Source organism: Gorilla gorilla, chromosome 3, assembly GCF_029281585.2.
Source record: "Gorilla gorilla gorilla isolate KB3781 chromosome 3, NHGRI_mGorGor1-v2.1_pri, whole genome shotgun sequence".
In the NCBI taxonomy this organism is placed as follows: Eukaryota; Metazoa; Chordata; class Mammalia; order Primates; family Hominidae; genus Gorilla; species Gorilla gorilla.
In genome coordinates this window covers 127,685,815-127,757,903 of record NC_073227.2, presented here as the reverse complement: position 1 = coordinate 127,757,903, position 72,089 = coordinate 127,685,815, and positions in this window count along the sequence as shown.

Genomic DNA, 72,089 nt, shown 5'->3' with positions numbered 1-72,089 from the left:
CAATTAGTCCTAAAAATTTCCTGAGTTCTTGTTTAGTTTGAGGCAGGGGTAGGGAAACAATTCCCTCCACTCTTTCAGGTCCTATTCTTCATTTACCTGCACTGATTAGGTGACCTAAGTATTTAACTTCAGGTTCTATATATTGAAGTTTCCCTTTTAAGATCCACAACCCCTCACATTGCAAGTGATTGAGAATATGTATAGAGAAGTCACCTACTTCCTTTATATCTTTACCAGATGTAAGAAGATCATCCATGTACTGAAGCAGGCATATCTGCTTAGGGACTGTGACTTTCTCTAGCACTTCTTCTAGGATCTGACCAAAAAGGTTGGGGGAGTCTGTGAACCTTTCAGGCAAGACTGTCCATTGATATTGTTGTCTCCACCCTGAATGGGGGTCTTCCCACTCAAAAGCGAATATATCTCGGCTATCCTCAGCCAAGCAGCATGCCCAGAAGGCATCCTTTAAATCTGTCACTGTAAAACCACTGATGATAGTATGGAATTTTGCTAAGAATGGTGTAAGGGTTAGAAACAGTGGGGTGAGTGGTCTGGACTATTTGATTAATAGCTGTAAGGTCTTGCACTAATTGATACGACCCATCTGATTTCTTGACAGGCAGGATTGGAGTATTGTTAAGAAGACACACAGGGTTCAAGAAGCCCACCTTCAATGAGACCCTCAATTACAGGCTTTAGCCCTACTCTGCCCTCTTAGTTTGATATTTATTGCAGGGATTTGGAGTTTCCCTTGATTTCCTTCCTTTGACCACACATCAGGATGAATATATTTCTCATCCACAGCAGTAAGTAAATGTAGTGAAGTGAGGACTCCTTTAGGACCCACTTGAAGGCTTGTACCTAGCCTTAGCATGTAGTCCCTTCCTAATAGATTAGTTCCCGCTTCAGTAATTAATAAAAATTGAAAATGAGTAAATCGATCTTGATATCCGACTTCTGCGCTTTCTAAAATTTTTGGCTTAAATCCTTCTCCTTTTACCCCAGAGACTAAAAGTTCTTCTGAAGAGCAGGTAAGACCAGGTGGAGGGAAACAAACAGAGGAGCATGAAGCCCCTGAATCAAGTAAAAAGGTGGTAAATTCATGTTTAGGTCCCACCTCCAAATTTATCAAGGGCTCCTGGTGGGGCTCAAAATAAAGGAGGCAGAGCCCCTGACTCCCCTGTTGTTCTTCCAAAGTCATGAGTGTGAAAGTTTCTCTCTCTTTCTTTAGTTCAGGACATTCCCTCTTGAAGTGGCCTGTTCTTCCACATCTGTAATATCTATCTTGTCCTTCCTCCTTCTCAGTCTTAGCATTCTCTGCCCTTGTTCCCCTATACCCCTTAGGGGGCTAATTAAATGAGGGCCTCGACCCTCCGGATGGAGGCTTGGGTCCTCTCAAGGTGGGTTTAGGCCCTTTATAATCTCTGGCCCCTTGAAAGCCTTGCTTAGGGATATGCGGATTTGGAGCTATCTGTTGGAAGGTGGATAACATAAGTTGTGTCTTTTGTTTTTGTTTTTCCTTGTCTCTTCTTGCATATACTTTTTGAGCCTCCCTGAGCAATTCACTCAGGGGATGGTCCTCCCAATTTTCTATCTTTTGTAATTTTCTTGAAATGTCTCGCCAACTTTTAGTAACAAAGTGAAGTTTTAACATTCCTTGTCCAAGGGGTTTTCCAAATCAAGGCCTGCATTTTGTCTCGTTTGCTCCCTCAATCTATTTAAGAATCCAGTGGGTTCCTCATCTTTTTCCTGTTGAATATCAAATGCTTTAGAAAGATTTTGAGTTTGGGGTACTGATTCTTGAATTCCTTTTATTATCATCTCCCTTAGGTCCTGCATATTTTCCCAGTGATTTGCATTGTTACTGTCCCACTGGGGGTCTTGAGTGGGAAATTTATAGTCCACAGAAAGAACATTTTGACCAGGAGGGTGCTCACGTTCCCAAAGTGCCATAGCAGCCCTCCGAATCATACTTCATTCTTCCTCAGAAAAGAGGATGCCCAAGATGGACATCAACTCAGCCCAAGTGTATATGTGAGGCCCTAGAAATTGATGAGTTTGATCTGCTACTTCATAAGGGTCATCCAGTAGTGGCTTAGGCTCTTTTTAAAATACCTGACTTCCGAACTAGTCAAGGGGGCGTTTACAAAGCCAATAGCCCCCCGCCCCATCCTTGTGGTACCTCTCTTAGTGGAAAGAGTCGGATCTGGCTCTCTAGGTGTGGAGGGAAATGGAAAGTTTGTAATATCCTTTTTACATTGCTCTGTCTCACGTTGAAGCCCCTTTAATGAGGGATACTTAATAGGTTGGTGGGGGCAGGCTCACAAGATGGTTATTCCGCAAAGTCGGGATTATAGGGAGGAGGAGCAATATGAGTAGAGGCACCACAAGTGGGTGAGGGATCCATAGCAGCAGCTGGGGGAATAGAACACTGGCAAGTAACACAAGCAAGGCGGTGGCCTGAAACGGCTAGCGAGTAACCCAAAACCACAGCCGGAGGGAAGGCACAGGCTGGGGAGTGGCCTGGAACAGAAACCGGAGGAGCGGGATCGGAAAAGCTGGAAGAGGGATGCAAGCACGGGAAGTACCTGAAATGGGAACCGGAGGGGCGGGATCAGGGACAGCAGGAAGAGGAAGCAGGGGAGGGACCTGAAACGGAAACCAGAGGAGTGGGATCGGGGGCACTGAATGGAGGAAGATGATCTAGACCCACGTGTTAGTGGGTGTGGGTTGTCTAGACACTGGTCTTTCCCTTCTAGAGAGGTTGGTTTTTGGCTTTCTCCCTCTAGATTCTAAAGGGTAAAGGAGGACAGGCCCCTGCTGCCAACAGAGGGCGTAAACGATTTCTTCCTGGGAGACAGGACTCTTATCCTTAACATGCTCGATTAAGAGCTGACAAATCTGCTCCTCATTAGACCCAAATTTTGGCCAGAAATGTGAGGGTTTAAGGATGGGTTCTCGAACCCAAATAAAACAACAACATTTTATCATCTACTGTTTTCGTTTATACTTGGTTCTCTCTTTATCTTTCCAGTACTTCAGCATAAGCCCCAAGGGGCTATCAGAAGTAATTTCATCACTTTCTAGACTCTTTAGTTTTCCTGTCTTACTTGAAACATTCCCCATCTTAGAGGTTATTGGAGGGGAGGGGCTACAACCTCTCCTGTTAGAGGTGTCTACCCCCCGCTTTCTAGAGGCTCACTGCAGCTTTTAAGAAGGGGTCCAACCTCTCGTGTTAGAGGTGTCTCACCTCCCCCTTTCTGGAGGCTTACTGAGGCTTTTAAGAGGGAGTCCAACCTCTGGTATTAGAGGTGTCTCACCTCTCTCTTTCTGGAGGCTTAACCTCTCCCATTAGGGGTTTCCTGCATATCCTATAGCTCACCCCTCTGGAAGTTCCTTGCACCTTTCTTTCTCTTTGTCTACTCTGATTGTTCCTGCCCATAGTTGATAGATGGCAGCACAAAACCGCAGAGAAGACTCACTCCACACAACCATAATGCTTAGCCCCATTTACACACTCTCAACCTCCAAATTATCCCAATCACCAAGGAAATACTTTGTCGCCTTTGCAAAGTCTCCTGCCTTATTCTGTGCACAAGAATTACCTGGTCCTCTTATTGCCTCGGTCTTAGAAGCGTCTCCTCCCCGCTTTGCTGAGAATCCAGATTTATTCATCACAACGGGTGGGGCCTGATCTCCCTCACCCTTGGGCCACCATAACTATAGACAGTGGGATGCATCCCCCCTGGGTGGGGTGACCGAAGACCCCCTTCCCGAAGTAGAATATTCAAGCCCCAAAGTTGGGCACCAGAATTGTTGGGAATAACACTCAAAATCCTAAGGAAATTGAACACTCAAACAAAGGATTCTAAGCAAAGCAATTTTACTTCTGTGCAGAGGGGTGCTTCTCCTTGGCCAGTCACCATGAGAGCACACCTGAACAAAGGGGCACAAGAGCCTTTATTCCTGATGCAAGTCCTGCCCTTGCACCCTTTCCCCACTGGCCAGGGTCAGGTCGCACAATCTGAACTAATCCCGGTTGGCTAGACATTTGAACTTTCTTTAGATAAGGTGGGCACGTAAGGGAGAGAGGGGAAAAGGGGAAGGGGTGTCTGCAATGAGCTACAGAGCTAGTCTTCTTTCCAAATAAGGAAAGGAATGTGAGCGGTATGGATAAGCCTGGTACTGTGGCATGTCCAGGCATGTAACAAAGGCAGAAAGGAGAAAAAGAAAAATGAGATGGGGTGGAGGGGTACTATGAATTAAAGAATAAATGATTGATCAGGCTATTTGGAGAGAAACCTCATCACATCCCACAACTGGTCACAAGCAAGAATTGCTGATATCTAAGTCCTTTACTCTGCCATTTCAAAAAGGTCTTGAGATTTTTGTAGAATTTAACCAGCAGATGGAGCATGAAAACCTATTTAATAACTACTTCCATTGGGTTGCATGGAATACTTTCTGCCTTATAGTCTTATAGATTTGGAAGCTGTCTTGGGTTTAACCCTTGTCAGAGTTAGCACTAGAGTCCAGTTCTTAAGACTTCCTGCATTTCCCCCTACATCACCTGCCTCTGTTGGAATCACTAGATGTTGCTCGTCCCAAGGGCATTAAACTCAATTCATTTCAATTATTCATTCAGTTTCCATTGTGTTGCACTCATGCAAAGATCATTAAAACAATCCCTGTCCTACAAGAGCTTATGTTCTAATTGAGGAGACAGGTAAGTAACCAGCAATTTCAAGATAGTACGCTAAGGGCCAAGACACCCCAGAACTCAGGGCTGTGATACTGATATGGGAAGGGGACAGGAAAGTGCTGGGCAGAGAAGCACAGGGTCTCTGGCAAGGGCTCCATCCTCGGGCCTGTGCCCATGGACCTAAGTGAGGACAGGCACTCCTGTTTTCATGCCCAAATGTTGCATTTTCCAAGACCACTCTGGCTCACCGTGCCCTTCATCCTGTGTCTATAGAAACCCCGAGACCGTAACAGGCACAGACACAAGTGGATGGACATAAAGAGAAACACACTGGCAAAAGAACACACAGACAGACACTGGCAGTACACTGATGGCAGAACAACATGGATGCCGATGGGAATTCAGCAGAGGGTGGTTGGAGGAGATCCTGGCTGCTGAGCGACACCACTCCAGGGGGAACCACCTTCCCACTCCATCCCCCTACTGTCTCCCCATCTATCTGCTGAGGGCTACTTCTACCACTCAATAAAACCTTGCACTCATTCTCCAAGCCCCCATGTGATCTGATTTTTTTGGAACACTAGGGTAAGGACCCCATGATACAGAAAGCCTCTGTCCTTGCTGTAAGGCAGAGGGTCTAATTGAGCTAATTAAGACAAGCTGCCTGTGGACAGCTAAGCTGAAAGAGCACACTGTATGTAACACATGGCTACTGGGGCTTCCAGAGCTGTAAACACTCAACCCTAGACGCTGCCATGGGGTCAGAGCCCACGCTCCCAGTGGGGGAGGTGGCAGAAGGTGGTGTCAGGGAGCAATTCAGGTAGTAGATATATTGTACATTGAGACTGAATGAATTAGCAGGAATTATCCAGGCAGAGAAGAGTTTGGGTGATAGAAGGACATTCCTAAAAGAGGGAAAACTTGAGGAAAGGTGTAAAGGAGAGAAACCACCTGATGTATATGGGAGCAAAATAGTTCCTGGTTTATTTCTAGAGCTCAAAAGAAAAATTAAAGTCTCAAATTTACTGAATATAGCTTATACTGTCACTATTAGAGGACAGCTAGACCTAATATGGAGGTAATCACTTCTTTGTCCCCTTCTTTGTCCCCAGGCTTGTTTGTGTTACTACATTAGCTAGGCTTTTTAGTCCGTTGTTGAAAAACAGTAGTGAGAGGATATATCCTTGTCTTGGTTCTAATCTTAGCAGGAAAACTTCTAGTTTCTTACCTCTCAGTTAGCAGTAGATTTTTGTAGACATTCTTTATTACATTGGAGAAGTTCCTCTCTTCTTAGTTTGCCGAGAGGCTGTTATTAATAGGTGTCAGATTTTGTCAAATGCTTTTTTTGCATTTATTGATATGATCATGTGATTTCTTTAGCCTGTTGATGTGATTGATCATATTAATTGAGTTTCTAATACTGACCTAGACTTTCATATCTGGGATAAGTCGCACTTGGTCATGGTGTATAATTCATTTTATAAATTGTTGAACTCAATTTGGGAATATTTGTTGAGGATTTTTGCATCTATGTTTATGAGAGATATGGGTCTGTAGTTTTGTTTTTTTTTTTTTTGTAATGTTTTTGTGTAGTTTTGGTGTTAGGGTAATACTGGCCTCATAAGATGTATTAAGATGTAGTCCTTCTGGTTCTATCCCCTGAAAGAGATTGTAGAAAATTGTTGTAATTTCTTCTTTATATGTTTGGTAGAATTCACTTGTGTGTACCCACCTGAGGCTGGTGCCTATTCAGATTGCCTATTTCTTCCTTTTTTTTTTTTTGAGATGGAGTTTTGCTGCTGTTGCCCAGGTTGGAGTGCAATGGCACAATCTCGGCTCACCGCAACCTCTGTCTCCCGGGTCCAAGTGATTCTCCTGCCTCAGCCTCCTGAGCAGCTGGGATTACAGGCATGTGCCACCATGTCTGGCTAATTTTGTATTTTTAGTAGAGACGGGGTTTCTCCATGTTGGTCAGGCTGGGCTCAAACTCCCAACCTCAGGTGATCTGCCTGCCTCGGCCTCCTAAAGTTCTGGGATTACAGGCATGAGCCACCATGCCCAGCCACCTATTTCTTCTTATATGAGTTTTAACAGATTGTATCTTTCAAGGAATTGGTTCATCTCATTGAGGTTATCATAGAGTTCCTTACAGTATTCCTTTAGTATCCTCTAAATGTCCATAAGATCTGTAGACATGTCCCCTCCTTCATTTCTGATGCTAGCAATTTTTGTTTCCTTTCTGTTTTTCTTAGCTTAGCCAGAAGTTTACTGATCTTATTGATCTTTTCAAAGAAACAGCTTTTGGTTTTGTTGATTTTCTATATTAATATCTTGATTTCAATTTTATTGATTTCTGCTGTAAATCTTTCTTTCTTTCTTTTATTTATTTTTTGAGACAGAGTCTCACTCTGCTGCCCAGGCTAAAATGCAGTGTCACGATCTCGGCTAATTTCAACCCCACTTCCTGGGTTCAAGTGATTCTTGTACTTCAGCTTCCCGAGTAGCTGGGATTAAAGCCATGTCCCACCATGCCCAGCTAATTTTTTGTGTTTTTAGTAGAGATGGGGTTTCACTATGTTGGCCAGGCTGTCCTCAAACTCCTCTCCTCAAGTGATCTGCCCACCTTGGCCTCCCAAAGTGCTGGGATTACAGGCATGAGCCACCACCCCTGGCCACTGCTCTAATTCTTATTATTTCTATTCTTCTTCTTGCTTTGGAATTATTTTGCTCTTGTTTTTCTAGTTTCCTAGGGTGGAAATGTAGATTATTGATTTTAGTTCTTTTTTCTTTTCTAATGTATGAACTCAGTGCTATAAATTTCCCTCTAAGCACTGCTTTCACTGAATCTCAAAAATACAAGTTATTTTTTCATTTTCATTTGGTTCAAAATATTTTTAATTTTCGGCTGGGCGCAGTGGTTCATGCCTGTAATCCCAGCACTTTGGGAGGCCGAGACGGGCGGATCACGAGGTCTGAAGATCAAGACCATCCTGGCTAACACGGTGAAACCCTGTCTCTACTAAAAATACAAAAAAATTAGCCTGGCGTCGTGGCGGGCGCCTGTAGTCCCAGCTACTCGGGAGGCTGAGGCAGCAGAATGGCGTGAACCTGGGAGGCGGAGCTTGCAGTGAGCCAAGATCGCGCCACTGCACTCCAGCCTGGGCGACAGAGCGAGACTCCATCTCAAAAAAAAAATATAATAAAATAAATAAAAAATATGTATTTTTAATTTTCTCTTGAGATATTTTTTCTTTTCTCACATGTCATTTAGTAGTGTGTTGTTTAATCTTCAGGTATTTGGGATTATCCAATTATCTTACTGTTACTCATTTCTAGTTTAATTCCACTGGGGTCAGCATGAGAGCAGACACTATATAATTTCTATTCTTTTAAATTTGTTAAGGTGTGTGTTATGGTCCTGAATGTGGTCTACCATGGTAAATGTTCTGCGTAAGCTTCAGAGGAATGTTTATCCTGCTGTTTTCAGATAAAGTAGTCTATAAGTGTTAATTATATCCAGTTGACTGGTGGTGGTGGTGAGTTCGATTACGTCTTCACTGATTTTCTGCCTGCCTCTGAAGTTTAAATAAATGAGCATATCCGTATCTTCTAAAATGAGTTCCAAATTTTTGCTTTGGAATGAAAGTTATTTTTACTCTTTAGATGACTTAAATTAATTTTCTTTGAGTGTTTCCTTTAACATTAATCAGGCAATATTTACTTAATAATACAACTTTATATAAAAATAGCATAATATAATATAATTTTAGTTGGTAATAATTTTAGAGAACTTCTATTCCAATGGCACATTTTATGAAAGAGGATTGTATTAGTTTGCAACAATAAAATACCACATATGGGGTGGCTTACACACTGACATTTATTTCTCACAATTCTGTAGGCTGGGAAGTTCAAGATCAAGGTGCTGGCTGATTTGGTTCCTGGTGAAGGCTCTCTTCCTGGCTTGCAGATGACTGGCTTCCTTCTGTGTCTTTACATGTCACAGAGAGTGACATCTCTCTCTTCTTTTCTTAAAAAGCCACTGATCCAATTAGGAAGCCACACTCTCATGACCTCATCGCATCCTACTTCCTTCCCAAAGTCTCCATCTCCAAATACAATCACATTGAATGTTAGAGCCTTCATATATGAATTTTGGATGGCACACAATTCAGTCCATAGCAAGGATTCTGAAGATTAGAGAGGTAAAATGATGTGTTCAAACTCACACAGCAGATTAATTTTTGTGTGTTTTATTATACTATGGATTTCCCTGTTCAAATTCAAAATAGGTATATACAAAATCAAAGAAATATCCAATATTTCTCATCTTCTGATGATAGAATGTTCATGTCAGTGTTCTTCTAATGCTTCAATTAAATGGAGAAGTACTGATTGCAGAACTACTCCTGGAAGCCATTGTGATCTTTGCTATCAGGTCTGTAGAAGATATTCTCTATGTTTGGGAGACATTAACTGGGCAATGGGAAAAGACTGGACAACTCTTCCATTTCTTTTGCAAGCCCCCTCCCTTAATTATAACAAACTATAAGAGTGCAGATAGGAATGTTCTGCAGGCAAATGTGCCAAAGAGACTACTAGATGAAAATGAAAATTGCAAAAGTTAGCCTGACAGGACGTACAGCCAATTATATAGCTCAATTGACTGATGTAGTCTTAAGACTGGGCTTCACTACTGAATAAGAAAAGGCCATGTAGAGAGAGATCCTGAAGGATGAGAGGCCATTTGGCTGTTTATCCTCAACTGAGATCCCTACTGAATATTGTCTAATGAGGGATCTCTGCTATGTCATGTTGTGCAGTGTCACTACCCAACTCAGCCTGGTCAACTCACAAAATAGTGAGAAAAAAAAATGGTTATAAGAAATTCAATTTTTGGATGATATGTTATATAGTGACAGATAACTGAAACAGTTTATAAAAATTGTACATTGGCTGTGTACATTTTATATTCTGTGCCTTGGAGTAATCTTTATTGCTATGATTTTCCTAACTGGGCTAAGAGAAAACAGAGTTCTATCTGTTACTTTTTTATTTATTATCTGGTTTGTTCCTTTGTTCCTTTCTTTCTAACCTCTAATAGTTTAGCTTATGGAAGGACCTACTTATTTTCCCAGTTCCTGCACTAAGATAGAAGTATATGAAGCTGGGCGCAGTGGCTCATGCCTGTAATCCAAGCACTTTGGGAGCCCGAGGTGGGTGAATCACCTGAGGTCAGGAGTTCAAGACCAGCCTGGCCAACATCGCAAAACCCCGTCTCTACTAAAAATACAAAAATTAGCTGGGCATGGTGGCACGTGCCTGTAATCCCAGCTACTTAGGAGGTTGAAGCAGGAGAATCACTTGAACCCAGGAGGCAGAGGTTGCCATGAGCCAAGATCGTGCCACTGCACTCCAGCCTGGGCTATAGAGTGAGACTCTGTCTAAAAAAAAAAAAAAAAAAAAAAAAGTATATGAATAGTCTTCACATGAACACATCTCACAGTCATAAATACTCAGCAACTATGTGGCTGTCATTGTCTCTTCCCGTTACAGCTGTGCTGGAGACAATCAGACTGAAACCTGGGTACCTGAAACCTGGATACTGAAACCTGAAACCTGAAACCTGTAATTGGGCCCAAGGCACCCGTGCCATTTCCAAGTTGCATCTCTTCCACGGAATCAGGCTTCTGCCTTGATTTCACAGTCTGTAGTGTTTCTCCTTTCACTTTCCTGAACTGGGCAATCCTCCCACTAAATCCTAGCTGATCATTGGAGCATCAGTTTCCTACTAAGCTCCTGATCTTCTTTGTCTTTATTTTATTTTATTTTTTATTATACTTTAAGTTTTGATGGATCCTGTTGCTAGCTCTCCAAAGTTGGCAGGTGAACAGAATATAAAAGAAGAGTTTGTAAAATATACATAGGGCCAAATTCTTTAGGATGAGTATCAGTATTGTAGAATAGAATGCATAGATTTTGGAGTCATACAGACCTTGTTTATATTCCAGACTGCCATTTACCAGCTCGTGATGTTTTCATAAATAACTTGGTCTTTTTAAGATTCAGTTTTCTAATTTGTGACATAGGTACTCCAAATAAATTTTAGATGTTGTTAATTTCTATCACATAACACTGCTTCTGCAGCACAGTTAGTTCCCCATCCTTCACTGTGGTGGAAGATTTCCTACTTCTCCCTGCCAACACACATTGCAGGTTCCAGCTTGCCTCACACCTAAACCAGCAACATCTAGACACTCACAGTTACATGATAGGTTACCAAAGAGTACTTAATTGATTCCTTTTATGTCTTCTGCTGGATTTCCTTTAGACTTGGACTGATTTTCATTAGGTATTGTGCACATGAACATATTCTAATTTATGTGTCTGCTCTGCTAGTTCTCATTCTTTCTCCTATGCATCCTTTGGAATCCTAGTTAATAGCTTTAATTGAGCCCTGAGATAAAATAATGCTTTGTAATTTTGAACAATTTCTATACAGTGTACTAGTTGCTCTACAACTTTCCCTCTACACTATTAAGGACTTTCTGAGTGTGTGTGTGTTTGTACTTAAAGCCTAATGTATTATACAAGCTGTCAACATTTGGGGAATAAAAGCAAATAAAATCTATAATTTTGTAAACAAAGCCAACCCATTTTTATGCATACAAGTTTGCAAATTGTTTTAATTGTGTAGGAGAAGACAAAATACTTTTGGGAGTGTTTACTTGATTCTTACTCCAGAACTGCATGTGCTGGATGTCCAGCTGACTGGGAGTGGTGTAGAAGAAAGGAGGCATTATGTAAATACACTAATCAGATCAATGCAAATCACAGTAATGTATTCCTTTACAGAGTCTGGGGGCCAGCTGTGGAAAACAGTGATTTTCATTTTCATAGATTTTGGTGAAACTCTTTAGAAATTCCGTTCCCTTACTCTGTGATTCTAGCACAGTTGGGTTTTACTTTGATTATTTTTCCCTTTTGGTTTTTGTGGGACTACATATGGTAGAAGTTGGCACTTCAGGCATAAGTGGCTAGTTTTATTTTCTTCTCTTTGTGGTCGATTGGTTTTAAAACTTTTGTTTCCAATAACTTAGCTACAAAACCACACGCACAGAGCTTTTGTGAGGTTTAATGCGTGACCAAAGTGGGGGTTGGTAATCTGACAACTATTTTGAAGGTTTTTTTAGCAAAGCACAGGTCTTCATCTATGAAGAAGGATTTTTGTTTTGTTTTGTTTTCTTCTGTTTTCCTAAAAGATTCAACAAAATTTTTTAAGTTTAGCAGACTTGATGCCATATTTTCAATGTTTTAATTAGGTCAAAACTTCTGGCCATTTGTAAGCGAAATAATACAAAAAGAAAAGGATTTGAGGCAGCATAAAAGCATTTTCATGGCAAGATAAAAGTTTTAATGGTGAAATTATGTGATACCTAATACAGAATTTTTAGAAATTAAGTTTTTCTGGATCTTTCATTCCTAGGTGGAGGAACCTGGAGTAATCTCTAGGCATAAAAGAAACCAGACCCCTGAGAGATTATTCTGCAGTGCAATATTGATGATATGAGATGTTTAGGCATATGTCTCTAAGGTTCCTATTCTTGTTTCCTGGGGGGAGAGTAGATAATGGGAGTAGAGGTCTCTTTTGCTGAAACTTTGGAAGAATAGAAGTCCATCTTTTCTGGATATAATTCTTCCTAGAGGTAGAAGGACAGATAGGATTGCCTGATACAGTTTTCAGCGATTAGATGCCTATAGTTAATTCAATCTGCTTAAAGAAATGAGCATTGACACTACTACACTTACCTCCTTATGTACACTTCTATTTTCTTCTCTGCCTGTCACATGATTAACAAGACAGAAGGCTCTACTCCTAGCAGATGCAGTTAATACATCTAAAAAAACAAAAATTTCATAGAAACCAAAAGGGAGTTGAAAAGCAGTGTGAGGACACAAGGGACATTATTGATTGCTAAAGAAGAAATGAAATATAAGACTAAAGATGTGTACTTTTGGAATTCCGAGTCCCATTGCATGTATCACCTCAACCTCTTCTGAACCAACTTCTTTCTACACCTGCTGCCATTTCTGTAGTCCAGGTCAATGTTATTTCCTCCCTGAATTACTTAGACAGCTTTTAATTGAACTTACTCCTGTCCTGCCTCTCATTCCAACCCCTTATCTGCACTGTAGCCATAGCAATTTTTTCAATTGTCCATTGGCTCAAAACTTTTCCGTGGTTCTACACTGTCTGTTAGATCAAGTAAAACCTCTTCACATGGCACACAAGTCCATCGTGCCATTTCCTGGCTTATGCGATCCACATCACTGCTTGTCTGGTTGCTTGCTAAAGCATAGCAAGAATCACCTTTATTCCAGTTCCTAACAAGTTCTGCATCTCCCTCTGAGGCCACCTCAGCCTGGACTCCATTGTCCATATCACTATTAGCATTTTGGTCAAAGCCATTCAACAAGTCTCTAGGAAGTTCAAAACTTTCTCACATCTTCCTGTCTTCTGAGCCTTCCAAGTCTCTAGGAAGTTCCAAATTTTCCCATATTTTCCTGTCTTCTTCTGAGCTCTCCAAACTGTTCCAACTTCTGCCTGTGACCCAGTTCCAAAGTTTCTTCCACATTTTCAGGTATCTTTATAGTAGTATCCCACTCTCCATGGTACCATTTTACTGTATTAGTCCATTCTCACACTGCTAAAAAAGTCATACTCGGCCCGGTGCAGTGGCTCACACCTGTAATTCCAGCACTTTGGGAGGCTGAGGTGGGCAGATCACCTGAGGTCAGGAGTTCAAGACTAGCGTAGGCAACATGGCAAAACCCCGCCTCTACTAAAAAAAAAAAAAAAAAAAAAAAAAAAATTAACCGGGCGTGGTGGTGTGCACCTGTAATCTCAGCTATCCAGGAGGCAGAGGCAGGACAATCGCTGGAACCCAGGAGGCAGAGGCTGCAGTGAGCCGAGATCACACCACTGCACTCCAGCCTGGATGACAGAGCAAGACTCCATCAAAAAAAAAAAAAAAAAAAAAAAAAAGACATACTCAAGACTGGGTACTTTATAAAGGAAAGAGGTGAAAGAGGTTTAACTGACTCAGTTCAGCATGGCTGGGGAGGCCTCAGGAAACTTACGATCATGGTAGAAGGGGAAGCAAACATATTCTTCTTCACATGATGGCAACAAGGAGAAGGGCAGAGAGAAGGGAGGGAGCCCCTTATAAAACCATCAGATCTTGTAAGAACTCACTCACTATCATGAGAACAGCATGGGGGAAACTGCCCCCATGATTCAATTATCTCTACCTGGCCCTGCCCTTGACATGTGGGGATGATTGCAATTCAAGTTGAGATTTGGGTGAGGACACAGCCAAACATAGCCATGTTGCCCAGCTGGTCTTGAACTCATGGGCTCAAGAGATACTACCACCTTGGCCTCCCAAAGTGCCACCATGCCCAGCCCGTGAAGTGACTTTTTAATCTCCTTATTTTCCCCTATCCCATCTCTTCCCCAAAATTAGTTCTTATGTATTTAAACAAACAAACAAATAAAAACAGAACCCCCCAAAACAAAACAGGACCCTATGGTTATAGAGGGCTGGTGAGAGACTTCTTTTGAGGACAATGCCATGGTTATAGTGTCATCATGTGCTGTATTACTTTAGGCAGAAGACCCCCTCTCTCAAACATTCAATACTTTTTACTTGCTCTTGGCAGAAGGGGAAGTTAGTTACTTTTCACTTCAACAGGTCTCTAGGTGGGTTTGGCTGCACTTCAGTGAATCCCTGCTCCAACATACATGTAATTCAACTTTAGCAATGGGCATAAACACTTTATAGAGTTTTTGAAGTTACTAGGAAGGCTATGCAATATGTAGAATAAGTGGCATAGGAATTTCCCTTTATCACATCCAAAACCAATTCATTCAGAAACCTAAGGCTGCCTGTCATAACTGAACTAGCAATCAGGTCTTGTTTATCTTTCAGACCATCCCTGCCTGAAACTTGTTCTTCCGCCATTCAGCTTTTTCTTATTTCTCACTCCCCTGCAGTCTCCTAGCACCTTGGGTATACCCCCGTCAGAGAGCACTCATCACAAACTATTTGCTGATATGTCTGCCTTTTCCAAGAAACAATGAATCTTGAAGACAGATCACGATCATTCATCTTTGTGACTCTCAGACATAACATAGCAGGTGCTTGGTAAATGTTTATTGAGCGGACAATACTCCTTTATGTTCAGAATATGGAAACTAAATGAGGTGACAGTTTCAAATAAAAACACAGCAACAACAACGACGACAATGTTTTTCTCTCCCACTTTCATCACTATTTTCCTTGAGAGAAGGAGTTTCCTTCCTAATATTGCACACTTATTTGTTCAACAGTATTTTCAACATGGCAAATATGCACTACCGTGCAAAAAAAAATCAAAAGCTATAGTTATGTTTACATACAATTTTTCTTATAAAGAAGCAGAAGCTGTAAACTATCCAATTAGGACAGAATTTAAAGATAATAATGCGTAATTGAAAACAGGTGGTAATGAAATTTTTTTACAGTAAATTTTAGCAAATCTCCTTTACCAATTTTTAATTGTCTTCTGAGAAAGGACTTATGTTCTCAAGAGTTATTCTTCTATATTTAATAATTTATCAAACTCATTTATTTATTTATACATTTCATGTATGTTTTCAATAACCTCCTAAGCATAGTGGATTGAGGAATATGAGGAGAGAAAAGTGTGAAAAAATGCGTTTTTTCTCAATAAGTATGTAATCTGGTTTGAGAGGTAAAATCCAGAGCATTAATCAATTCAAATATTTATTGACTGCCTATTAGGTATATAGGAATGAGAAGACTCTATAAGATAAAATATTTGTATTTTAGGAGTTTACCATATGGTTGTAAAAGTATGAAAATGAAATACAAACAACTAAAGATGAGTCAAGAACCAGCTCAATAAACAATGCGAAATGTTGCAAGGCGTTTTGTAATTGTCAATGATAGACAGGGCACTGTGTAACTATTTGCAAATTTTTAGCGATTTAGCGACTCTTTGAAGGAACAATTCTGTCTCCCTTTTATAGACACGGGCATACCTTGTTTTACTGCACTGCACTTTCTTGTGCTCCACAGACACTGCATTTTTACAAATTGAAGGTTTGTGGCAATCCTGTGTGGAATAAGTCTATTGGCGCCATTTTCCAACAGCATGGGCTCACTTTGGGACACTATGTCACATTTTGGCATTTCTTGCAATTTCCAAACTTTTCATTATTATATCTGTTATGGTGATCTGTAATTAGTGATCTTTTATGTTACTATTTTAATTATTTTGGGGCACCATGAACTGTGCCTTTATAAGACAGCGAACTTAATTGATAAATGTTTATGTTCTGAATGCTCCACTGACTGGTTGTTCCCCTGAACAACCTGGTCCTGAGCTTTTCTTCTTTGGGAGGAGGATTTTAATAACTATTTTAATCTCTTTATTTGTTAAGAGTCTGTTCAGGCTTTCTATTTCTTCCTGATTCAATATTGGTAGGTTAAAAAATAAACAAGTATTTTTCTTAAAAAGGAGGTACTTGTACTAAATCAGGGATAGACTAAATCAGCATTAATAACCCATTGAGAACAGTTGATGGAGTTGTGAGGAGGGTAAGGTGTGAAGGATCAAAAAACAAATTATATCTTTTCTCAATAAATTTGCAATCTGGAAATTTACATGCTTTACTTTCCCCCCTTGCACTTCCTTAGGCTTTTTGATAATTTCCAACCATCTTCACCACAGACCCATTTTCCAGTCTCAGAACTCTGCTCAACTTAGCATGCCGGGAGGATGCTGTCAATTGAAATAGCTCATGAAATGAAGGTGTTTATCACCACTGGACTAGATTATTGCTTTCCAGGTATAAACATTTTCTATGATTATATGATTCATTGCTTAACAAATGTTTGCTCTGGTCACCCCATCATAATATTACTTTAAGCCATTACCCCTTGTTCTGTAGGATATGTAATGTTTTCCATCAGTTATCCTAGATTCCTGGGAGCTTGCATTTCCATGATCACCTCTACAAGAAGTTCCTGCTTTAGGGGAACTCCTGCTCTTAATACGTTTATCAGATCCGGAGACAATTGGCTTCTCTAAGCTCTGGGCTCTCCAGGGGGTGTAATTCAATCTGTTTTCTTGATTTCCCAACCCTGACCCCCTATTGTTTAATAACATATTTAGATGTTAGAGTTTTCATTGAAAGTTTGAGATGATAGGGAAAGGCTTTACATTATGACAATGCAGTCATTGTACTTTTTAAAGTAGCTGCCCATTTATAACTAATCCTAGTTTTCTTTCAAATAACACTATACCACTTCAGAGGTAATGAATCTAGCCATGTTCTTATATTTAAAATGGGTTTCTTGTGGAGAACATAAAATGCAATCACTTAAAACTTAATATCAAACATCCCTAATTATTATTTTAGTGATATTCCTGGAACATCTGCTTTGTGACAGGCATTGTCCTGGGTGTGGGGTTTCAAAAGTAAAGGAATACAATTTTAAAACCCTTCCCATGCTCTGACATTTCTCATTCTTCTATGTTGCTTTCAGCCTCCTGCCATTTTTGGGTCCGTGCCCTCTTTTAACACTCATTCTTCTCATCTGTCAATTTCTCTCTCTTATATTTCCCTACAGTAACTACTCTTCCAAACTCAGTTCCAGTCTTCATTAAAACAGTTCTGCTCTCCAGGCCCTATCAGGCTTGGTATAATCAGAGGGTCAACAATATGTCCTGTTAAGCAGAGTGCCACGTCATCTAGTCCCTCTGGCAGAAACATTGAGAGTTCACTGTTTTCTTCTTTCTTCTGCCAATCTCCTTAATTGGTAGGAAGTAAATGTAGAGACATATCTTCCTACCAACATGAATTATGCTAGTCAGCTCTGAAGACAGAAGAACCTATAATAAATTTTGGGTTTAAATAATATTTTTAAAATCTAACTTCTTTAATGAAAACCTAGTACAAAAAGATTATTTTAGATTTATATGGGATGGAGAGAAATGAGAGACTAAAGAAAGATAACACATTTTTATACTAATTTACAGTAAGGTTATATAAAAATCCAAGTGTTACAGGTATGCAAGAATTACTCAAGGATGTTTATTATGTTATGATTCATAGTGGCAGCAAACTGGAAGCATCCTGAGTATTCATCAAGGGGGAAAAGATTAATAAATTATGGATATTTATACTATGGATAATATAAAAGTATTTAAAAAATATATTAGGCTTATATATGTTGACTAGAGAGATGCTCTAGTGTGTAGTTAGTGAAATACTCATTTTGGTCAAAATAGTCAAGGACAGGAACCGCTAATTATAAATTCATATGTTTGTATATATTTAAAAGTGCATGGAAAACTACTAAAGCAATATAAAACAATGTTGATATCACTGACCATCTGGCAAGGAGGTGGTTTGGAAATGAGGAATAGAAAGGAGGTAGAGAAGAGAGATGATTACTTTTTTCTTTAAACGTATTATTTTATCAGTTATAATAAATAAGCATTACTTTACAATTTTAGAGGAGAATGTTAAAATCATTTCTGGAAATGATATCAGGTTCTATGCAAAAGTAAAATGATATTGGAAAGAAGTGATTGATACAAGAGGTATCATTAAAAAAACAATATTTTTGTATTTAGATTAGATATGAGGCATTCCAATAAGAAAAACAAATCACTTACAGGTGAAGTTGTAGAACTTCAAGCACCAGATTACAATTAGACAGAAATTTTTGAGCAATTATATTAAAGAGCGGGCTTAACAATGAAATTAATTTTAAACATGACATATCTTATTCTTTCTCAAAATATTAAAGCATGCAATACAACATCAGTATATTTCTAATCACATGATAAATTTAGCTGATGTAGACAATTTTTCTCTCCACAAACATGGTGAAATGCTGGATAAAATGTGATGTAATTTTTAATAAATTATACAAAGCAGCTTGAAAAACAGAAAGAGAAATCTCCAGGTGACAGAACAGAAGAGAGGATTCAAATCCAGAAAAGCAAGTGAAAGTAGGCCCTTTGACTACTTGGGGATTATGGAAGGAATATATATAAAGGGCTTTTCATGCCCACTAGGGAAAAAAGATGTGGCCATAGGTCTATTCAAGCTGGAAAGCTGGAATTGAGTCCTCTGAATAAAGTCCAGAGTCTTGAAGGGTTACCAAGTTATTTATTTAAAGGAATCTAGATGTATCTGCTTAATGGCCTGGAGAAATGAAAAGGTCACTTGCTATCTATTGGAGGTCATGAATGAATAAATAAGTCAATCGCAATTAATCAAAGTTCTATACCCATGAGACCTAAAGGGCTTACAATTTAATGACCTGCAAAGGTTAGGAAACAGAACAAAGAAATTAACATTAAAGCTAGTTTAGGACTGTGTAAACTCTGCAGCAACACTGTACAATAGAACTTTTGTGATATGGAAATGTTTTATACCTGCACTATCTAATATGGTAACTACTCGTCATATGTGGCTATTGAACAGTTAATGTGTCTAGTGAGATTGCAAAACTAAATTTTAAATTTTATTTAATTTTAATTAATTTCTATTTTAAAATTTACATATGGCTACTGGCTATTATATTGTAACCCTAGAGCCTAGCAGAAAAAAATGAGGAATGATTCTGTGGGTACATGTATATAAACTAAAGCAAATGCAGCTACCACAGGACAGAGTATTAGTGTCTTAAAGAACTCGAGAAAAGACCCACTGTAGTGGAATACCAGGAAATATTATATCCAGGAGATTAGCCTTCCCAAAACTGAAGATTTAAAAAAATAAAAATCTAAAAAAGACGATAATATAAGTAGATTTAAAAGGATTATGGAGATAAAAGAATACAAAATAAAAAATTGAATTAAAATTAATAACAAAATATTAGGAGTGCTTGAAAAACTGTAAGCAGTTTTGAAAATAGAACCAAATTGAACTTCTAGATATAAAAATATAATCACAAAAATAAGTTAATTGGATGGGATGAATAGCATATTAATGTCAATTAAAATGAGAATCAGAGAACTGAAAGATGGAGTTGAGTAAACCTCTCAGAATCTAGCAGAGAGAGATAAAATGATTAAAAAATTATAAAAAATGTTAAAAGATAAAGAAGATAAAGAGATAGAATGAAATATTCCAGAAGAGAAAATAAAGGATAAAAGGGAGAAAAAGTATTCTAAGAGATAATAGTTGGGGAGTTTTCAGAATTAAAGAAATACATGAACCCTGATATTGAAAGAGCATAATTGATCCTCAGCAGCAAAAACAAAACAATACCAAACCCGAAATGTAAATAACCAAACAAAAAATACAACCCATACCATCATGCATTATAGTGAGATGAAAATCTTTTTTCCGAAAAAAAGCCCAAAAATTCAGATAGAAAAAGATATTTCTTCTAGAGAGGAATATAATTAGGCTGACAGCAGACTTCTCATCAACAACACCAACACTAGGAATTGGATGAAAATAAAATAATATATTTAAAGTACTGAGGAAAAGTAACCATCAATCTAGAATTCTAAACCCACCCAAAACAATAATTCCAGACTGACGGCAAAATAAACAACATTTAAGTTTGTTTTTGAGGGGATTTGTCAGAGACCTGCAAACCTACTAAAGGATGTTCTTCATTCAGAATGTGTGTGCAGCAAGCCACTCAGGTGCCAAGGCAAGAGACCGACGGCATGAGCTGTTCCAGTATAATAAAGAAAATATATAAAATAAGAATAGTTATACTAGATATAGATCATAGATATGATTATATATGAATATCATTAATCATTAGTTTGTAGAAATTACTCTTTATTCCAATATTATAATAATCCTTGCTCTACAATCATAACCTAGGAAAAACCAGGCCATACAGAGATAGGGACATGGTGAGAAGTGACCAGAAGACAAGAGTGTGAGCCTTCTGTCATGCCCGGACAGGGCCACTAGAGGGCTCCTTTGTCTAGCGGTAACACCAGCATCTGGGAAGACGCCCGTTGCCAAGCGGACTGTGGTCTAGCGGTAGCGTCAGTGCCAAGAAAAAACAGCCGCTACTTAGCAGACCGGGAAAGGGAGTCTCCCTTTCCCTGGGGGAGTTTAGAGAAGACTCTAATCCACCACCTCTTGTGGAGGGCCTGACATCAGTCAGGCCCACCCGCAGTTATCCAGAGGCCTAACCATCTCCCTGTGATGCTGTGCTTCAGTGGTCATGCTCCTGGTCCGTTTTCATGTTCCATTCTGTACACTTGGCTCTGCCTTCTAGATAGCAGTAGCAAAATTAGTGAAAGTACTAAAAGTCTCTGATATGCAGAAATAAATGGCATAAGCTGTCTTCTCTCTCTCCGCCTCAGCTGCCAAATAGGGAAGGGCCCACTGTCCAGTGGACACGTGACTCACGTGACCTTATCAGTCATTGGAGATGGCTCACACTCTTTACCCTGCCCCTTTTGCTTTGTATCGAATAAATAACAGTGCAGCTAGGCATTTGGGGCCACTACCGGTCTCCACGTCTTGGTGGTAGTGGTACCCCAGGCCCAGCTGTCTTTTCTTTTATCTCTTTGTCTTGTGTCTATTTCTATGATCTCTCTTCTCCACACACAGGGAGAAAAACCCACTGAACTTGTGGGGCTGGTCCCTACAAGAATGAAATCAATAAAGCAGTAGAGTGCAAGAACTATGTCATGTAAAAAAAGTGTAATCCAAATAAATGTTGACAAAAATATGATGAAATAATGTCTAACTAGCATGACATTAACAAATTGAACTGGAATGCTAAATGACAATAATATGGAATTTGAGAGGTAGTGTTTAAAATCAAACACTCCAAGGACCTTGCATTGTATGAAAGAAGGTGTGAAAAAGAAATAGCTTACATAACTCAAAACCAATAGGAGTAAAGTCAGATTAAAGAAAATTGGTTGAATCCAGTAGAAGTTCTGATTTATGAGTATCGGGAACTGCAGTCCTGTGCATAATGCCTTTTTACCTCCACATAGCTGCATAAGAATGGCCTTGGGTCTGGAACACTTCCATACCAAGAGTGCAAAGAGTGATCCCATGGTGAGGGAGGAAGCCACTGGGAGGCCCTAGGTGCTTTTTACCTACCAGTTCTCAAGGGGAACTAATAGAGGGAGAACTCATTCACCCTGAGAAAGAACATTAATCTATTCATGGGGGATCCACCCCCAGAACCCAAACACCTCCCAGCAGGCCTTCCCTCTCAACATTGCCACACTGGGGACCAAATTTCCACATGAGGTTTGGAGGTGCAAAGGCCCAAACTGTAGCACATACACACAAACTGAAAGTATAATAATAAGAAAAAGATACCATTTACAACAGCAAAAAAAAAAAAAAAAAAAAAGCGAGATATCTAGGAGTAAATCTTACAACATATATTGAATACCTGCATGGAGTTACAACTTTAATAAAGATATTGAAGAAACCTAAGTAAATGGAGAGATACATCATGTTCATGAGTAGATATCAGAAAGACGTTAATTCTTTCCCTTGTGATCTATTCAGTAGAAGAACCATATGAAATTGTCATCTTTGTAGGTGAAAAACAGTTTAATGTTAATGTCAAAAGATTTAAATGAGTATCTAGTAATTACAATTCTAATTCACATATAAATAGAGGTTTTATAGGAAATTAACACATTGATTCTATAATGTCTATGAAAGAGCAAAGACCTGGGGATAGTCAAGACATTGCTGAACAAGTGCCACAAGACAAGTGGATTTGCTGTATCAGGTATTATAACTTATTATCTAATATTTTTAATTAAGATAGTGTGGCACTGACCTAGGGAAAGACAACTAATTAACAAGACATCACTGAGAGCTACCAAAGAATCCTATGCTTATACATCTGTGTGTAACAGATTTCATCACAGATGCCTGAGCAATGGTGCACTGTTCAAGACTGGTAAGGGACAATCTAAAAACTGTGTTAACAATTAGATCTCAAATCTGTAGACAATACTAAGCTTTTTAAAGCAAGAAGAAATGATGATCTATGGAAATTATAGAAAGGGCTTTCATGGCCGTTGATGTAATCACCCAACAGGTTCAACTTGCCTCCTGCTAGACAGAGCCAATTTATCAAGACAGGGGAATTGCAATGGAGAAAGAGTAATTCACACATTACTGGCTGTGTGGGAGACTGGAATTTTATTATTACTCAAATTAGTCTCCCTGAAAACTTGGGGATCAGAGTTTTTAAGGATAATTTGGCAGACAGGAGCTTGGGAAGTGAGGTTGCTGATTGATTGGGTTGGAGATGAAATCATAGGTGGTCGAAGTGAGTTCTTTCTTGCTGACTTCTGTTCCTGGGTGGGATTGCAGAAGTGGTTGAGCCAGATTACTGGTCTGGGTGGTGTCATCTGCTGCATTGGAATGCAGAGTCTGCAAAATATCTCAAGCACTGATCTTAGGTTTTGCAACAGTGATATTATCCCCAGCAGCAATTTGGGGAGGTTCAGACTCTTGCAGCTGAAGGCTGCATGGCCCCTACACCATAATTTCTAATCTTGTAGCTAATTTGTTAGTCCTACACAGCCAGACTGGTCTCCAGGCAAGAAGGATTTTTTCCCACCTTGGGAAAGGGCTATTATCAATTTTGTTTCAGAGTTTGAACTATAAACTAAATTCCTTCCCAAGGCTAGTTCAGCCTATGCCCAGGAATGAACAAGGACAGCTTAAAGGTGAGAAGCAAGATGGGGTTGGTTTGGTCTCATCTCTTTCACTGTCATAATTTCCTCAGGTATGATTTTTGCAAAGGTAGTTTCATTGATGCAAGAGTGGTAGATGAGTTTCATATTTGTTTAATATCTGCCTATCCCATGGCACAGAAGCTATCCTTTAGTGTCCAGGTCTGGATCAGGCACACATAAATTTCTTGTTTTTTTAAATTTTTAAACATTTTTTAATTTTCTGAGCCCTCTTTCCTAGACTTCATGTTTGTGGGCTTCAGGCCCATGGATGTGTCAGAGGCATTCGAACCAGAGTGACTCCGTCTTGAGTGAGAGCTAGGAAAATGAGGCTGGGGCTTGCTGGGCTGCATTCCCAGAAAGTTAGGTATTCCTAGCCTTTAGATGTTTATGGTTAAGAGAACAGATTGATAATGTTTACTAAACAGACTCAGACTTGGGAGTGTTCTGATACCCTGATACCTTGAGAACAGAAGCATTCCTAATTTTGCTTTAAAGATAACAATATCAATTCTTGCAAAATACAGAAATTAAGAAAATTAATCCTTTATCACAAACTTTTGTAGCAGAATACATATCCCCATGATCTTTTTTAAAAAATCTTATATAGAAATAAGTATTGTATCTAGGGTGGACGCATTCCTCCTCTTACTTTTGGGAATGCCCTACTCTGTCTATGGAGTAGCTGTTCTTTCACTACTTTACTTTCTTAATAAACTTGCTTTTGCTTTGTACTGTGGACTCAACTTGAATTCTTTCTTATGCAAGATCTAAGTACTCTCTCTTGGGGTCTGGATCAGGACCCCTTTCCTGTAACAGATACATTGGGAAATAGGGATAGATCCAGGTTGCAAGATACATAAAAAGCTTTTGATAGACTTTCAAGGAATAGGCTCTAAACACACTTAGTTCAGGTTTCAGCTCAGAATGTTCTGGGCCCATCACAGGCCAGCACATCTATCTTCTCGAGTGCATAACTAACTGGAGGTTCACTTTTGTAAGTGAAAATCAGATGTTCTTTGAAAAGTGAATCTGGTGCAATAAATATCTTATGAAATAATTCCAAGGGAAAATAAAATATTTTGTTGTTATTTGCTCTCTAGAAATAAATATTAAATGATAAAATTGAGCTCATTGGGATGATGTCTCTGAAATCTTAAACCAGCTCATTAATAGAACTGCTTTAGGGGGCTAATGGAGTAAAGAATCTTCTGTCTATTTGGATACCATAAAAGGTTGTACAATTATATTGTAATATTATATTGTTAGCAATGCAAATGAGGTAGCTAAGAAAGTAAATAATTTTAAAGCATTTGATAAAAATTAAGATGCCAACAAATATTATTACTGTGGATCCAATCACAGCTAATGAGTAGTTTCAAGCAAAAAGAGAAACTTTCCAATCTCTACAAAGGAATCTGTACCAATTACCCTACATGAAGCCAAATATTTATATCAACTATCTCACATGATCTGTCCAAACATCTGGACTATGCATCAACAGTTTAGATACAAAATTTGCATTCAAAAAATTATTACAATCTAGGTGTTTAAATCTCAAGCTAAATATAGTTCCTCAACTAAACAACCCATCCAAGAGTATGTAACAGAATTAAGATTTCAAATTTACCACAAATCCCAGAAGTTTACATCCCCCAAATAAATGCATTCCATTCAAAAGCAAACAAAAATAGATTTTCAATATAAGTCCTTTGAGTTTCAAAAAACCCCACCAAACCAAGTAAGTACTTAATCATGCAAATCAACTGCTTTCAAGGAGAAGCCCAGTAAGCAGCATGCATGGATGACAATGAGAAAAGCAGAGATTGTTTTCATTTTCTCAGCAGGATAGATTTCTCACACTACAGATCAAACCCCCCACCCCAACCCTTTTTCCGTCTATACATCTTGAAAAGAGACATATAAAAAACTTTTAAAAAAGATGTTTTAAATGAAGTAGGTTTCAACTAAATTTCTTTTCCTGTGGACTCTGAGTTAGCATTAAACAGATCAGTTGTGGTAAAGTAGATATAGGCATATAGTTGTGTTCCTGAATGTGGTGGCCAATATGATTCAGTCATTGGGAAAAATTCTGAAGTCTTAGAAATGGATATAGAGGGTTATGTTCATCAATGTGGCCAAAGTCTGCCACTACTGAGTGCATTGCTAATCTATTTAGTTACTGAAAAGTAGTATTAGGCTCTGATTGTTCAGATTCCAGAATGAAGAGAGGAGACAGGAAGAGAGGGCTGTCTGGGGTTGGAACTATGACTGATTCTCAAGACAGCAGTGCTAATGAAAGCCCAAGCTATGCCTTTGGGGGCTGTGGGGGAGGGGAGTGTTCCATTTAGAAGGCACATCATGGATAAAGGCCTTATATGGGCATAGATGATGGGGACTAAGGTAGTAGAGAAGAAGTGAGTTAGATACATTTTCCCTGCTTGGGGTATGATACTCCCTGGAGATTTTTAGGACAGAGAATTAAGAAGGCAAATAAAGAATTTAATAGATGTACCATATGTTTGAATTCAGTTTAATTTTTAGAGAAATGCAAATAAAATTTTTGAGTTGTTTCTAAATTTATTTTATGGTCAGCACAAAATTTTGTTGAATGTGACCCTACTCCAGAACTCCACTACAAAGATTTCCAAGTACATAAGGAATTTTCATTCTGCATAATGATGAGAAACCTGGCAGGTCAGTGTAACTTGCTGTAAGGTCCTTAGAGAAGGCTTCTATAAGACTGGCTTGATCTCAACAACGCAATGCACGAGCAGACCACACCTCAGTCACTATACAGCTATGGTGAATTTTGATTGGAAGATCATTTGCAAACATTCTATCCCATAAGACAAGGAAATCCCTTAGAGGCTTTGAGAAAGCTGGCAAGGGAATCAAGCAGTTATTACTCTGTGTTTCATCTTAGCAAGAAAAAATGTTGAGAAGAAAAAACTTTGGACTTAAAGTCAGGAACACACTACCCTCACAACCAGAGAAGTAATAACATTGAGTAACAACCTATAAAACTTAGGTGCACCACTTAACTGCCCAGTGGGTGCACACTGCCTGCTGCATACACAGAGCCTATTTATCAAGACAGCGAAATTGCAATAGAGAAAGAATAATTTATGCAGAGCCAGCTATATGGGAGATTGAAATTTTATTACTCAAATCAGTCTCCTTGAAAATTCAGGGATTGCAGTTTTTAAGGATAATTTGGTGGGTGGGCTGCTAGTGAGTCAGGAGTTAGGATTGGTCAGGTTAGAGATGAAATTACAGGGAGTTGAAGCTGTCCTCTTGTGCTGAGTCAGTTCCTGGGTCTGGGGCACAAGATCTGATAGGCCAGTTTATCGATCTGGGTGATGCCAGCTGATGCATCCTGTGCAGCGTCTGCAAAATATCTCAAGCACTGATCTTAGGTTTTACAATAGTGATGTTATCCCCAGGAACAATTTGGGGAGGTTTAGAATCTTGCAGCCTCCAGCTGCATGACTTCTAAACCATAATTTCTAATCTTGTGGCTAATTTGTTACTCCTACAAAGGCAGTCTAGTCCCCAGGCAGGAAAGGGGGTTTGTTTTGAGAAGGGGCTGTTATTGTCTTTGTTTCAAAGCTAAACTATAAACTAAGTTCCTCCCAAAGTTAGTCTGGCCTAAGCCTAGGAATGAACAAGGACAGTGTGGAGGTTAGAAGCAAGATGGGGTCAGTTAGGTCAATCTCTTTTACTATAATAATTTTTTCAGTTAAGAATTTTTACAAAGATGATTTTACCACCTGGCTCAGGAGCCTCCCTAGAAGGAAGGAGTTAGGATCTTTCTTGAAGTAAGTATAGGCAAGGCCAGAAAATGAACTTTGTCCATATTCTGATCATTTACCCACAGTATACCCAGTCTTCTGTCTGTAAAATCATGCTAGTAGAATTGTTTGTCCTCCACTCCCAAAAAGTTTAGTTGCTGTTTGGAAATTTGCCTTGACCCGGTAGTCTTACACTATAGTAAAACTATTATTTTTTAAAAAATCCGGAATCTGTCTACAGTATCTATCTTTAACTGAGTAATGATTTGTAAAATGATAATATTATCACTAAAGATTTTTAAATGACCTTTAAATCCTCAGAAAAATATGAATTTTTTAACATAGATTTTGTCAATACATTTCTTCGTATATGTTGCAATGCTATGTTAGCCAAAGTCTCTAACTAAACAAAGCACTCTATTCTTTACCATGTCATATAAGAGAGAGTTCATTGTCATTTCCATTTGTATACTAGAAACAAAATTGTGAATTTCTAAGGAGCCATTCCAGATCAAGAATTACAGTGGATGAAGATGAAGTCAGCATTGGCTATTAAAATAGCAGATGCTACCATGAAGTTCACTGAGCCCAGTGTAATAGTCTCTCTTTTCAGCCTGTAGGTTTTCCTACTTGCCAATGAGGTAAGGAATAAAATAGTACATGAGGGTTCTGTAGCAAGAGATTTACACTAGAATACCAACTTCTGCCCAGGTGGGAGACAATCCCTGAAAGGCAAATATCCATGTTTTGGGTCAGAAAATGAACTTTGAAGCAAAAACTTATTTTACTTTAATCTTAGCTTAATGATTTTTTCTAGTGGGTTTACTGCACTAAAATATTTACTTTAAACTTCAGGAGAGTGGAATATAGGAATTATGGAAGGCAGATATATTTACAATCTATAGAGTAATCAGAATTCTTTTTAATGTTTGAATTGTTGGGCTCATGGCCAGATCTTTGATTTCTAACTGAATCCATTTGCTTCTAAAAACCTATGAGTCTTCCGTATTTGGTGATTAGAATGTCTAAGAATTCTTCTAAAACATTCATTGGTTTTCTTTCTAAAAGACACATTTTTCATTCTATTGATTATGTTTTTTCCGTATTTGGTTGCAAAAACAATTTGATTTAATGTCTTTTATTTACTGAAGAATTATTTAATGAAAAGAACAAAGTAATAGTGACTTTTCTCCTAGAGGCAAACATAATTTGTTTAAAAAGTACTAGTTTTTGAGTAAGAATAGCTCAAAGAACATTTCTGAATTTGGTTTTTCATTTTATTTTGGAGATTATTATTTCCTGGAGTAAATTCTGCAGTTGATCAAGGAATGAAAATTGAATGAGAAAAACAGATACACTGAAGAAAATTATCTACAATGAGATGCAACTGTTATCTTTCAACTTTTTTTATGAACTAAAAGAATGCCTCATTAATAATTAAAAATATTATAAATTTCTCCTTACTATATCTTATTTTCTAAGACTATGATAAATACAAAAAGTTTCCTCCACAGTCCTTTCCTGAGATTTTGAAATTAGGATTTGGTAACAAGCAGTGAAGGAACAGATGAAACTACAGGTCACCAATAATTTGCCTGCTAAAGGAAAAATGAATCTAGCATAGAGCCTTGCACATAATAGGCACCCAATAGATGGTGACTAGGCAAATGAATGAGACGAATAGGTTATTTTAGTGAATATTTTGATATTTTAGGTTTGCTGTGGTTCAACAGTTTTGGAAACTTAAGCTCTAGGTCTAATCTAACTTATGAAACCTTTTGGAAACATAATATGTAAAAACAAACAATCAAATAAAACATTTTAATTTGTTCCATTAAAAAATATTTTACAATTTCTTCTTGGAAATGTCTTCAGCTTCATTATTTTCTATTTTTATTCCTCTTTTCCCCAGCTTAAGTTATGTCTCCTAAGTGGTTTGTTGATCCTTTCTTTTTTCCATTCTTACCAACAAGTTTAAACACTAATTTTAGTATATTACCTCCTTGATAAAAATATTCAATGAATGTATTGACCTCAGGATAAAAAAAAACCTTTTTATTAGCTTTCAAAGCAAAGTTCTTCAAAATCTGGCTTCACTCAATTTGTTAAATAAAGTTTATTATTATAAAAGATTCACTTATTATTTTTTAAATAAGATAAAACAAAACAACCTCCCACAAACACAAAGCTACTTCTTGTTTCCAAGTCTGAGTTTTTTCTTTTGCTCACCAACTCTCCTTTTTCTATCAAAATTCTACTTACTATTCATGTAAGTATTTTTTTAAATGTTGAGATGCCTCTCTTCATAATAAGGCATCTGCCAAGGCTCAGAACACCATGAGAGTGCCACACCCCAGAACAGGGCTCTTGCTGGCCGTCTAAGAACCACCTATCAGTCAGAGCATCTCCTTTCCAGCCTCTGATAAAAGCCTACTCTCTTTTGAGTCTCATTCCATCAGGCAATATGATTTTCTCCTCTTCCTTATTGATGTCATTTATTGATTACTTGATCATTTCCCTTTACCCTTTGAAGTCTTTTAGACGATGCACATTCCCAATTGTCCTCTTCAGTTTATCTCCTGTCATAGCTGAAGCCAGTGCACTTGTAGAAAGCAATCAAGTTTTAAAATTCTAGCCTTCTTTTTCTTCAGTTAATTTTATCTCTACTCTATTAGTCATTCATTTTCAAAGCTCCATTATGAATTGTTTCAATACATGAATGTTTGAAGATCTTAATTTTATATATCTTACCATGACCAAAATCTCTTCTCTGTTAAGATTCTCTTCATGCTTGTTACTACTATAACTGCTCTTAGAACTCTCTAGTCTCTGGATTTCTGCCATTTTCTCCCATCATCTAACCTCCTCCAGAGCACTTTACCTTTCTTATTCAGTCTCACTCAATGGAAAGACAAGTGTATGATCTTTTTCCCACTAAGTAGCCTTGATTTCCTTGAACCCCTATCCTTCCGCTGTACCAGTAGCATCTAGTAATCCAACCCAAAATCAGAGACATAATCCTATTTCTTGAGACCTCTAAGTAGGTGGTTGAAGGCTAACAGCTCAACCCATACATTCGTGCAATTTTGTACTGCTCAATTTTATGAACTTAGCACTGTGCATATTTTTTCCCCATGACTTTGGTTAGCTTTCTTTCTCTGGCCCTTCTATATTTGTTTATGATATTTTATATACATGTAATCATGCAATATGTGATCTTTTGTGAGTGGCTTCTTTCATTTAACATGATGTTTTCAAGGTTCATCCTTGTTGTCGGGTGAATTGGTAAATGATGCAATTGCTTGTTATATGGAAACTCTATGTTTTGAGGAGGAGCCAGTGTTTTCTAAACTGGCTGCATCATTTTACAATCTCAGCAGCAATGTATGAGTATCCCAATTTCTCCATCTGCTCACTAACATGTGTTATTTGCTATCTTTTGATTCATCATTCTAGTGGGTGTGAAGTGTTGCCTTACTGTGTTTTTTATTTGCATTTGATGTCTAATAATGTTGAGCATCATTTCATATATTTTTGGTCATTATATATCTTGAAGAAAAGTCTATTCAGGCCCTTTGCCCATTAACAATTTTTTAATTGACATATAATCAATGTACATATTTTGGGGGTACCTGTGATAGTTTAATACATTCATATAATTTGTAAAAATCAAATCAGTGTAATTGGAATATCAATCACCTTTAATATTTGTCTTTATGCTAGAAACATTTGAATTATTCTCTTCTAGCTATTTTGAAATATACAGTAGATTATTTTAAACAATAGTCACCTTACCCATCTATCAAACACTAGGTCTTATTCCTTCTATCAAGCTATATATTTGTACCCATTAACCAATGTTTTTTCATTCCCTTTCCCCTCTTACCTTTCCCAGGTTCTGGGAACCATCAGTGTACTTCTATCTTCATAAGATCTCTTTTGTAGGGCCCACATATGAGTGATAACATGTGGTATTTGCCTTTCTGTGCCTGGCTTATTTTACTTAACATAATGACCTCTAGTTCCAACCATGTGCTGGAAATGTCAAGATTTTATTCTTTTTTATGGCAGAATAATATGGCATTGTGTATATATATCACATTGTCTTTATCCATTCATTTACTGATAGGCACTTAGGTTAATTTCTTATTTGGGCTATTGTGAGTAGTGCTTTAGTAAACATGAGGATGCACATATCTCTTCATTAAATGGATTAGTTTTCTTATGGATATATACCCAGTAGTGGAATTGCTGGATCATATGGTAGTTATATTCTTGCTTTTTTGATGAACCTTCTTACAGTTCTCTATAGTGGCTGTATTAATTTACATTCCCACCAACATTGTACGAGGCTTCCTTTTCCCCACATCATCTCCTGCATCTGTTGTGCCCAATCTTTTTGATAAAAGCCACTTTAACTGGAGTGAGATGATATCTCATTATGGTTTTAATTTGCATTTCCGTGATGATTTGTGATATTGAACATTTTTTCATATACCTGCTCGTCATTTATATCTCTTCTTTTGAGAAGTGTTTATTCAAATCTTTTGCCAATTTTTAAATTAGATGATTTATTTCTTTGCTATTGAGTTGTTTGAGCGCCTCATACATTCTTATCAATAGTTCCTTGTCAGATGGATAGTTTGCAAATATTATCTCCCATTCCCTAGATTGTCTGTTTACTCTATTGTTTTCTTTGGTGTGGAGAAACTTTTAAGCTTAACATAATCCCATTTGTATATTTTTGCTTTGGTTGCTTGTGCTTTTGACACAAAAAATCCTTTGCCCAGAACAATGTCTTAGAACATTTCTCCAGTGTTTTCTTCTAGGAGTTTCATTGTTCTAGGTCTTACATTTAAATCTTCAATCAACTTTGATTTGATTTTTTAATATAGTGAGAGATAAGGATCTAGTTTCGTTCTTTTGCATATGGTTATCCAGTTTTCTCAGCGCCATTTATTGAAGAGACTGTCTCTTCCCCATTGTATGTTCCTTATGCTTTTGTAGAAAATCAGTTGGCTATAATTGTGTGGATTTATTTCTGGGTTCTCTGTTCTCTTCCATTTGTCTATATGTCTATTTTTATGTCAGTACCAAGCTGATTTGGTCATCATAGCTTTGTAGGATAATTTGAAATCAGGTAGTATGGTACCTCCAGCTTTGTTCTTTTTGCTTAGGATTGCTTTGGCGATTTAGGATCTTTTGTGGTTCCATATAAATTTTAGGGTTGTTTTCTCTTTCCATGAAAACTGTCATTTATATTTTATAGGGATGAATCTGTAAATTTAGTAGAATTGTCATTATAACAATATTAATTCTTCCAATCAATGAGCATGGAACATCTTTCCATTTTTTCTGTGTCCTCTTCAATTTTATTCATCAGTTTTTTGTAGTTTTCCTTGTAGAGATCTTTCACTTTTTGATTAAATTAATTCCTATGTATTTTATATTTTTTGTAGCTATTGTAAGTATACTTGTTTTCTTTTTTGAGGCAGGATCTGGCTCTGCTGCCCAGGCTGGAGTGCTGTGGTGCTATCTCAACTCACTGCAACCTCAACCTCTGCCTCCTGGGCTCAAGCAATCCTTCCACCTCAGTCTTCTGAGTAGCTAGGACAACAGGTGCATGCCACCATGCCTGGCTAATTTTTGTAATTTTTGTAGAGATGGGGTTTCACCACATTGCTCAGGCTGGTCTCCAGCTCCTGAGCTCAAGCCATCTGCCTGCTGCGGCCTACCAAAGTGCTAGGATTACAGGTGTGAGCTACCATGCCCAGCCATGATTGCTTTCTTGATTTCTTTTTCAGATTGCTTGCTATTGGCATATGTATATATCTGTGTGTGTATATGTGTGTGTGTGTGTGTGTGTGTGTGTATGCTACTGTTTTTTAAATGTTGATTTTTTATTTTGCTACTTTACCAAATTTATTAGTTCTAAGAGTTTTTTGTTGGATAGTTCAGATTTTTCTTAGTATAAGATCATGATTTCTGCAAACAAGGCTAATTTATCTTCTTCCTTTCTAATTTGGATGTTATTTATTTATTTATTTATTTATTTATTTTTCTTTCATAATTGCCCCTGCCAGGACTTCCAATATTTATATTGAATAATAGCCTTTTTCTAGAGTAAAGGCTTTCAATTTTTTCTCTTTCAGTACTATGATATCTATGGGTTTTACATATGGCCTTTACTATTTTGAGGCATGTTTCTTCTATGTCCAATTTGTTGAAGGTTTTTATCATAAAGGAATGTTAAATTTTATCAAGTGAGGCCTATTAGATCAGTGTGTAGTTGAACTCCTGTGTTCCTTTATTGATGAAATAAATATGTGGATAATTTGTTCGTTACTGAGAGTGGGGTGTTCAAATCCCCTACTACTATTGTATTTAATCTATCTCTCCCTTTAGACTTATTAATGTTCGCTTTATATACTTGAGAGCTCCAGTGTTGGATCCACAGATATTTATAATTGTTACATTGTCTTGCTGGATAGACCCCCTTTTCATTACATTGTGACCTTTATCTTTTTTTTCACAATCTTTGATTTGTAGTCTATTTTCTCTGATATAAGTATAGCTACTTCTGATCTTTCTTGGTTTCCAAGTGCATGAAATATCTTTTTATACCTCTTTGTTTTCAGTATATGTGTGTATTTATAGGTGAAGTGGGTTGCTTAAGAGTAGTATAGAGCTAGGTTTTGTTTCTTTATCCATTCAGCCACTATATGCTTTTTAATTGTCAATTTGAGTCCATTTACATCCTATGATGTTATCAATAAGTAAAGACTTGCTACTGCTATTTTATTGGTTGTTTTCTGGTTAGTTTATAACATTTATCTTTCTTCCTTTCATACTGTCTTCCATTGTGGTTAAGTGATTTTCTCTGGCAGTATGTTTTAATTCATTACTTTTTATTTTTAGTGAATATATTATAGTTTTTCTGCGTTGTGATTACTGTAGGCTTATACAGAACATCTTATAGATATAACAAATTATTTTAAAAGAATTACAACTTAGCTTAAATCCTAAGAAAATAATAGCAACATTAAAAAGATTTTGAATATCCTCTATACTTGAACTCAATTTACCCCACATTTTGACTTTATGTTGTCTCAATTTACATGTTTTTATATTGCCTATTTCCTAACTGGTTGCTGTATATGTTATTGTTTTTGATAGATTTGTCTTTTTGGCCTCATACTACAGTTATGAGTGAATTGCCCACCACAATTACAGTATTAGAGTATTCAGGGTTTTCTTGTACACTTAATTTTTCCAGTGTGTTTTACACCTTCAAATGTTTTCTTTTTCTATATTAGTGATTTTTTTATTTCAGATTGAAGAACTCTCTTCAGCATTTCTTGCAAAATGAGCCTGGTGGTGGTGAATTCTGTCAGCTTTTGTTTATCTGGGAAATACTTTAGCTCTCCTCCATAAAAGGATAGCTGTGCTGGATACAGTTTTCTTGAATGGCAGTTTAGTTTTTTCTTTCACTACTTTGAAAATGTTGATCCACTTCCTACTGACCTGTATGGTTTCTGTTGAGAAGTTTGTTGCCAGATACATCAAAGATCCTTTATTTGTTATTTCCCTCTCTTTTCTTGCTGCATTTAGGATCCTCTCTTTGCCCTTAATCTCTGAGTGTTTGATTATTATATGCCTTGAATTAGTCTTACTTGTACGAAATTTGTTTGGTATTCTCTGAAGCTCCTGTATCTGAATATTTCTCTCTTTTAAGTTTTGAAAAGTTTTCTGTTATTATTTCTTTAACTTAGCTCTCTACCTCTTATTCTTGTTCAACTCTCTCTTGAACACTAATAATGCTTAGATTTAGTCTTTTGAGGTAATTTTCTATATCTTGTAGGTGATCTTCATTCCTTTTATTTTTCTCTTTTTTCCTCTGACTGTATATTTTCAAATAGCCTGTGTTCGAGCTCACTGATTCTTTCCTCTAGCTTAATCACTTCGTCTGTTGAGAGCTTCTTTTTTTTTAGTTCGTGTTTCTGTCTTCTGTTTGCTTTTTAAAAATTATTTTAATCTTGTTAAATTTCTCTGATAAACCCCTGAATTGCTTTTCTGTGTTAACTTAAGGATTACTAAGTTTGACTAAAGCTGCTATTTTTACCCTTTGGTTACAGAGTTCACATATTGCCATCTAATTAGGGTCAATCATTGGTTCTTTGCATTGTCCATTTGAGGAGGTCATGGTACCCTGTTTGCTGTTGTTTCTTGTGGATGTAAATCTATGCCTTTGCACTGAAGGATTAGTTATTTATGCCAGTCTTCCTTGTCTGGCTTGTTTTGGTTTTTATTAGATATGCTTGCTTAGTTTTTTTTGTAATTTCTTTGTTGATTTTCTTTCCTTTAAAATATTTTTCCAGTAGAGTGCTGTCTCATTTATGACACTAAACAACAGCACCTTAAGCCAAGGTTTGCCTTGATTCTAGTAAACAGTGCTGCCTGTCCCAAATCGGGGAGGCCCCAAAGGGGATATCCTGGTAGTGTGGTAAGATTGCTGAAGAGTTCTTGCTCAGGAGACTGTGGAACAAACCTCCTACAGTCTCTCTAATTTGACATCTTCCTTGGCTGAATCACAGAAAGGAGTTTTCAGGGCTGGGGATGGTAGTCTCACCTCCCCTCTTTTTTTCTGGCTGTCCTCAGGGCTATTTCTCCCTTTATGCACTCTTGATGCTTTCCATGGGTTGAGGCAGAGACAGGTCTCCTGTCAGGAAACCCAAGATGTGGGGAGAGCTGGTTGTCCACATTAATCTCACTTTTTCCAGTGTAGAAACTGTGAGTTTATGAGAAATTTTCTGCATGCTTGGTGTGGGGCAATTTGGAGAGAGGGGCATTGTGAATATGGGAGTTAGATTTACTTAATGTTTGCTTGGAGTTTTAAAATTTCTCTGTGGTCCTGGGAACTGTCTCATCCCTGTATTTGAGTTCTGGAATACTGCTGGTGATAATATCAGTACTGTGTATTTGTTTCTGGTTTTCTTTGGGAAGTGGTGGGGTGGGGGGAAATGAAGCCAGCCTTCTATGCCACAACTTTGGAACCAGTTTGATTTCTCATTTTAAATAGGGTTATTGTCTTTTTATTACTGAATTGTATAAAATTTTTATATATTCTAGATACAAATGCTTTGTCAGATATATAATTTACAAACATTTTCTCCCATTCTATGGGTTATCTTGATGGTCTTCTTTGAAGTATAAAATTAATTTTTTAAAGTTCAGTACATTTATTTTTTCTTTTGTTGCTTATAATCTTAGTTTTATATATAAGACACTATCGATAAACCCAAGGTCATAAAAATTATTTCTAAGTATTCTTCTAAGAATTTTGTAATTTTTAGCTCTTACAATTCAGTTTATAATATATTTTGGGTTAATTTGTATGTATAGTATGAGCTAGGGGGTCCAAGTTCATTCTTTGGTTATCCAGTTGTCTTAGGATTATTTGCTAAAAATATTATTCTTTCTCCATTGATATTCTTGGCATCTTGTGAAAAATCAGTAATGTAGGGGTTTATAATAGAATATCACATTCTATTCCATTTATCTACATGTTTATCATATTAGCTTCCTACTGGGGTGTTAACAAATTGCCACAAACTTAATGACTTAAAATAACACAAATTTATTATCTTAACAGTTATGGAGGTCAGAAGTCTGAAATAGTTTCACTGGGCTAAAACCAAATTGTTTGCAGGCTGTGTTCATTCTGGAGGCCCTAGGACAGCCATGCCTTTTTTATCTTCTATAGATTATATGCATTCCTTGACATATGGCCACCTTCCATCTTCAAAGTCAGTAATTGCATTACTCTGACCTCTGCTTCCATTGTCATATCTTCTCTGACTCTCATTTTTCTCCCTTTTTTAATCACATATAAGGACCATTGGGATTACACTGGCCCCACCTGAATAATACAGGACCATTTTCTGGTCTCAATATCCTTCACTTAATAACATCTGTAAATTCTCTTTTGCTTTGTAAAGTAACATATTCCCAGAATCATGGGATTTAGAACATGGACATCTTTGAAGAGGTCATTTTTCTGTCTACCACATATACTTATAAGAGTATCACACTCTCTTAATTACTGTAATTTTTTTGTAAGTTTTGAAATCAGGAAATTTGAGTTTTCCAACTTTGTTCTTCTTTCTCAAAATCATTTTGGCTAGTCCGTGTTCCTTGAATTTCCATGTGAATTTTAGTGACACTTTGTCAAATTCTACAAAAAAGCTAGCTGGTGTTAGGATAGGGATTGTGTTGAATCTATAGATGCTAACAATATTAATTCCTCTACAGGTCTTTCAAGTTAAATCAGTCAGATAAAAATAAAAAAAAGAATTTAAAAAATAAAAATGTCTTGGAGAAGTATGGTATTATGTTAAATGACTGAACCTACAAGTTATACGTATTCCTGAAGGAGAAGAAAAAGTAAAAAGTCTAGAAAACCTATTTGAGAAAAAAAAATGAGGAAAGCTACCATAGTCTTGTTAGTGATGTAGACATCCAGATACAGGATACTCAGAAAACTTCAGGCAGATACATTGCAAGATGAACTTTACCAAGGTATATAATAATCAGACTATCTAAAATCAACATTAAGGAAAAATAATTCTAAAATCAGCCAGAGAAAAATGTCTAATCACCTATCAAGGAAATCTCACTGGACTAACAGCAGGCTTCTCAGGAGAAACTTTACAAACCAGAAGAGATTGGGGTTTCGCTTTTAGACTTCTAAAGGAAAAAACTGTTAACCATGAATTTTGTATTCTGCTAAACTAAGCTTCATAATTGAGGGAGAAATAAAGTCTTTGCAAGACAAGCAAATGCTAAGGGGATTTGTAACAACGGGACTCTACAAGAAATGCTCAAGAAAATTCTAAATGTGGAAACCAAAGGTTGATATTTGCCACCATAAAAACACATGAAAGTATTAACTCACAGGTCTGATAAAACAATCACACCATTGAGACTACAAAGCAACTAGGTAACAACTTCATGACAGGAATAAACCTCACATATAAATATTAATTTTGAACATAAAAGGATTAAAAGCTCCACTTAAAAGATAAAGATTGGGCTGGGCGTGGTGGCTCACGCTTGTAATCCCAGCATTTTGGGAGGCCGAGGTGGGCAGATCACTTGAGGTCAGGAGTTCAAGAGCAGCCTGGCCAACATGGTGAAACCCTGTCTCTACTAAAAATACAAAAATTAGCCAGGCATAGTGGCAGGTGCCTGTAATTCCAGCTACTGGAAAGGCTGAGGCAAGAGAATCGCTGGAACTCAGGAGGTGGAGGTTGCAGTGAGCTGAGATCATGCCACTGCACTCCAGCCTGGGGCACAAGGTCAAGATTTTCTCAAAAAAAAAAAAAAAAAAAGGTAAAAATTGGTGGAATGAGTAAACAAACAGGAATCAACCATACACTTCTTATAAGAAACAACTTTACTGATAAAGACACTTACAGACTCAAGGCAAAGGGGTGTAAAAAGATATTCCATGTAAACAGAAACCAAAAGTGAACAGGAGTCACCTTACTTATATCAGATATAACAGATTTTAAATCTATAACAATAAAAAAATTACAAAGGTCATTATATAATAATAAAGGGATCAACTTAAGAAGATATAACTATCCTAAATATATGTGTACCCAAAACTAGAGTACCCAGATTCATAAAACAAATAGCACTAGACCTAAGAAAGAAGACAGATGGTAATATAACAATAGTGGGGGACTTCATCACCCCACTAACAGCACTACACAGATTATTGAGACAAAAAATAAAAAAAAAACCACTGGAGTTAAATTGGACTCTAGACAAAATGACCCTAACAGACAGTTACAGAAAATATTATACCTAACAACCACAGAATATACATTTCTCTCATTAGTGCATAAAACATTTTCCAAGATAGACCTTATGTTAAGCCACAAAACAAGTCTCAACAAATAAAAAAAAAAATCAAAATCATACCAAGTATTTTCTCAGACGACAGTGGAATATAACTAGACACCAATTTTAAGAGGAACTCTCAAAACTATACAAATACAAACAAATTAAACAACTTGCTCCTGAATGATCTTTGGGACAAAGATAGTATTAAGACCCAAATTAAAAATAGGTTTGGAATGGATGAAATTGGAGACAGAGCATACCAAAACCTCTGGGATAAAGCAAAAGCAGGGCTAAGAGGGGGAGTTTATAGAGTTAAATGCCTACATCAAAAAGATAGGTCACAAATTAATAACCTAAAATCACACCTCAAGGAATTATAAAAACAAGAATAAACCAAACCTAAAGGTAGCAAAATAAAATGACAAATATCAGAGCAGAACTAAATGAAATTGTGACCCACAAAACAAAACAATACAAAGTATGAAAAAATTGAATTTTTGTTCTTTGAAAAGGATAAACTAGGTAGATCAACCAAGAAAAGATTCTAATAAGCACAATCAGAAACTAAAAAGGAAACATTGCAACTGATATCAGAGAAGTACAAAAGATCATCAGAGACTACTATGAATACCTCTATGCCAAAAAAATGGAAACCCTAGAGGAAATGGATGAATTCCTGGAAACAGGAAGAAATAAATATTCTGAAGAGATGAATAATGAGTAGAGAGAATGAGCTACTAATAAAATATTTCCCAACAACAACAACTCAGGATCAGATAGATTCACAGCTGAATTCTAACAGATACACAAAGAACTGGTATCAGTTCTACCAAAACTGTTCCAAAAAATTGTGAAGGAGGGATTCCTCCCCAACTCATTCTACAAGGCCAGTATCACCTTGATACCAAGGCCAGGCAAGGACCAAACAAAAGAAAAGCTACAGACTAATATCCTCGATGAACATAGTTTCAAAAATCCTGAACAAAATAATAGCAAACCGAATCCAACAGCACATCCAAAAGATAATACCCCATGATCGAGTGGGTTTTGTTTCAGGGATGCTAGGATGTTTCAACACATGCAAATCAATAAATGTGATTCACCACATAAATAGACTTAAAAACAAAGACCATATGATCAGATCATCTCAATATATGCCAAAAAAATTTTGAGAAAATTTAGCATCCCTTCATGTAAGAAATTCTCAATGAACTAGGCATGGGAGGAACATACCTCAAAATAATAAAAGCCATGTACTGTTGGGGTGATCAGATCCAACACCAGGTTGTGGGGGTGACAAAGTCCAGCAGAGTCAAAGGAATGAGAAAAGACAGTGTGAGACAGAAAGTGGGTCCAGGGGTCAACGCGAGTATGGAGGCTGTGAAGGCCCCAAGCTCTGGAAGCCCAGACTATGTATTGGTGATCAAACAAAGAAATGGGTGTTGAGAATGTGGGGGTGAAAGGGCAAGCACATGATTGATCTACAGCTGTGATGGTTTAGCATTTCCCCTTGAGGCCTATGGAACATGTTCTGCTACTTGAGATAACGGAGAGCATGTTCTTCTAGTTTAAGCTAGAAGCAAGGGGCCAGCAAGTCTGACTCATTCCAGAGGCCATGAGGGGTTTTATGCCCTGAGCCCTGGACATTATGTCAGACATGCAAGCCCTGCCTCAGCCTTTTTTCCCCAAAACTCAGCTTTTTCCCAACATGCCCCCCTTCTGTTTTTTGTAAAACTGCCACAGCTATCATTATTACTAGCATAAAAGGTGGCCTCTTTTTGTTTTTAAATTAATTGAGCAAGGCAATTGCAGGCTGTGCAGCCCTTAATTGCAGGTTGGTGATATGGCTTCATTTTTCTCAGTCCTTATTAAAAATGGAGTCACTCTGGTTTGAATGCTTCCCAGTTCCCACATATCTCCCCTTTCCATTTTACAAGAGGACCCTTAATCCTAGGGGTTGCAGAAGGATGAATGTCCGTCTTCTGTAACTTCTTCATGCTGAATAGGGGTGATGATATTCCTGGCCTAACTAATTAGGGTCTCTTGTATTCAGGGTAGAGAGGAGCTCAGTCAGAAAGCATTGGTCTGTTAAGCATCTATAGGTAAAACCCTGGTGCTCCAGCAGTTTCTCAGCTTCCTGTGCAGTTTTCTTGATCTGTCCCTATGTTATGGGGGTTGCACCCACATGGTTTGTTCATCTCCTGCAAAAACACAAGCGTACCCTCAACCACACGTTAGTAAATCTAGTGAAACAGAAGCAAAAACTTTTGTGGTTATAGGTGGGAGGCATGTCATTGCTGAAGCATTTGTTAACTCAGCTTCTGCCTCTTTGGTTACTTACCATGAGGTAAAACTTTCCACTAATAATGAGAAACAGGTCCCTTCTAACAGAAGGCACAGAGAAAGCAAATCAAGTGTTTTCAAACCTTCAATTTGCACTGTGCAGGTGGGTCCACTAGATGCTGTGGCTCATGATAGATCTTCAGATGTTTGGTGGGCACCCACACAGGCACCTGATTGTCACCTGGAGAGACACAAGAAAATCCTTTTCCCCATATAATTATCTTTCCTTTTTCCCAACTCTTTGTATGTACATCCCTCCACCATATATCTTGTCTAGCCTTTTTATTTTCCTTTTGTCCTGTCAGGTGTTTTTCTGCTGCAGTTATGGGCTGATTTTTTTGTAAATTTAAAAAACTTAATGTTAATAAAGCTAGATGCAATTGATGCATATGCAGTGTTTTATATTCTGCTCTCCTCCCTTTTGCTTTTGTATTTGAGTTTTTAAAGTATGATTAGCTCTTCCCACTATTGCCTGTCCTTGTGAGTTATATGGAATACCTGTAGTATGGGTAATATTCCATTGTTGAAAAAATGTAGCCATGGCTTTACTACAGTATCCTGGGCCGTTATCAGTTTTGATTTTTTCTGGGATTCCCATAACGGAAAAGCAAGATAAAAGATGTCTTTTAATATCAGCTGTAGCCTCTCCTGTTTGACATGTGGCCCAGATAAAATGTGAATAGGTATCTACTGAAACATGAACAAAGGACAATTTTCCAAAAGCAGGGATATGTGTTACATCCATCTGCCAGACGGAAGTTAGAGATAAACCTCTAGGGTTAACTCCTGTTCCTTGATGTGGCAGATGCAGGACTTGGCAGGCATAACAGTGTTGCACCATTTCTTTAGCTTGTTTCCATGATAAACCATATCTTTTTCTAAGGCCTGCAGCATTAAGATGGGTTAAAGAATGGAATGTTTGTGCATCAGCAAAGACAGCAGACACCAATGCATCCTCCTTTTGATTAAGTTTAGTTAAACGGCCAGGGAGGTTATTATGTGCTTTCATATGAGTGATATATAAAGGTGAATGCCTTTGTTGTACTACTTACTATAAATAATGAAATAAAAGATTAAGTTGTTCATCAGTCACATTTTGAATTAAGGCACATTCAATATTTTGCATGGCTTGCACTACATAGGCTGAATCAGAAAAAATGTTTACTGGCTGTTTAAAAGTTTTTAACACTGTTATCACAGCCATAAGTTCAGCCCTTTGAGCAGAAGCAAATTCAGTTCGCAAAACTTGTTGTTGAGGTCCTGCAAATAAGGCTTTTCCATTACTAGATCCATCAGTAAAAACAGTAATGGCCCCTTCAATAGGGGCTTTTTGAGTAATAGAAGGCAATATCCAGGATGTTAATTTTAGAAACTGGAAGATTTTAGACTTAGGATAATGATTATCAAGAACGCCAACAAAACTGGCCAAATTAACCTGCCATTCTTGAGAATTAATACAGACTTGTTGAATTTGTTGTCTAGTTAATGGACCTATAATTGATTTGGATCATATCCCATTAGCTTTGTTGTGCACAGCCTCGCTTGTCCTACTAGCACAGCAATTTGATCTAAGTACAGAGTGAGCATTTTGGTTGTATTGTGAGGTAGAAAAAGCCACTCCACCAGATCATCCTGTTGAACTATAACTCCTGTAGGCAACTACTTAGTAGGAAAAACTAAAAACTGTAATGGCTGTATCAGATGAGTTTGTTCTACTTGTGCTTGCTGAATTTTTCCTCAATTAATTGAAGTTCCTCCAATGCTTCTTTGGACAGGGAGCATTTACTGTTAAGGTTAGAATCACCTCATAAAGTAGAAAAGAGGTGAGACATAGCATAGGTAGGAATGCCTAAAGTTGGATGAATCCAATTAATGTCTCCTAATAATTTTTGAAAATCATTTAAGGTTTTTAAATTATCTCTTTGAATTTGAACCTTTTGAGGCTTAATAGCACTTTGTTCTATTCTAAATACTGAAAGGGAATAGAAGTTTTGATTTTACTGGGGGCTATAATCTGCTGCATTTACAGTCTTTTCTAACTGTTTGTAGCACAACATCAATTCTTCCCTAGTTTCAGCTGCACGCATGTGTTCAGCTTCCCTAGTTTCAGCTGCACACCATGTAATGGATAATATAACATTTTTTAAACTCTTCTCTAACTGGCTTAATAGCCTTCCCAATATGAGTTTGACAAATAATCGGGCTACTTAGCATGCCTTGTGGTAGTACTTTCCAATGGTATCTGTTCTTTATTATTTATGGCAGGAACATTAAAAGCGAATTTTTCATAATCTTGGGCAGCTAAAGCAATGGTAAAAAAGCAATCCTTTAGATCTATTGCTATAAGAGGCCAGTAGTTTGGAATCATTGTTGGGGAGGGCAGCCCTGATTGTAGCTCACCCATTGGTTGAATTACAGCATTAACAAAATCTGTTAGCATTCTCCATTTACCAGATTTTTTCTTAATGACAAATACAGGAAAATTCCAAGGGGAGAAAGTAGGCTCTATATGTCCCTTTTGCAATTGTTCCTGCACCAGTTCTTTTAAAGCCTCCAGTTTTCCTGTTTCAGTGGCCATTGTTCCACCCAAACCAGTTTGGCAGCTAGCCAGACAAGAGGAATGGGAGCCAGAGGCTCAACAATGGCCACTCCTAAAAATGACACCCCAATCCGGTCTGATCTGTTTGTCTTTTTAATTCTAAAGATTCTGATTGGCCATTTTAATTTTTTCCTAGTCCTTCTCCCAGGTGATATCGCATATTTTTCATCGTTTGTCTACTATTATTACTATATTGATCCATAGGAATAGATATTTCAGCATCCCATTGTTGCAATAAGTCCCTACCCCATAAATTGACAGGAATAGGTGTAATAATAGGCTGAATTGTCCCTTCCTGGTCATCCGGCCCTTGACATGGTAAAATCAAGGAACTTGGAAAACCTCTGGGGCTGTTCCTATGCAAATGATACCCATGGAAGCCTTTTGTCTGGACCAGTGTCCGAGCCATTGATTTAGAGCAATAATAGAGAAATCAGCTCCAGTATCTACTAGTCCTTCAAAATCCTTTCCCTGAATAGTTATGGTACAAACAGGTCTTTTGTCAGACACTTGATTAACCCAATATACAGCCTTTCTTGCTGGATTAGTACTACCAAAGCCTCCTATTCTTTTCACTGTGCTGCTTCCTAGTTTTATGTAAGGTCACAGCAACAACTGATCAATTCTTTCTCCTGGGGAGGCAGACCATGGGGTCAAGGAACTAATAGTTAGTTGAATTTCTCCAGTATAATCAGAGTCAATTATTCCCGTATGCACTGTGACACCTTTTAAATTTAGACTAGACCTTCCAAGTAATAGATCAATTGTTCCTGAGGGTGAGGGTTCCCTAAATCCCATGGGGACCTTCTTTGGTGGCTCCCCAGGAAGTAAGGAGGTGGGAATTGTGCTGCGAAGGTCTATGGCAACACTGCCTACTGTGGTGGGGGACAATTGTTGTACATTTGTAAGGGCACTGGCTGTGCCGGGTATGCCTCGGTTTGTTGAGGGGCCCAAGGCGGGCCCCTCTTCCTGCTTCCCAAAAGAGGTGGTTCATGTTTGTTAAATTTAGAATGACACTGATTTGCCCAGTGATTGCCTTTTTTACAATGGGAGCATACACCAGGGCTTTTCTGTTGATTGATGACAGTAGTCCTTGCATTTTGATTTCCTTTTCTACATTCCTTTTTTGTGTGTTCAAATTGCCCACAATTGAAGCAAGAGCCTGAGAAATAGGGCATATTCTTTCCAACTCTTAATTCAGCCATAGCCTGAGCTAAAAGAGTAGCCTCATGTAAGCTACCTCCAATGCCAACGCAAGCCTTCATATATTCAGCTAAATGAGTTTTCCCTCTCAGGCGTCTAATAGCAATTTGACATTCTGCATTAGCATTATCATATACAAGAAGCTGTATTACAACATCCTGAGCTGTTTTATCAGTTATGGCTTTATACACAGCCTCTTGGAGCCAAGCAATAAAATCAATATATGGTTCTTTAGGTCCTAGTTGGACAGAACTGAAAGAAGGGTATTTTTCCTCTGTAACATTTATCCTTTCCCATGCCTGTAAGCACACAGAGCCAGCTGAACAATGGCAGAATCATCCATTACTGCTTGATTTTCTAATCAACTCCAATTAGGGCCAACTCCCATGAACTGTTCAAAGGAAACAGGCACAGGTGGCTGTGCTTGTGGGTTTTCCCTTGCCTGAGATTGAGCTTCATCAGCCCACCAGGTTTTAAACTGCAAGTACTGAGATTGAGTGTGAATAGATTTTTTCAAAGTATCCCAATCATATGGTATTAACCTATTATCAAGAGCCATATTTTTTAACAAAGTTTGCACAAAAGGAGAGTTTGGCCCATATTGACTAATGGCTTGCTTGAATTCCTTTAACAACTTAAATGGAAAGGTGGCCCAATTAGCTATATTCTGTCCTCCTTGCTGGATTATAGTAACAGGAAATTGCCATGCTTCAAGGTCTCCCTCAGCTCTAGCCTTTTGAATAGAATTTTGTATAGCACCAACAATTGCTCCAGGTTTTAATGTTGCAACTACAGGAGCTGTAAGTTTTTCAGCTAATTCATTTTCTCACCTATTAAGGGGAGAGAGAGGAGGTGGCCATTCACTTAATTCAGCAAGTGGAGCCGACGGGCTAGTAAAACATACTTTTTTCAGTTTTCCTTTCTTTTCTTTAATTTCCTCCAGTTTCTGTTCCTCACATTCAGAATCTGAAGTTAGTTCTTTACACTTGTCCTCCTCTTCCTCATCTGAATCTGCCTTATCATCTGTTTGAAATGCCTCAAGAGCTGCCTTTATTAGCATCCACGTTGACCAAACAGAAACTGGAATTTTTGCTCCATCTTTATACGTCTTTTGAAAATCTCTGCCAATTCTCTCCCATTCATCCAACTCCATAGTCCCTTTTTCTGGGAACCATGGGCAAAACTGCTTTACTGTACTAAAAAGTGATAACAAATTCTGAGTACTAACTTTCACTCCCCCTCTTTGTAGTAAATGCCTTAAGAAATTTAAATAAGCAGAATGTTTGCTTTCACTTTGTCCCATTGTTACCCTGTTTCTTCTGAGCACTCAGCTTTCCCACTGAGCTTCCTTTAATCATCCTCTGGTGTCCTTTGATGATGTGTCCTCTGCTTTTACATGCTCTAGCCTTCCTTCACCGGGGTCTTTGTTGCCCCACGTTGGGCACCAGGAATGTTTGGGTGATCAGACCCAACACCAGGTCGTGGGGGTGATGAAGTCCAGCGGAGTCAAAGGAATGAGAAAAGACAGTTTGAGAGAGAAAGTGGGTCCAGGGGGCCAACGTGAGTATGGAGGTTGCAAAGAACCCGAGCTCTGAAAGCCCAGACTATTTATTGGTGATCAAACAAAGAAACAGGTGGTGAGAATGTGGGGGTGAAAGGGCAAGTAAATGATCTACAGCTGTGATGGGTTAGCATTTCTTTTGAGGCATATGGAACATAACATGTTCTGCTACTTGAGATAATGGGCAACATGTTCTTCTAGTTTAAACTAGAAGCAAGGAGCCAGCAAGTCTAGACTCATTCCAGAGGCCACGAGGAGTTTTATGCCCTGAGCCCTGGACATTATGCCAGACATGCAAGCCATGCCTCAGTTTTTTTTTCCCAACACTCAGTTTTTTCCCAGTGTTGTACAACAAAGCCACAGTCAAAGACTATGAGCTGGAGCAAGACAAGGATGCCCACTGTAACCACTCCTATTCAACATAGTACTGGAATTCCTAGTCAGAGCAATCAGGCAAGACAAAACAATAAAAGATGGCTGGACACAGTGGCTCACACCTGTTATCTCAGCACTTTGGGAGGCTGAGGTGGGTGGATCACCTGAGGTCAGGAGTTTGAGACCAGCCTGGAAAACATGGTGAAACCCTGTCTGTACTAAAAATACAAAAATTAGCTGGGCATGGTGGCGGACACCTGTAATCCCAGCTACTCAAGAGGCTGAGGCAGGAAAATTGCTTGAACCTAGGAGGTGGAGGCTGCAGTTAGCTGAAATCATGCCATTGCACTCCAGCCTGACAACAAGAGCAAGACTCTGTCAAAAAAAAAAAAAAAAAGCATCCAAATTGGAAAAGAGGAAGTCAAATTATCTCTGTTCTCTGAGAATATGATTTTATACACCCAAAAAACCCCAGAGATTCCTCCATAAGACTCCTAGATTTGATAAATAAATTTAGTAGAATTTCAGGATACAAAATCAACATAAAAAAATTAGTAGCAGTTCTATACAACCCTTCATGTATAATTCAATTCCTTTCACAATAGCTACAAAAAAATTGCTAAGAATACATGTAACCAAGAAGTTAAAATATCTCTGCAAGGAGAATTACAAACAATGATGAAAGAAATCATAGATAACATAAGCAAATGGAAAAATATTCCATGTTCACGGATTGGAAGAATCAATATCTTTAAAATCACCATACTTCCCTAAGCAGTGTACAATTAATGCAATTTCTATCAAATTATCAATGTCATTTTTCACATATCTAGAAAAAACAATCCTAAAATGAATAAGGAACCAAAAAAGAGGCTGAATAGCCAAAGAATTCCCAAGCAAAAAGGACAAAGCTGGAGGCATCACATTACCTGACTTCAAATTATATTGCAAGGCTATGGTAATCAAATACCATGATGCTGGTATATAAATAGACATATAGATCAATTGAACAAAATAAGGAACCCAGAGATAAAGCCACATACTTACAACCAAGTGATCTTTGACAAAGCAGGCAAAAACATACACTATGGAAAGGACACCCTATTAAATAATTGGTGCTGGGAAAATTCAATAGCCAAATTAAGAAGAATGAAACTGGACCCATACATTTTACCACATATAAAAATTGCTAAAACTGGATTAAAAACTTAAATATAAGACCTGAAAGTATAAACATTCTAGAAGAAAACCTAGGAAAAATTCTTCTGGTTGTGGCCTAGGGAAATAATTTATGATTAAGACCTCAAAAGCAAATGCAATAAAAACTAAAATAGTTTTTTGATATTTGAACCTGTGATATCTCTCCATTTATTTAGATTTCTCTCAGTTTTTTCTACAATATGAATAGTGTTCAGTGGACAAGTCCTGCATTTCTCTGTTAAATTTATTCCCATTTCTATCCTTTTAATGTTATGGCAAATAATTGTTTTCATAATTTCATTTTGGAATTGTTTATTGTTAGTGAATATAAATACAATTTACATTTGTGTATTAATCTTATACCCTAAATCCTTGCTGATATTGTTTCTTAGTTATAACAGTTTTTCAGTGGTTTTAGAATTCTGTCTCTTCGAATGTATATATATATTTGAATACATGTATATATACACATCCATATGTGTGTATATATATAAAATATACGTATATTATATATATATAATATACGTATATTATATATATATATTATATATTTTGTCCATGATGGCACATAGTTGTTTAAGTCCTTAAAATTATTTTTTCTTATTACATATTGAAGTATAATTTATATATAGTAAATAACTCATATTTTCAGTGTACAATTCTGAATTTTGATAAATGCTAAAAAATGGGTACACATGGCCATACAGAGTGGAAAAAGAAACATTGGAGATACCAGAGGGTGGGAGGGTGGGAGGGCTTCAAAGGTGGAAAGTTTACCTATTGGATGCAATGTTCACTGTTTGGTAATGGGTACACTAAAAGCTCAGACTTCACTATGCAATATATTCATGTACTTGTATCCCCTAAATCTGTAATCACAGAAACTGACCTTATGCCTTTTCCATTTTGTCCTCTTCCCTCTGTCCAAAGTAAATATTTTGATTTTAAACATTATAGATAACTTATGCCTATTATTGAACTAAATGTAGCTTGAATAAAAATTGTGTACCCTTGTGTCTGACTTCTCTTGATCAACAACATGTTTTTGAGAGTCATCCATGTTGTTTGAAATATCAGCAGTTTTTTTTTGTTATTGCTAAGTAGTGTTTCATTGTGTAGTTGTTTTCCAGTTGATAGATATTTGTGCTTTTTAGTTTTTGACTAGAACAGAGCTGCTGTATATGAAGATTCATTTATCATGGGCACAGGTTGACTATCCCTTTTCTAAAGCGTTTGGAACCAGAAGTGTTTCAGATTTTGAATTTTTTTTCAGATTTAGGAAAATTTTTGTTATACTTACTGGTTGAGCATACCTAATTAAAAAATCTGAAACCTGAAATAACCCAAATGAGCATTTCCTTTGAATGTCATGTCAATACTCAAAAAGTTTTAGATTTTGGAGCATTTCAGATTTCAGATTTTTGGGTAAAGGATACTTAACCTGTAATTGCCTAGGTGTGAAATCGCTGGGTTATGAAGTCAATGCATTGTTTCCTGTATAAAAAACTGCCCACATGTTTTCTGAAGTGATTGTTACCATTTTGTACCCCACCAACTAAATATGAGGGTTCGCGTTGTTCAAGATACATGCCAGCATTTGGCATTGTCAGTCTTTTTAAAATTGTGATAATCCTAGTGTGTTTGTGGTGGTATCTTTTTATGGGTTTTATCTTAAAAACAGATTTATTGAGATATAATTAATATGAAATAAATTGCACATTTAAAATGCACAATTACTAAGTTTAGACATAGGAATACACTTGTGAAATCATGACCACAATCAACATGATTAATATATCCATCATTCTCATGTACTGTTGTAATTCCTCTTTCCTGGCTTTTACCTTCCCCGTCATCTTTAGGAAACCACTGATCTGTCTTCCATTACTATGATTTACAACTGACTCTCCATATTTGTGGATTTTGCATCAGCAGATTTAACCAACTATGGATCAAAAATATTTAAAAAATTAAAAAGTAACAATACAACATAAAAATAATACAAATAAAATATAAAAAATATTTACATAATATTTACATTGTGTTAGGTATTATATAAGTAATCTAGATATGATATATAGTGTATGGGAGGATTTGCATAGATTATATGCAAATACTATGCCATTTTATATAAGGTACTTGAGTATCTGTGGATTTTGATATCTATGGGGGTCCTGGAACCAATCTCCCATGGATACCAAGTCATGGCTGCAGTTTCATTTTCTAGAATTTTCTCTTAATGAAATTATAAGACATCTACTCTATTATTTTCTGGCTCCTTCTTTTTTATTTGCTCAGCATAACTGTTATTAGATTCATTCATGACGTTATATGTATCAGTAGTTTATTCCTTTTTGTTGTTTAGTGGTATTCCATTGCATAGATATATCACAATTTGTTTACCTATTCATTTATTGATGGATATTGGAGCTGTTTCCAGTTGTTTCTATTGCAAATTAAGTTGCTATGAACATTTATGTACAAGCCTTTTTATGGAGATATACTTCCATTTCTCTTGTATAAATACCCAGGAATGGATTGTTGGGTCATAAAATAGGTATATGTTTAATAGTTTAAGAAATTGCCAAACTGTTTTCCAAAGTGGCTGTACCATTTTGCATTCACAGAAGCAGTTCTTTAGAGTTCCAGTTCCTCCACTTCCTTGTCAATGCTTGGTATGGTTAGTTGTTTTAATTTTAGACATTCAAAAAAGTATGTATTGGTATCTCACTATGGTTTTAATTTGAATTTCCTAATGATTAATAAAGTTGGATGTCTTTTAATGTGCTATTGGCCATCTATACATCTTCTTTGTTAAAATGCCTATTCAAATATTTTGACCTTTTAAAAAATTGATTTGGGTAGCCAAGATAGCCAACTAGAAGTAGGTAGTGTGTGTGGTTCCCATGGAGAGGAACAGAAGGGGTGAGTAAATACAACACCTTCAAATGAAACATCCAAGTACTCGCACTGGGATTAATCAAGGAAACAACTTGATCCACAGGGAACAAAGAAAAGAAAGACAGGACAATGGCCCACCTGGGAGCAACATGGAAGCAGGGTACCCTCCCCTACCCAGGGAAGTGGTAAGTGAATGAATGACCCCGGGAAACCATGTTTCTCCCAGAGATCTTTGCAACCCTCAGGTCAGGAGGTCTCCTTGTGAACCCACTCCACCAGGGCCTTTAATCTTCAGTCTGACAGACAGAGCTACATGGAGTTTCAACAGAGCAGCCACTCAAGTATACATGGAGACCCTGGAGCCTTGAATACTTGGGCTTTCCAGCAAATGTCACTGCAGCTCTAGCAAAGTAGGAGGTTAGACTCCTGTACATACCCCTAGGAAAGTGGCTGAATCCAGGGGGCTGAGAAGCAGCAGCCTGCAGGTCCCACTTTCATGGCACCTCACAAGATGAGACCCAGTGGCTTAGAATTCCAGCTAGCTACCAGCAGCAGCATTTCACCTCCCTAAGAAGGAGCTCCCGGGTGGAGGGGTGGGGTGCCATCTTTGCTGTTCAGAAGCCTTAGTGTTCCAGCCTTCAGGCTTTGAAGCATCTGAGCCAAGCTGGGGTGGAAGGGATCCATCGGCATAGCACAGCTGCTCTACCAAAATGTGGCCAGACTGCAGCTTTATGTGGGTGCCTGATCCTGTTCTTCCTCACTGGGTGGGACCTCCCAACTAGGGCCTCCAGCTACTGTGGTCCGAGCTCTCCAGATGACAGAGATGTGAAATCCCCTTGAGATGGCACTCCCAGAGGAAGGGGTGGGCCACCATCTTTGCTGTTTTGGGTGACAGAATAGAGATCCTAGAAATAAGGCCACACATCTATGACCATCTGATCTTTGACAAAGCTGACAAAAACAAAAATTGGGGAAAGATTCCCTATTCAATAAATGGTGCTCAGATAACTGGCTAGCCATATGCAGATGATTGAAGCTGGATCCCTTCCTTACACTATATGCAAAAATCAACTCAAGATGGCTTAAAGACTTAAATGTAAAACCCCAGTCTACAAAAACCCTGTAAGACAACCTAGGCAATACTGTCCTGGACCTAGGAACAGGCAAAGATTTCATGACAAAGACACCAAAAGCAATTGCAACAAAAGCAAAAATTCACAAGTGGGATCTAATCAAACATAAGAGCTTCTGCATAGTATAAGAAACTGTCAACAGGGTAAACAGACAACCTACAGAATGGGAGAAAATACTTGTAAACTATGCATCTGACAATGGTCTAATACCGAGCAACTATAAGGAACTGAAACAAATTTACAAGGCAAAAGCAAGCAACCCCATTAAAAAGTGGGCGAAGGACATGAACAGAGACATCTCAGAAGAAGACATACATGTGGCCAACAAGCATATGTAAAAAAGCTCAATATCACTGATCATTAGAGAAATGCAAATGAAAACCGTAATGAGATACTGTCTCACACCGGTCAGAATGACTATTATTAAAAGGTCAAAAATAACAGATGTTGATGAGGTTGTGGAGAAAAGGGGACCCTTATACACTGTTGGTGGGAGTGCAAATGAGTTCAACCATTGTGGGAAACAGTATGGCAATTCCTCAAGGAGCTAAAAGCAGAACTGCCATTCATCCCAGTAATCCCATTACTGGGTATATACCCAGAGGAATATAAAGCATTCTACCATAAAGACACATGCATGCAAATGTTCACTGCAGAACTGTTCACAATAGCAAAGATATGGAATCAAGCTAAATGCCCCTCAATGACAGACTGGATAAAGAAAATATGGTACATATACATCATGGAATACTATGCAGCCATAAAAAAGAATGAGATCATGTCTTTTGCAGGAACATGGATGGAGTTGTAGGCGTTCATCCTTAGCAAACTTATACAGGAACACATAACCAAAAACTACATGTTCTCACTTATAATGAGAACTAAAGAGCTAAATGATTAGAACTTATGAACACAAAGAAGGAAACAACAGACACTGGGGGCTACCTGAGGGTGGAGGTGGAGGGAAGAGGAAGAAGAACAGAAAAGATAACTATTGGATACTCAGCTTAATACCTGGGTAATGTAATAATAGGTACAACAAACCCCCATGATATATGTTTATCTATGTAACAAACCTTCGCGTGTACCCCCAAACCTAAAATAAAAATTAAAAAATGTATTTATTATTGAGTTTTGAGAATTCTTCACATATTTTGTATACAAATCTTTTATAAAACATGTAATTTGCAAATATTTTCTTGTAGTCTGTTGCATGTCTTTTCATTTCCTTAACAATTCCCTCCAAAGAGCAGAAGTTCTCAATTTTGAGGAATGACTTAACAAGTTTTATTTTATAGATCATGATTTTGGCATTGTGTTTATGAAATCTTGCTAATGCAAGGTCGAAATATTTTCTTCTAGAAATTTTATAGTTTTGGTTTTACAGTCATTTTTATGATGTATTTTGAGTAAAAATTTCAAAGATTTTTTTTGTGAGTGGTTGTTTCAGCACCATTTATTAAAAATGTTATCTTTCTTTCTACAGAATTGCCTTTATATCTTTGTCAAAAATCACTTGACCACATATGTGTGGATACAATCATGAACTTCATTCTGTTTAATTAATATATTTGGCTATACTTATGCCCCTATTACACTGTTTGATTATAGTAACTTAATAGTAAATTTTGAAATCAGGTACTATAAATCTACAACCTGGATTTTTATTTTTGGAAACTGTTTTAAAATTGTTTTGCCTACTTTAGGTTCTATGTGTTGGAATAAGAATTTGAATTAGTTTCTGCAAAAAGCCTGCAGTGATTTTTTTGTATTTATTTTATGATTTTTCCTGTAGGTTTTCTTTTTATATTATCTTTTCTGACTGTTTTTTGTCTGGTTCTCCTTTGCAAAACTCTTCCCTTGTAATCACTGAGTCCATTCCATTTCCCTACTTTTACTATTTTCTTGGGCATAGGACTCCATTTTAGTCTCTTTCATCTTTTCCTTAGCTGAGCTCCAATCTCCTTTAATCTAACCCTTTATTTATTCTTTTGCCATTACTCAGTATAAAGAACAAAAATGTAAGACTGCATGAATTTCCCAGAGGATGATATTCTGAGAACAGGAATCCAGGATGGGCTTATAACTTAGCGGCGCTTTCCTTTAAGGCGTTCTTGAATTCTCAAGAGAACTGTGGGTTGTACTCATTTATTCTTTAGGATACATTGCCTCAAAAACCATCCTGGGAAAGAACAGAAGATAAATAATAAATAAAGTATCCTTCTAGTACCAGTTTTTCATTTACCAGGTGTGGTTTAAGGAACTTCTGGTAATCCTGGATATGGGGCATTAAGGCAGATCTGTTATCTATTATTAGGGCCTGGATATAGGAAGCCCATTTTTGGATGGTTTCTTCCCCCTGGGTATCTTGAACTGGGTGTTAAAGAGTGAAACATATGTTTTAGATGTAGAAATTCATGAATAAAATGGCCTTTGGGTAAGCCTAGGTATTTTAAACATCTGGTCCTCAAATGCAGAAATCAACTTTGTGTTTTCTTGATGTAAGAACCATCACGTTGCAGTTAGGGGGAAATTCCAGGGCCATAGGAAAAGCATTCTAACTGATCTCATTGTCTTTATTCTGTCCTCAATACTACCATATATTAATATTTTTATTTTCTGATAACATAGGATTGTTTCTCTCTACCTTTGAAAGATTAGTCTTTAACATTCTATTTCCTTCAGAATAATGTTGAATTCTCATCACGTGGCATTAAAAGCCTTTTACCACTTGTTTTCTTTCAACTTCATCACCCTGTACATCTTCTACAGCTCTCTGTTGTAGGCAACGTGGCTATATGTATTTTCATATCTCTCTTTGCTTTTTCAATTTCCTCTGCCTAGAATATCTTTTTTTACTTCTGAATGTTTTTGTATCTTTCGATACTCAGCTCAACCTCTGTGAATTCTAGCCACAAGTTTCTTACAATGCACAATTTCCACTTCTCTGGCTGTTCTTCTGGAAATATAATAGCTAGAATTTACTGTACACTTATGAAAAGTTGGGTATTATTAATACCATTACTTTATGGTTAACAGGCACACAACCGGTAAGTGACAGGATTCAATTTTAAGGTTTCTCACTCCAGCACTAATACTTACATAATCTGTGACTCAAGCAGGTCTTGTGCCTCTTATTATGAAACTTACAACTGAATGTATTGCATTTTACTTTAAAACATGTTTGCCTTGAGAGTAGAATTTTTTTCTCTTCCATCAACTGTTTCACAATGCCTTGCAGAGTGCCTTTTATCACAACTATTTGATAAATACAAAATATGCATGGTAAATTCTTTCTACTTACACCAGACATCCATTCAGACTAGTCTAAACAGAAGGAGAAATCTATAATAAGAAAATCAAGAAATTAAAGGGCCATAAATGAGAAACTGAAAGGCATTAGAAAACAAGGCAACCAAGCCTTCAGATTCTTTCTGGAGTTACATGCTTTCTTGTTTCTCTTTTTAAACACTCCCTCTCTTCCTTTCTTGCTTCCTCTGAGACAGGAGATGGCTGCCCAGCCATGCAGTGACATTGTCTGTGCTCCACTGCCGATAATTGGCTCACTGGCATTCCATGTTCTCAATTTCAATTAATAAAAGAGGAAATCTGAATAGGGCAGGTGCCCATCTTTGGTCTAGGCACCTTTAGCCAGAGGACAATGAGAGCACTACCAAATGTCCTCATAGTTCTAGAGGCAGTTCTCAGAGAAGGGTAGACCTAAGAAGATACCTCTAATATAGTATTTAAATAATTCAATGGTCCTATCTTGGTAAGTTCATGATTTATTCGTTCTTTATTATGTGTGATTTTGGTAAGAATATTCTGTTTTGTTGCTTTTTAAGTGAAACAGTGAAAAAAGATGATTTTGTAAATTTTAATTCCAGGGTCTTGCTCTTTAAATCTCATTGAGAAGCACACAGCAAAAGGAAGAGATACCCTTATTTTAAGGAGAAATAATTGTCCATGTTGCCTATATGTTTGAAAATACTTTGTACCCAGTGGCTGGAATTTTTTTAATTTTAATTATATATTGTGATATATGCTCTTGGTGTTTTGTAAGTGACTGGGTACCATGCCATGCCATATTGATATTTAAGAAGTCTCTAATTTTCCAAGGAGCAAATAATCCCTTGGAAAAACCCACTTGGATGTAAGAGGACATAAATCCTTCTCGATGCATCTTTCAAGGTTTCATCAAAAGCTATGTACAATTTTACTGTCTCTGACAAGCAGTGAAAAGAAGTTGTTTTTCTCACTGCTTACCTCCTCGGTAAGCCTGGTGGTTCCTCATTTAGAGGATTTTACCCCCCACTTGAGTGAAGTGTCAGATAGTTTTCATCATTTCAGAGTAAACATCAGCCAGATCTATCATTGCACAGTGAGCCATGCCAAAGGGAAGGATGTCCAGGAGTGGACCACAAATTGCCTCCCAAGACTTCATATCATTGCTTATTAATTGAGTGTTGACAGTGTGTTCACCTCTCTTTTAAGTGAGGGAGAAGAAACAGATCCACTTTCTGAGTTCAAGGTCTGAGTCAGTCAGGCAGTGCAGGGGAGGTTGAAGAGTTCTGCTCGTTACATCTTAGAGTATGAGTTGCTTTACTTTCAAGATATAATTTCTTCTTATGCAACCATTAATGGAGAAACTATGATTTCATAGCATTAAAAAGGTATGAAATTTAGAAAAGCTTTGACAGATGAAAAGGAGTTGCTTAGCCTAACAACAACAACAACAACAACAACAACAACAACAGAACAAAACAAAACAAAACCTCTAATTCTTTCCACTTCCTTTTGTGATCTAAATCTCTGTTTTCACCCTCAGAGTGGTTAACTAAAGCAATTGGCTTTTATGTGTAGAAAAGAATGAGTCTCAGAAATGAACCCAAATTCATTTTACTTCCCTGGAGATTTGTGGTTTTTCAATATTAGTACAGATTCCTTGCCTATATGATAAGAGGTGAGAAAGGGTGAAAGTCAAACTGAGTCATCATAACATAACCATGCCTTGCAAATGCCAGTTATTCTAATTGGATTACTTCCCCTGTTAACAAGTCCCTTTGCTGCTTTAGACAACTATGGAGGGAATTCCTCATAAATTCTTCCAATCTCATATGACCCAGATGTTACCTATATAAGAATAAAAATGTGAACAAATGTCAAAAAAGTTGAAACAACTTTAGATTGTTAGATTCCCTTGGAGCTGGATAGCTTAAGAATGTGTTACCTTCAAGTCAGTGGTGACTGATGAATTCAATAACAGGATTTGATTTTTGATAGAAACTGCTTCTTGGAACAGGTATTCATGAATCATGGAAGACAGCTAATTGCACCTACATGTTATTCTGAATCCGTGAGGATAAACATGCATTTGTTTTATTATATGGAGTGAAGAAGAAGGAAGATAGAATTATGGTATAGGAAATGAGAGTCAAAGTGGAATAAAATAGTTTATTGGCAGATACAGTGGTGTAAGGGTTACAGCTAAAAACACAAACTATGAATTCTGAGTTTCTAGGATGAAGAGAATGCTTTTGACCATCAGGTAATATCACATTGCTTCCAAATTCTTTATGGTAAGATTTTTTTTCTTATATCTTGGTGTAGAAGTTAAAGATATAATTTCTTTTGCAAACCAACTATGAATCTTGTACAGTAAATCATATGATTCATAAGTGATTTTGGCTGTGACTGATTTCTTCTATAGAAACACAATTTTGGCTGAGGTTTTCTTCTTTTTGGCTGAATATTATATATTTCTTGTGTACCTATCATGTTCTGCACTGGAACTTGGAACTAGAGTGTACGTTCATTTTATGATTGTGTTTTCTACACTCCTGATTGCACTCCTAATAGAAGGTAAATTTAATTCATAGGTTTTAAACATTCTACCCTACTGTAACTCTAATACAAGATCAACCTATTTCAAGCCATTTTCTTGATCCTCTCTACTATAAAAATATTCTGGCCAGCAGAACTGTTGTGGGATTTGAGCTATAGCTTGTTGTAAGTTGACTAGTATGAATGTCAATCCAAAGGCCATTCACTGTAGCAGAGCAGCCCTTGGGACTCAGAGCACTTTGGATTCTTCCTCCAAAAGCATCTATAATGAACAGGGTTATTTTGAAAGTATTCCCTGCAGTTCATGTCTTAATTCACTCATCTGGGAATAGGAAAGCAGATCCCTCTCAATACACCACTAACTTGGATTTCTATGGTATTATGCACAATCCTCTCATTTATTTTTACAGTGATAGAGTGGTTTCTGAGCCAAGTTCTGCAGGCATTTTTGGGAGAAGAAATTGGTTTTAGGTGGCTCCAAATTCTTTGACAATTGACATTTTTTGTTTTCTTGGTCTTCAGAAAGAAAAACACACGTGGTGAGCTGCACACCTTAGAGCAGAAGGATGCAATTCTTGGCTTCTTGGCTCATTTTGGCAAAAATATACTTTTCTGATTTAAAAATATTTGTTTGTACCACTTTTCTTTAAATTTTGTTGTCTGTGTTCTGAGAATTGCTTTTTTGGCTTTTTCTTAACTTGCTTTATTACTTTGAATCAGAAAAGTAGAAAAGTAAAATTAAACTATATAGGAGAGGTAGATTATGAAACCTAGTTACATCAATCATGAAAATGGTATCTGTCATCTGCTTTAGCATTTGCTTAGCACATTCATAGAAGTGACTGCTTCTTATTAACATTCTTTTTTCCTAGAGGAGGTAATTTATTGAAAAGGGATTCTGATTGATGAATCTTCTGGTAATGCTCAGGTATACATGCAATAAATTATTATATGGAAATGAGGTCAGTAAACTCATGGCTGATTTTTGTTTAAGAAAATCCCTGTTATATAAACAAGAAACTCCAGTAATCTAGCACTTTGAAATTTACTCATAATCTTTCCCCAATTCCCCTCCTTTTTTTGTTTTGAATTATTAACTATGACCTCAGTATTTACTGTGCAGTGGAGATAAATTGATGATAAGGCACATTTTAGATCCAGCAAAATACTCATTGACTATATATTTATTAAAGAAAGTGAAAATGATGATAAGAAACAATTCTGGAAACTTTTATGGATAAATATTAGTAAGCAAGAAAACTTTATTATGGGAAATTCCTTTCTTCATACATAATGACATCCCATTAAGTGATTTTAACTGGGACTACAATGACTTTACAATATTAGCTCCCACAAGTTATTTCCAATGTAGAAAACATCATAAATATTTCTATTCAGTATTGAGCTGAACTAGAACCATGTAAATGTGTCTGCAGCATCCAGGAATAATGTAAAGAGTAGGAGGGAGTTTATTATTCTGTAGTAGAGTTGAAAACAGCAAGAATAAAGGTTAGCTTTGTTTCCTAGGAGTAATCAACTCTGGAGGAAATTTTACTCCTATAAAATTCTGGATTATTCTATATTTGTTTGGTATAGAAATCCCCAAACACCAGGTTTGAAGGAGATTCAAAATTAGTTAACAGTAGATATTCAAAGTAATGATGGTAATAATGACATAAGTAAAATTTTATTCCTTTAAGACAATGATATTTTTGCAGAATTAGTGGACTCATCTGAGGCAGTCCTTACATAAAACAATAAACTTGTTGATGTAGTTAAATTGTATATAGGGGATTATATCCCAGAGGTTTTGACATAGTGATCATTATCAGAGTAATGAATGGCCTCTTAGGAATCATAATTCACCTCTGCCAGTCTGTCCTAGAAACCCAGGATAATTCAACGAGAACTGAAAGCTATTATTACATTCTCCTGCCTCATCTACCAAAGTTCTGGCAGGTGTTTAGAAAACTGGATGTAGAAATGAATGAATGAAACTGTGGCTCTAAAATGAGAGAGTCTGAAAGAACACATGGATCTCTCCCTACTTCCAAAAATGATTAGCTTCTTGAGGCAGACGACCTGCGTCGCTATGAACATAATGCATAATTTTCATTTCCAGTAGGTGCATGTGCCAACTTAACATTGAGTTAAAAGGTGTAAAATTCTGTTACACATAAATGACTCATCTAAATACAGGTGGTTCCCAACTTATGATGGTTTGACTTCATAAGTCAAATGTTTAGACTTTACAATGGGTTTATCGAGATGTAATCCCATCAAAATTGGGGGACATCTGGACTTACGATGATTTGATATGATTTTTCAAATTTTTGATGGATTTATTCGGTATTAAATGTATTCTCAGCTTACAATATCTTCTATTTATGATGGGTTTATTGGGATATAACCCCATCATAAGTTGAGAAGCATCTGTGTTCTCCTACAGAATATAGCAAAAATTATATATATATATATACATATATATATATATATATATACATATATATATATATATATATATATATATATATATATATATATCTCCCTTGCAATCAAAACCCTAAATATCAACAAGAGACTGAGTTACTCTAATAATTTTGGTTAGGTTGTGGTGGTGCCTGGGGGAAAAATGACTCAGAAAACACATTGAAGTATCATGTTTCTAGTTTCTATGAGATCTATTTCTCTTTCTTTACCTGTCTTAATACCTTTTCTTAAACTTGGCAACAATCAAATTTTGAAAAGCACAGGTCATAGGAGGAATTCCTATGGAATTCTGTTCCCTTTCCTTATTCCTTAAACTTGCTGCAAGGGACCCTGATTGTTTGCCAGGTATAAGTTAAATTTGGTTTATCAAGTGGTTTTAGCATGCTAAAAACATAAAATGAAATGAGAACCCAGAATTTCATAAAAATGGCACCAATAGAATTCTGCAAGAGAAAAATGTCACGGAGTGAGTTAGCAAAGTGAATAACACTTCTCATTCCAATGTCCAGAGACACTGTGGTTCTACCATTTGGGAAGGAGAAGCCCTTAATTGATGTTCAGTCATTCTTGGCTTGGCAGATCATAGGGAATCTCAATATGCTCAATATTGAATCTCAATAGGCTCAAAATCTGGGTTTGATGCTAATTCAAGATATAATCAAGCTTTGGCTTGGGCCCATGTAAGAGGAAACCTAAACTGATACTTCATCTTTAAAGCCTTTTTAGTATGAGGGCTCAGATTGACACTGAATTGATCTCTGGAGGAGAGAAAAGAGAAATGTTTCTCTGGAAATCCTTTAGCATGGTCTGTCTATGAAAGGATTTGTGACTATTTGACCTAAAGTTTAAGTAACATTAGCATAACATTAAGTAATAGGCGCAACAGTTGCAAGCTGACTGCTTTATGAGTGTGATGTTTATACAAGCCTCAGCCAAAGTCTTGAACATATTTTTTCATATGTTTTGGAGGCAAAAAATGAGGAATCAGTAAGTCTTAGTGACCCCAGAACCAAGAGTTGAGACAGTCAAACTGACAATGTTGAAATGTAATTTCAACAATCACAGTACTTGTAATAACTTGTGTTACCTTTTATGCTTTAGAAATATTTCAACAAAAAAAAAAACACACACAAAACAAAAAACAACTGTGGTACATCCAGACAATGGAATATTATTCAGTGCTAAAATGAAATGAGCTATCAAGCATGAAAAGACATGGAAGAAACTTAAAAGTATAGTATAGTATTAACAGAAAGAAGCCAATCTGAAAAGGCTGTATCACTGTAGGATTCCAACTATACGACATCCTGGAAAAGACAAAACTGTGGAGACAGTAAAAAGATTAATTGTTGCCAGGGGTTCGAGATGAATAGTGAAAGCACAAAGGACTTTTAGGGCAGTGAAACTATTCTGTACAACACTACAATGGTGGATCTATGTCATTATACATTTATCAATACCCATAGAATGCACAACACAAGAGTGAACCTTAATGTAAACTATGGCCTTTGGGTAATGCATCATTATCATCTGGATGTTTGGCTCATTGACTGTAAAAAATGTATGGTGCCCCATGTCAACAGCGAGAGTGACTGTAATTGTTTGGGGACAGAAAGTAAATGGGAACTGTGTACTTTCTGCTCAATTTTGCTGTAAACCTAAAACTGCTCTAAAAATAGTATACTAATTAAAAAATACTTAATCATTTAATCTTAATTTTAATAATCCTATAAAGTAGTTAAAGCATGTTATTTTTACTTTTAACCAATAGTGATTGAGTGCCTATTCGCTTCTCTAGGCACTAGGATTGAGGTACCAAGATGTCCTTGCCCCATGGAACTTATACAGCTCTGTTGATTTAACTACTAAACAATTTGATTTAAAACTCAAGTCCAGATCTTCACATTTCATACCACAGCTTCTTTGTGACTGAGCTGCACTGGGCAGAGCTGAGTATGAAGGATGTGAGACAAGATTATAGTTACGTGGTCAAGCAAAACATTCCCAATTAAAAATCACCAAAAAAAGGACATCAAGCTATCATGTACTATACCTAGGCAAGGCGGAATCACGATGAGCTATGTAAATACCTCAAAATGTTGTCAAGTATGAAATATTGAAAATTTTTTTAAAAAAATGCTTTTTGATATGATGGTGCCTTAGACACACTTCTTTTTATACATGATTGTTTTCATAACTACAGAAAATTTTTCAGAAGTGATTCTAGTATTTCCATGTCAGATTTGACCAACATGTGGTCATTTATAGCTTGGCTGTATGATGAATATTTTTTCTTTAGAAAATATGTCATTTTAAACAGACTGTCTGGAAGAACTTTAAAGGAAATGTGTTGATAGTTAACTCTATTGTAACAAACATTAGATATATTTAAAATCCTTGTGTCAAAATCAGTCTAGATCTCATCAAGATTATTTTCTATTACAGAAATTCATTTCATCAACATCATTCCTTTATCATCAGGATATGCCCCTGCTTTGACTAAGTTAATATTTTTCAAAACCACAATTTAATTATTTTTGAATAATCCATTAAACAACCCCACCTTAAAAATTGGAATTAAGTCCAGATTAATTATAATAAAAAGAATCCTTGGCATTTCTCTGGGGCTCCACCCTAGGATTTTCCAGTTTTATCACATATAAAATAAGCCAAATTTTGGTGCTTAATTAAGTAACACTGACTTCTAATGTTAGGTGGTAGAAAGAGCATGGCTTTGGAAGCAGATCTACTTGGGTTTGAATCCTAACTCTACATTTGTGTTGCCTTGCACAAATTTCTTAGTTTCTCTATACATTCTCTAATTTATCCATGAAATTATATAGTAAATACCTTCTGTGTCAGAAGATTATGTGATCCCATCAACATAAAGCGCCTGCCTTGGAAGAGAACATTCATCAATATACAGTTTCTTACTTATTACGAAATAGAGGGAAGGATAGAGTTCATATTATTTTGATTTATTTTGACAATACAAAGGCATTTTTGTTAGTTTGTATTTTAGCTTCTCACTGTAATGATACTTTTATTATCTCACGCAGGACTTGCTTGGGGATCCCTGACTTTCTCAAAGTTCTTACAGGATACTCTTGGATTCATACGCTCAGTCTCTGAACTTTATTGGACTTGCATTTCTGCCTCCCAGAGACAATGATTCTCTATAAGAACTTCTAACCATCAGGGAGATAGAGGCAAGGGGGAGAAAAGAACCAAGAAAGTTTAAATGGCAGCCTCCTACCAGATTACTTTTTCTCTCTTTACTGATGTTAGTCATTATTGCTCTGTGATTTTATTTTCATTCCAACTTTTACTTATTGCCTACAATTTGCAGTTCAATAGCAGAATAATTAGTAGGTTGTGGTTATTGTTCTTTTTCATAACCCTGCCTGATATGGTTTGGCTCCGTGTCCCCACCCAAATCTTGTCTTGAATTGTACTCCCATAATTCCCACATGTTGTGGGAGGGACCAGATGTGAGATAATTGAATCATGGGGGCGATTCCTCCATACTGTTCTCTTGGTAGTGAATAAGTCTCACCAGATCTGATGGTTTTATCAGGGGTTTCCGCCTTTGCATCTTCCTCATTCTCTCTTTGCTTGCTGCCATCCATATAAGACGCAACTTGCTCCTCCTTGCCTTCCACCATGATTGTGAGGCTTCCCCAGACACGTAGAACTGTAAGTCCAATTAAACCTCTTTCTTTTGTAAGTTGCCCAGTCTCGAGTTCGTATTTATCAGCAGCATGAAAACGGACTAATACACTGCCCTTCCAGCATCTTGCCAAAGGTGCTTATAATCTCACCATAACAACAGTTATTTTACTACTTGACAAAACTCTTAGGCAGTTTTTTGATATTTTCTTCTATATTGCCAATAACTATCTATCTTCCGCTCCCTATAATGTGCTACATTGCATTAATCATTTAGCCTTGAATCAGGTATCTCTTTAACAGAATTTTGAGCTAAATAAAAATTCTACTTTTTCATATTAACCAGATTGTATAATACACGGACACATTTCAAATGTTTCGCAGATTTTTTCTATGCAGTGGTTTAATTCTTGGTGAGACTTAGTTAGGCATTTCCTCACAAGTTTTTGTATCTGGTAACAAAAGAGGAAGAAAGCACATTCTAGAAATTGAACTCAAATTCTTGTTGGAGGGTTGAGCTACGACAGAAGACAATTTTTTAAATAGGCATTAGATTTTGTGATTCATATTCATTTTTTCTTCAAATGAAACCAAAAATTGTTCTAGGAATTTAAAAAATTTACAGAAAACTACAACAGAGAAAGTGTAATATAATATTAATTCATTTTCCCACCAGTAAGAATGAACCACTGTTGACAATTTTGGTGCATTTGCTTTGCATTTTCATTGGTTTTTAACAAAAAAAAATCATGGTATAGGTTTTATGAAATTGATGTGTAACTCATACTACAAATTCAAACAGTGCAGGAAATGTAAAATTTAAAAAGATTTAAAAAAATTCTACTACTTCTACCACCAAAAACCCAACATCATTAGCATTTTGTAAACAACATTACAGATATCTTTTTATTCACATAAATATAGAAAAGAAAGATAAAGAGATACAAATACTTTTATAAAAATTGGATTATGTTGTAGATGTTACTTTAAATAAAAGTTTATATATAATTTGAATCAATTAAACATAAGAAAATCAAACTGAATCTAAAGATAAATCTTAAAACTTCATGTATATGGATATATATACACCCACAGTTACATATATACATATTTATGTATAAACATGTATACAGATGTCTACAGTTATATCGTAATGTGTATATCTTCATCACAAGCAATATTCTTCCTAAAAGATTCTGCTAAAATACTTAAGGAAAATAGGTAAACAAAATAGAATATAAAGAAGTTGAAGTATTTGTGTTTTTCAAATTTTCTAACTATAGTATTTGGTTCAATTTCAGACAGTAGCAGTTGGTTCTCTTCAGTAAAAGAGTTGGTCATAAGCCAATATCATAGTGAAAATCTATAGTTTTTCTTCATTGTCCAGGCAATCAAGACCCATTTGTTGCAATAATCATACTTCTCCTAGTGTTTTAAAAATTAATTCCATATTTTAAATTACTATCAGGGCATCGTTATTCCTGAGTTCCTTATTTTGAGATTTTTTTTGAGTAGATATATTTGTCAAGTAGTTTTTTGAAAGGCTCATGGATTGTGTATTCTCCATCTTGTTTTATATTTTTACAATGAGGTAATAACATAAATTCTAGATCATAAAAGCTTAAAAACAAATAATAAAGCATTAGAATAGCATAGAAAGGAAATTCAAATATAAAATATTGAGGGTAAAAACAAAATGTTTTTGGAATTAAAATATAAATTTCAAAGAGCAACAAATTCAAGAGAATGATTGCCTACTTATTGCCTTCATACATAAACACCATTTAAGCTAAGTATAATATTCTTGTGTCAAACTTTCCCTCAGAATTTTATAGCTAGTGCTGTATTGTCTCCTAGCATAAAATATTGCTGTGGAAACATTTGAGGCCAACCTGATTTCTTTGCCTTGTAAATGATTTGCTTTAAAGCTTGGATGCTTGCAGAGCGTTTTCCTTATTCCGTCTTATTCCTTATTCCATCTTAAAGTCTAAAACCTTAACACACACACACACATATATATATATATAAACACACACATATATACACGTATAGATAAACATACATACACATATATGCACAGACACATACACATATATACACACATATGCGTATATATGTGTATATATGTATATATGTGCGTATATATGTATATGTACACATGTATACACATATGTGTGTATATATGTGTATATATGTATATATAAATACATATATATGTATATATAAATACATATATATGTATATATAAATACATATATATGTATATATAAATACATATATATGTATATATAAATACATATATATGTATATACATATATAAATACATATATATGTATATACATATATAAATACATATATATGTATATACATATATAAATACATATATATGTATATACATATATAAATACATATATATGTATATACATATATAAATACATATATATGTATATACATATATAAATACATATATATGTATATACATATATAAATACATATATGTATATACATATACATATATATGCGTGTGTGTATATATGTGTATATATATGTGTATGTGTATATATATGTGTATATATACACACATATGTATGTATATATGTATATGTGTGTATATATACACATGAATAGCAGTATTGTAATTTCTGGAACACATTGCATTTATTTTTCCAATAGAAAATTCAATTTTTTTATTTCAAAACTTTATTTATTAAATCAGTGAATAAAAATTTTATTCCATTTATTGAACTTTAACTTTGTGAATAATAATCTTTAACTGAATCATCTTTGCTTTTCTCACTTACTAATTGCTTCCCAAATGCCATTATTTCTTTTCCCATGTGCATCTTCCATGATTATCTCAAGCTTTCCCTCTGTAACAATAATTAGCTTTATAGTGGTGACTACTGAATTCATTGCTCTTTGAAATTTATATTTTAATTCTAAAAACATTTTGTTTTTACCCTCAATATTTTACATTTGAATTTCCTTTCTATGGTATTCTAATGCTTTATTATTTGATTTTAAGCTTTTATGATCTTGAATTTATGTTATTATCACATTGTAAAAGTTTTTCTTCTGTTCTTCTGTTATAATTTCTTATAATCTGCATCCATGGCCTTTTAATATAATCCCTCTCTGTATTTCTTTAAGTTTCTCTGTTATTTCTTAGGATTTTGATTATGCTTGTGTGGCTTTGTCTATATATTCAATTTTCTGTTGTATAGAATGGGTGACTTCTTGACTCTATTCCAACATTATTGTATTCTCTAAACTACAGGCTATTATGGGAAAGAGGGAAAGCACAAGAGGAGAGGAAGAGAGGGAGGAAATGTTTAGTCTCTTAGAACACCTGGGCTGTGTTCTCTTTTCTGACATGTTTGGAACTTTCAGGTGATTCCTCTTCTGGGAGCAGTAGTAGAATTCTTAATTCTGTAGGAGAAAGTCAAAACTATTTTTTAACTTTCTGTACATTTCATTACATTTCAGGACGAGAAACAAGAGAAGGATACACATTTAATGTTTTTCTACCCAGGTTTGGAGTACTAATACAAATTCTCATGACTTTAACTTTCAACAATGTGAATTGTGGTAAGTAGTTGGGTTTAACTGCTGAGTCTTTATGCAGCATTTTCTGTTTCTTTTTTTTTTTGGTAGTTGGATTTTAAAAATAATGCTGTGTATAACAAGACACCTATTGTATATACCTTTGCCTTTGTGGTAGGTTGTAGAAAGAGACAGGCACAAATTCCTTCCATACATATAGGTGCATCCTTTTCCAATATGTCTTTGCACTCTTCCTATCAAGAAAATGACATCTATTACTCCACACCTTGAGTCTGACCTTTGCCTGTTGCTCTCTTTAGTCAATGGGATATTAGCAAATATGGTGCAAGCAGAGGCATGAAAAGCAGTTGAGCAGTGAAGTCTGTTCTTTCCTGATGTTCTTGGAATTCTATGGCCACTGTCTGTAGAAGTCTAGACTGCGCTGTTAGAGGATGAGCATCATGTGGACCAGTTGCTGCAATATTCAAGATGATAGACTGCTAATTGCCAGACATATGAGTGAAAGGTCCTAGGCTATAGAGTCATCAGCAGACCAAATAGCTAAACACAAACTCATAAAAGAACCCAAGAGAGAGCAGTCAAACTGGTCCAGATCAGAAGAATGACACAGGTGACCCACAGAATTTGGAGATAAGTAAATGGTTATTGTTTTGAGGGGTTATTGTTTTAATGTCTTGAGGGGTTATTTTTATGCAGCAAAAACTAAGTGATCCAGTATCTTTTGTTGTTATTAGATTCAGGGAAATACAAACTTCTAAAATGGAGATAAACTGCTTAGCCAATTTTCCAATACTTATTTGTTTAAGTTCGTTAATTAGGACATATCTTGATATTAACTACAATATAAGTTTAACCAAAATTACTTGTTAGTTAACTAATACTTTGGAATCCACCAAGATAAATTCAGGGACTTCATACATTCAAAATATTGTTCTAGCTATATCTTTGTTTTTTTTTTTTTTTTGAATGAAAAAGTCCAGGAAATCAAATGGATATTTCTGATTTATTTTTTTCTAACTAGGATAGTAATTTGTATAATCTTTAGTAATTTGTGCCTCCAATTTCATGTGGACAAAAAATACGATTAATTGAATACGACTTCTCTATTGTTTATATTCTTATCTTTACCCTATTTTGAATTTTATTCAGAAAGGAATTAATCATACATCAAAAGAATTTATGATGAATTTATTTTGGCCTGTCAATATGAGAAATCTCAACACAAATCCTACAAAGGGGCCACAGAAAATAATGGCAAACAAATGCTCAGAAGCAAATAGTTATTGAATGCAGCGGAATGTCACGTTTGTTTTCAGCCTCAAGGGCTTAAGATCTTTTAATGGGCTTTGTTGGAAAAGATCTGAAAGCTTTCAGGTCACACAGCCTGGAAGGTTGATAATTTTGGCTCTATTCCAGCCTCACCTATTAATCTGTAAGACAGCCTGGCTGCAGATACCGTTTTAGTGTTTGGTGTTGGCAGACAAGGTTAAAAGTCTAAGCAGGTATCTTCAATATTGATCTAAATGGCTCCAAACCCCTAAATTTGGCTAGTCGTGGATAAATTCTAGGCTCATTTTCATGTTTCAGCCCTACTACTCAGGCCAAAATTCATACTCTCTCTGGCTTGGAATTTGTACCAAATATTGGAAATAGAAATTTGACTTAGTGAAAAGAGACTGCATCTGAAGTCTTCAACTTACGATTTGGACTTGGCTCCACAACTTTAGATGGGCAACCTCTCATGAGTCTCTTAACAAAATTGAACCTCAATTTTCCTAACTGTAATGTGAGAATTATAGCACATTATTTCCCATGAGGGATTTTTCTGAATCAAATGAATCATTTTATGTACGTACTTTGTAAACTGTAATGCTGTGTATAATAAGACAATTATTGTATATACAGAATCTCTGGAGAAATAATCTTTTGGTTTACTGGATAACCTTTAATTTTCATCTTTGAACGATCCTTAGGCATTTGTCCCCTTTGTGATAGTTCCAAATTTATGCATCGCTAGCCAAGATGCATTTTCTGTATTTCAGAACTATTTATTCAGCTCATCACAGGTTATCTCTCTTCTTGGATACCACTGAGGCACCTCAAACTCAGCAAGTGAGAAGAGGAACTTGTCACTCTCTCTCTGAGATTGTTCCTCCTGTGTTTATTATATTGATTAATGACATCACCATATGCCCAGCTTCCCAGGCCAGAAATCTTGTCATCATGCAAGGAGTAATCTTTTCTCCCTATTACTTACACGCCAATACAGGCATACTTCATTTTTCTGCACTTTGCTTTATTGCATTTTGCAGATACTGCACTTTTTACGAATTGAAGTTTTGTGGCAACCCTGGTGCAAGCAAATCTAGAGGTTCCCTTTCCCCAGTAGCATGTGCTCGCTTGTTTCTGTGTAACATTTTGGTAATACTTGTAATATTTCAAACATTTTCATGATTGTTATATCTGTCATAGTAATCTGTGACCAGTGGTCTTTGATATTACTTTTATAATTATTTTGGAGTCCCACAAACTCTCCATATAGGATGACAAACTTAATCTATAAACTTTGTATGCTGACTTCTCCACCAACATGCTGTTCTCCATCTCTCTCCCTCTCCTCAGGCCTCTCTTTTCCCTGAAACACAGCAAATTGAAATTAAGCCGATAAATAAACCTACAATGGCCCCTAAATGTTCAAGTGAAAGGAAGAGTCACACATCTCTCATTTTTAGTCAAAAGCTAGAAATGATTAAACTTAGTGAGGAAGGCATTTCAAAAGCCAAGATAGGCCAAAGGCTAGGCCTCTTGTACCAAACAGTTAGCCAAGTTATGAATGCAAAGGGAAAGTTCTTGAAGGAAATAAAAGTACTAGTTTGATGAAGACATAAATGATAAGAAAGTGAAACAGCCTTGTTGCTGATGTAAAGAAAGTTTTAGTGGTCTGGATAGAAGATCAAACCAACCACAACATTCCCATAAGCTAAAGCCTAATCCAGAGCAAGGCCCTAAGTCTCTTCAATTCTATTGGAGGCATAGAGGAGTCTTCAGATGAAAAGTTGGAAGCTAGCACTGGTGGTTCATGAGATTTAAGGAGAGAAGCCATTTCCATAACATAAAAGTGCAAGGTGAAGTGGCAAGTGCTGACGGAGAAGCTGCCAGAAGATCTAACTAAGATCATTAATGAAGGTGAACATACTAAACAGCAGGTTTTCAATGTAGATGAAACAATCTTCTACTGAAAGAAGATGCCAGTTAGGACTTTCATTGCTAGAGAAGAGAAGCCAGTGCCTGACTTCAGGCTTCAAAGGACAGGCTGACTTTCTTCTTAGGGCCTAATGTAGCTGGTGACTTTAAGTTGAAGCCAATGCTCATTTTCCATTCCAAAAATCCCAAGACCCTTATGAATTATGTTAAATATACTGTCCCTGTGCTTTATAAGTGAAGCAGAGCCTGGATGACAGCACTTTTATATTATTTTATTTTTTACAGCATAGCTTACTGATTTGTTTTTTTTTTTTTTTTTTTTTTTTTTTTGAGATGGAGTCTTACTCTGTCTCCCAGGCTGGAGTGCAGTGGCATGATCTCAGTTCACTGCAATTTCTACCTCCTGGGTTCAAGCAATTCTCCTACCTCAGCCTCCTGAGTAGCTGGGATTACAGGCACACACCACCACCCCCAACTAATTTTTGTAATTTTGTAGAGATGGGGTTTGGCCATGTTGGCCAGGCTGGTCTCGAACTCCTAACCTCAGGTGATCCACCTGCCTCGGCCTCCTAAAGTGCTGGGATTACAGGCATGAGCCACCATGCCTGGCCAGCTTACTGAATATTTTAAGGCCAGTGTTGAGAACTACTACTCAGAAAAAAAAAATTTCTTTCAAAATGTTACTGTTCACTGACAATGCACCTTGCAATGCAAGAGCTCTGATAGAGATGTACAGGGAGATTAATGTTACTTTCATGACCACTAACACAACATTCATTCTGCATCTCCTGGATAAAGCAGTAATTTTTAC